The following is a 72,089-nucleotide window of genomic DNA, read 5'->3' as shown; positions in this document are numbered from 1 at the left end:
CGACAGAGCCAGACTCAGTCTCAAAAAAAAAAAAGAAAGAAAGAAAATAGTAGCATGCTTCTCTGTGCATTCACCTTTACTTACTAGTCCAGGAATGGCAACCTTCCTTTGTAAAGGGCCAGATAGCAAATATATTTGGACTTATGATCCATATGGTTTCTGTCATAGCTACTGAACTCTGCTGTTATAGCAGGATAGCAACCACAGACAAAATGTAAGCAAATGATCATAGCTGCGTTTCTTTTTTTTTTTTTTTTTTTTTTTGAGGCGGAGTCTCGCTCTGTCGCCCAGGCTGGAGTGCAGTGGCGCGATCTCGGCTCACTGCAAGCTCCGCCTCCCGGGTTCACGCCATTCTCCTGCCTCAGCCTCCCAAGTAGCTGGGACTACAGGCGCCCGCCACCTCGCCCGGCTAGTTTTTTGTATTTTTAGTAGAGACGGGGTTTCACCATGTTAGCCAGGATGGTCTCGATCTCCTGACCTCGTGATCCGCCCGTCTCGGCCTCCCAAAGTGCTGGGATTACAGGCTTGAGCCACCGCGCCCGGCCCATAGCTGCGTTTCAATAAAGCTTTATTTACAAAGTAGATAGTGGGCTGGTTTGACACATGGGCTGTGGTTTGCAAACACCTGCACTGGCCCCTAGCAACTGCTTTTTGCTTTATCTGAGGAAAAGAGCCCTATCTATTTCAAAAATCAAAATCAGCAGGGCACAGTGGCTCATACCTGTAATCCTGGCACTTTGGGAGGCTGAGGCAGGAGGATCACTTGAGCGCAAGAATTTGAGAACAGCCTGGGCAATATAGTGAGACACTGTCTCAACAAAGAAAAAAAATAGGTGGATGTGGTTGCACATGCCTATAGTCCCAGCTGCTCAGGAGGCTGTGGGAGGATTGCTTGAGCCCAAGACGTCCAGGCTGAAATGAGCTGTGATTGTGCCATTGCACTCCAGCATGAGTGACAGAGCAAGACCTTGTCTCAAAAAAATAAAAAATAAAAAAGCATTAAGTGGGCCCTAATATGTACAAGGCATGGTGCTAGGCCCTCAATCATGAATAACAGACATTTTTGCCTTCCAGAACCTCACACTCTAGTAGATTAAACTTTTTAATGATTTAATGGGTTTTAGTGCATTAAACAGTTAACATTCAGTGGAATAAGTACTATGAGGAAAGTTGGGTTTTTTTGGTTTTAAGTGCTGTGGGAGAAGAAAGAAAAAAGACAAACCACAAATAGAAGACATTTGCAAAGCATACAACTGATAAAGGATAGTATCCAGAATTAAAAAATATGTATCTTTGAAAGCAGTAAGGAAAAAAATAAGCAACCCAGTAGAAAAATGATCAAAAAATAAATAAACAGGTAATTCACCAATGAGGAAATGTAAATGGCCAATAAACATATAAAAAGATGTTTACCCTCACTAGTAAACAGACAAACAAAAAGGAAACCTGCAGAGCAATATCATTTCACATCCATCACATTGGCAAACATTAAGAAGCCTGTAGTCCCACCTACTCAGGAGGCTGAGGCAGGAGAATGGCGTGAACCCAGGAGGCAGAGCTTTCAGTGAGCTGAGATCCGGCCACTGCACTCCAGCCTGGGCAATAGAGCAAGACTCCATCTAAAAAAAAAAAAAAAAAAAAAAAAAAAAGGAAGAAGAAGTCTGATTATCCCAGTGATGACAGAGATAGGAAGTAACTTAGTGCTGCTAATGTAAAATCTGGCAGACTACTTTGGGGACCCCATAATTCTACTCTTTGTTATGTATCTCAAAGAAATTTTACCATGTATGTGCAAAAATAAAAATAAATGTTAACAAATTTTCATAGTGCACAGCATGTTTATAATAGCAAGAAAAAAACAGAAAGATAAAAAGCAACCTAAACATCTTTCAAGAGGAGTATGTGGCATAGCCATGCACTGAAATACCATTCAGAAGTAAAAAATGAGACAGGATGAGTTACACAATTTTTCTACACATAAACAGAAAAATTGGTCACAAATATAATGCTTATGTATTCAAGAAATACTTGAGTTCCTCCTATATGTCAGCCACTTTTCTAGGTTCTCTGCATATAGCAATGAACAAAACAAAGTCCTCACTCTTAACTTGCTCCCATTGAGCAAAAACAGCAAGTTGTAGAATGTATAAAGCAAATCATTCAAAGTTTAAAACACGCAAACAATACTATATATGGGTAGAGTTACTTCACAGAGTCAGTAAAATTCTAAAAAAATTCATGGGAATAATAAATTTATATTTCAGGATACTGGTTACTTGAGAGCAGTGAAGGGGCTTGTAATTGTGGAGGGCTATAGAAAGGGCTTCTGTTGCAATGCTAATATTTTCTTCTTTAAGTTAGGTAATAGCATATAGATGTTTATCATTATTCACAATGTGGTAGTCTTGTATAATTCTGGAATAATTCTGGAATATACCTATCTTAAAACAGAAATGTTTTCAAATCCAATCATTATGTAAAGGTTTTCATTATTAAATGTTTCAATCAATTTTTTTTAAAAAATTCAAAATTAACAGTCCCTTTGACATTCTGAAGATTTACTTCCAGAATAGGAATATTTGACTAGCTAATGCCAGATGAAGTACATAATGGAGTTTTTATTCCATTGAAAACAGTGTTGGTTATTGTGGCTTGGCAGAGTATCAATTGATGTGTAGACTTCACTTCTGTTGTATCTGAATTTCTGGACTGAGACCCCATGTCAGATGTCTATCATTTCTTAGAAATTTCCTTTTAACCAGGAAAAAAAAAGGATGGGGACCTCAGGGAAAATAAAAATGAGGAATAATTTTAGCTAGAAGAGTTAGGGAAAACGTCACAATGGGCAATTAAAGGTCTGAACCTTAATTCCTAACCCTCTTTCACCGCAGCGATGATACCTGCAAAAGAGTTAACTTTCCTCCCAAAAGTGACTGCCGATTACCTATTATGAAGACTTTCAGGCAACACGCCCCCTGGGGTTGATGGAAGCAGGGCTGACTTGGAAGGCCTAGCTTATTCTGCAGTCACTTTTGGGAAGAAAGTTAACTCTTTTGGACGTAGTTTGTACCTGTCAAATCATTGGAACTAGTGTAAAATAGACTGGTCTTGAGTCCTCAAAGAAAAATTGCAATGAACAGACATACATAGTGCAAGGAAGTTGGTGGTAAATCTGAGACTGCTACAATAGAAATGACAGTGAGAAAAGATTCATGTTTGTCTTTCTTACATACGAGTCTGAGCAAAAGAGCTAAATTGGTCTTCCCCAAATTTTCAGATTAAATCTCTAGAATTGCACCTGGCTTGTAGAGTTTAGGATATGGGTCCCTGAATTCTGGAAAAGTGGCTAATAAATATCTGATTTCTTTTATAAAAAGTTGGAAGCAGGTCAGATCCTATTTGCAAGCAAGCAACTCATGATATTGTTCTAATACATGTTCAACTCAATGAGGAAACATTTGATGAAAAAAAATATAGGTCCAGTTTAAAGAGGACTTGAATGCCAACTAAGTAGTTCAGACTTGAACTAATGAGGTCATTGGCAGTCATTTTAGGTTTTTGGGCAAGTGAATCAACTGGTTGCCACTAAGAACCTCTTTGAGCCAAAGTTTCCCATCTGTTTCACAGGAGATAATGAGTGCCTCATCTACTAAGTCGTGCTGTGATCACATTAGGCAAGTATAACATTCCAGTCAAGAAAAAGGTACATTGTAAGAGATGCACTAGTGTATTGAGAAGATATATTCAGCAGTGTGAGTAGACCAGTCAAAGGAATAATTCCCTAATTTTATATTACCTTAAAATATTATCTACATGCTGGTGGTAAGGGTATAGAAGTCCCAGTCTCCAGTACAGTGACTGGGGAGTGTGGTAGCCAACTCTACAAGATGGCTCCCAAAGAGCTCTGCCTCTTGGTATTTACACTTTTATGAAGTTCCCCAAAACATACACATTGTACCATAGTTGGTCTATGTGAAGAGTAGAACATGGCAGAAGTGATGGTATGTCATTCCCAAGATTAGGTTATAAAAGACATTGTGTCTTCCATCTTGGTTGCTCTCTCTCTCTCTCTCTCTCTCCCCTATCTCTTGCTTTGGGGAAAGCCAGTTACCACATCAAATAGCTGTTTGAAGCCTGTATGGTGAGGAACTGAGGCTCCTAATAAGACGCAGCAGGAACTGAGGCCCCTTGCCAAAAGTCATTGGATTGAGCCATCTCGGAAGCAGATCTTCTATCCCTAACCAACACTTCAGATGACTGCAGCCCTGAAGGCCAGATTAACTGCAACCTCATGAAACTACCTAAGCCAGGACCAGCCAGCCAAGCTATTCCTATATTCCTTGACCCTCAGAAATTGTGTGAGATAATAAATTTTTTCTTTTAAGCTACTAAGAGTTGGAGTAATTTGTTACATAGCAATAGATACAGGGATTTTGGCCAAAAGAAAGACTAATAATACCTGGATGAAGAGAGAGTCATTAAGAGTTTACTTTGTCCATGGATAATTCTTGAGAGCAGGAATTCTCTTTTTCACCTTGGCTTTTTCCAACACATTCAGATTGGGCCTGTGTGTAGTGCACTCTTAGTACGTATCTATCTCTTGAGTTATTGAGGGAAGAAGACCAGCCCTAAATACTGTGAAAGAAAAGAAGCCTAACCATGGGTATAAGAGGAGGGTTGAGCCAAATAGAAGCTTCATGTAGAGCACATGTCCAGAGAGATCAACCATCCTCGTTTGCCCTGAATGAGGGTTGCCTTAAATGTGGGTTATTTAGTGCTAAAACTGGGATAGTCCTTAAATGTGGGTTATTTAGTGCTAAAACTGGGATAGTCCTTAAATGTGGGTTATTTAGTGCTAAAACTGGGATAGTCCTTAAATGTGGGTTATTTAGTGCTAAAACTGGGATAGTAAGAGGACAAAAGGAACTCATCTAAGAAAAACAGAGAAAGTTCAAGGGATAAACTAACAAAAGACAGCCTATTATTTCTTTGAATATAGTAGGGTTTCTTCATGCATTTGTTCAGCACATATTATTTTGATTCTATTACATGCTAAGTTCTGTAGGTACAAAATGAATTATAATCTCTGGCTTGAAAGAGCACGGATATAGAGTTGTCCTAATTATATAAGAATACATTTGCCCTCCCTGCTAAAATGCAATTCCTCTCTAAAAACTTTTGAAAAGATAGTTTCTGTAACTCTTTTTTTTTCTACAAATCTAGTTTTAAATGATGGTTGTAAATTTCTCAGTACTTTCTGAGTCCTTTCTCCTTTGACAGGTGATACAACTGCTAGCAACAAATGAACATTAGTATTCTAATGGGTGCCATGTGATTTTTTTCTTCCGGGTAGAGTCTATCTCTTTCAAACAGTAAAAGCTCACATAACACCTGTTGCAGTCATTTTTGTCGCTTTATTTCTTCGGTTTTACTAGCAAAAATGGCCATTTCCAAAGAGTGCCAAGCAGTTTACATTTATTATCTGATTTAGTCCTTACAACAGTCTTGCGAAGTAAAGACTACTAAACTCCTCAATTTGAAAATAAGGAGCCTAAGCCTCAATGCCATTCTGTTTCATGCCCCAGTTTACAAAGCTGGTAAGTTGCAAACATGGAATTCAAATGTTTGCCTCTCAAAAGTCCACATTCTGAACCATTGTACTAAATACCTCCACATAATTGCTAACACATGTAATGTGCTAGACCATGCACTGGGTGCTGTGCCAAGCATTTTACATCTCTCATCACCTCAGTCTTGAAGGGTAGAGAACTTGGTGATGTAAAGGTAGAATCAATGATGAGAAGCAGGAAGGCTATTCAAAGTGTGGCTTGTGGTCCAGCAACCTCAGCGTCTCCTAGGAGATTTTTAGAAATGCAGGATCACAGGCTCCACTCCAACTTACTGAATCAGACTCTTTATTTTAACAGGATTTCCAGGTGACTTGTAAGCACATCAAAGTGTAAGAAGCATTGCTATGGAAGACCTGTGAAGAATCTGACCCCAGTTGTGGTTAGATTTCTCTAATGCAGTGCTTCTCTAAATGTTGATCCCTGAACCAACAGCATCAGTTTTCACCTGGGAACTTGATTGAAATGCAAATTATAGAGTCCCACCCTAGACCTACAGAATCAGAATCTCTGGGGCAATAATCCGTTTTACTCCTCCAGGTGATTCTGATAAATCCTAAGGTTTGAAAATCCTCTTTCTAATGTCCTGCAATCCTTACACCTATGCTCAAACAGGAAAGAGGAGTTAGCAGTGACACCCAGTGGAGCCAAGCGAAATTTGCAACTTTTAAAAATGAGCATACCTGGTTCTTTTTTACCCTGGTAGGATAAAACTGTCATGATCCTTGTTCTTTGCACTAAAAATACAAGGCTGACTTATTTTCCTGAAAACTTCTTGCTTTAGGGTCTCATTCCCATTTTGTATATGCAGATATGTTCTTCAATTCAGCAAATATTTATTCACCACTAACTAGGTATAAAGAATTATGGCAGAAGTAGTGCAGAAGATATAAACCATATCAAATTGGCCCCAGAGCAGTCTAACAGCATCAGCTACCATTTGAGTGTTTGAGGTGTGGCAGGCACTTTGCTAATTGTTTTCCAGAATTCACTCAGTGTTTTCACGCTCGAGATACACATTCGACCATTGAACAACATGGGGTCAAACTTCACAGGACCATCTATATGTGGATCTTTTTCAATAAGTTACTCCTAGATTGCCTGCCTCCCCTTTTACCCCATCCACCTCTTCTGCCTCTGCCTCCTCTGAAACAGCCATACCAACCCCTCATCTTCCTCCTCTTCCTCAGCCTACTCAACATGAAGACGAGGATGAAGACCCTTGTGATGATCCAGTTCCACTTAATAAATAGTAAATGTATTTTCTCTTCCTTATGATTTTTTAACATTTTCAGTTCTCTAGCTTTATTGTTAAGAATACACTATATGATACATATAACATATGGAATATGTGTTACTTGACTGTTTACATTATTGGTAAGTCAACAGTAGGCTTTTAGTAATTTTCGGGGAAGTCAAGAGTTATACGTGAATTTCCACTGTGAGGAGGGTTGCTTCCCCTATCAGTCACATTGTTCAGCACTCAACTGTATTTGTTATTCCTGTATTTGTTATACTACAAGTAGTGTGAGGACTTATTCTAGTTTATGCTGTCACACAGCAGTTCTTAAAATAATCTCCAAGGATTATTGTTATTAGAATCATTTAGTATGTTTGTTTCATATGTAGAACCCCAGAAACCCACCAAATCAAATCTCTCGGGGGTGTGGCATATTTAGCAAGTTTCCCAGGAAAATTTTACACACACTACAGTTTGAGAACTGCCATACCACACTATATGGTCTCCATCAAAACACTGTGCTTTAAAGTATTATGCGTTAGCATCAAAGATTTGTAGAGCAGTGGGGAGAGATGATCATGTTTGTATTTTAGAAAGTTCTATGTCATGGCAGTAAGAATGGATTAGAGGTTGGTGGTGGTAGGAACTTACTTTATAGGATTACCAGAAGAAAAGAATGTTACACTGAGAATCCCAGGTGATATTCTAGTTTCATTTCCTAAGAGACTTGCTTGTTGTATGAAATCTCAAATTCTTGTCTCAGAAAAATTCAATTGTAAGAGTTACATAGAATCTGAACTAGAAATTTTGAACCAATTACTAAGAGGATGATTTAGACAAAAAAAGAAATATACACACACACACACACACACACACACACGTAATCTTTAAAAGATTACATATGTATGTGTATCTTTAAAAGATTATATATATTATATATATATAGCAAGAGAGACAGAGATGGAGTCTCACTCTGTAGCCCAGGCTGGAGTGCAGTGGCATGATCTCAGCTCACTGCAACCTCTGCCTCCCGGGTTCATGTGATTCTCCTCCTCAGCCTCCGGAGTAGCTGGGACTACAGACGCATGCCACCATGCCTAGCTAATTTTTTGTATTTTTAGTAGAGCCGGGGTTTCACCATGTTAGCCAGGATGGTCTCGATCTCCTGACCTCATGATCTACCCGCCTCAGCCTCCCAAAGCGCTGGGATTACAGGCATGAGCCACTGCACCTGGCCAAACTAATTTTTAAAAGATAAAAAACATAAGTTCAGAATTGGAGCCTTGAGATGAGTCAACCTTTTAGCAAAATTTTAAAATAATCTTAGGATATGATTTAGAACCTATTTCAACTTTAAACAGATTATCTCTAAATTCTGAAACTTTTGTTTTTTGCATTGTTACTATAATTTAAAAATTTTCAGCTTTTAAGTTTCAAACCTTAAAATCCACAGCTATTTTAGCATTGGTTATGCAAGTTATGTTATGCCCCCTGGTGGCAATATGGATAGGAAGATGAGAAGCATATTTCAATCAAAGGGAGAGTGCCAACTTAATTCAAATAAGTGGCAGGCCCAGAATTTGAAATGGAATTTCATATAAAACTTTTCTGGTCTTACTAAAAATAGGAAACATCCCGTTAAACTAAAATCAGATGTATTAACTTCAGCCTGCAAGGTGCATATTTCAATTTCCCTTGCTTTGTCATAAAATGGATTAGCTCCTTGAAATATGTCAGTTGAACTTGAAATTAAATATTTGCTCTACATATAGCTAAGTACCTGAACTCATAAATGATAACTAAAGTCTGTGTCTGCACAGTATTTCCTTTAAGATCAGGCTTCACCACATGCCACATACCATGAGACCACTTGCTTCTGCAGAGTATTGATTTTCCCATATTAATATTATGGTCCAAGTAGTCATTTTCAAGAAGGTGCTGGGGAAAATCCTAAATTTACTCAGTTATTCTTTAGTCAAAACAGCCAAATGTGGATTATACTGAAGACCTCTTAAATAAGGCTTTTTATTCTCTTTGGGGGCAAAAATAGAAAGTGAAAATATCAAACTGCTGAAACATATGTTGTTATTCGGCATAAAAAGATGCCTAAAAGATAAAGTTTCTTGCTGGGATAAGATACACCTGGCCTCAAGGTTATATATGCTTTGGTCATAGGAGAGAGATGGCTAGTCCTTAAGTAAACATTTAAGTGACTACCAGATGCTTGGTTGCATGCTGGAGGAGAAATATTAAAACAGATGAGTCACTGACCTTGAAAAACCTGAAGTCCAGCAAGGTGTAACATGTGTAAAAAAAATACAATATAATGATACAAATTACAGTAAAAGTAAAAGGAAAAAGGAAAAGCTGACAGTTAAAAAAAGTATTAGATTTGGCTAGGCACCGGTGGCTCATGCCTGTAATCCCAGCACTTTGGGAGGCCAAGGCAGGCGAATCACTTGAAGTCAGGAGTTCAAGTCCAGCCTGGCCAACATGGCAAAACCCTGTCTCTACGAGAAATACAAAAATAAGCTGGGTGGGATGGCGTGTGCCTGTAGTTCCAGCTACTCGGGAGGCTGAGGCACGAGAATCATTTGAACCTAAGAGGCAAAGGTTGCAGTGAGCCGAGATTGTGCCACTGCACTCCAGCCTGGGCGACAGAACAAGACCCTATGTCTCTCACACACACACACACACACACAAGTCTTAGATTTGAAAAACAAGTATTTTCCAGTTGAACAAAGGAAAGACATTATAAACTATGGCAAAAAAAAAAAAAAAAAAAAAAAAAACACGTGTAAACACATTAAGCGTGAAGTACTGTGAATGCCAAATAGCTCAGTATTGCTTAAGGACAAAGTTCAAGTGAGAAGTGACAAGAGAAAAGGTGAGAAAGCCTAGATTATGAAGGGTTTTCAAATTCCTGTAGGTTTACTTTATCCTATAAGGGAATGCTCCTAAGCAAAATAATTAACGTTCTGTTTATTAAGTAGTTAGGTCCAGAAAACTTAATAAGCATTTATGTCCTAACAATGAATGTTTTAAAATAAAACACAGCCGGGCGTGGTGGCTCAAGCCTGTAATCCGAGCACTTTGGGAGGCCGAGACGGGCGGATCACGAGATCAGGAGATCGAGACCATCCTGGCTAACACGGTGAAACCCCATCTCTACTAAAAATGCAAAAAACTAGCCGGGCGAGGTGGCAGGCGCCTGTAGTCCCAGCTACTCCGGAGGCTGAGGCAGGAGAATGGCGTAAACCCGGGAGACCGAGCTTGCAGTGAACTGAGATCCGGCCACTGCACTCCAGCCCGGGCGACAGAGCAAGACTCCGTCTCAAAAAAAAATAAATAAATAAAATAAAATAAAATAAAATAAAACACAAACTGAAAGAATATTTTTATTATTTTTACTCTTAACCAGTTACTAATTGGGTATCTGTGCCTACTACTCAAACCTTGGAATCAGAGTAAACATTGTTATCTTCATTTCCTATTCTATGATTTTCATGTGATACTTGCTTACCTCCTCAAATTCCAAACCCAGCTCCACAAAGATAATTGTGTCCGGAATTAGTGGGTTCTTGGTCTCACTGACTTCAAGAATGAAGCCATGGACCCTCGAGGTGAGTGTTACAGTTCTTAAAGATGGTGTGTCCGGAGTTTGTTCCTTCAGACGTTCCGACGTGTCTGGAGCTTCTTCCTTCTGGTGGGTTTGTGGTCTCGCTGTCAGGAGTGAAGCTGCAGACCTTCGTGGTGAGTGTTACAGCTGTAAAAAGCAGCGTGTCTGGAGTTGTTCTTTCTGGTGGGTTTCTGGTCTCGCTGGCTTCAACAGTGAAGTTGCAAACCTTCCCGGTGAGTGTTACAGCTCATAAAGGCAGCATGGACCCAGAAAGTGAGCAGCAGCAAGATTTGTTGCAAACAACCAAAGAATAAAACTTCCACACTGTGGAAGTGGACCCCAGCAGGTTGCTGCTGGGTGGTTCCGGCAGCCTGCTTTTATTTCCTTATCTGACTCCACCCACATCCTGCTGATTGGTCTATTTTACAGAGAGCTGATTGGTCCATTTTGACAGAGTGCTGATTGGTGCGTTTACAATCCTTGAGCTAGACACAGAGTGCTAGAGGGAAAAGTTCTCCAAGTCCTCACTAGGTTAGCTAGACACAGAGTTAGCTAGATACAGAGTACCAATTGGTGTATTCACAAACCCTGAGCTAGACACAGAGTGCTGACTGGTGTATTTACAAACCCTGAGCTAGACACAGAGTGCTGATTGGTGCACATACAATCCTCTGGCTAGATATAAAAGTTCTCCAAGTCCCCATCCGCTTCAGGAGCCCAGCTGGCTTCACCCAGTGGATCCTGCGCCAGGGCTGCAGGTGGAGCTTCCTGCCAGTCCGGAGCCGCGCCTGCAATCCTCAGCCCTTGGGCTGTGGATGGGACCAGGCGCCACAGAGCAGGGGGCGGCACCCGTCTCCAGGAGGCTCAGGCCGCGTGGGAGCCCACCGCAGGGGGAGGAGCTCAGACATGGTGGGCTGCAGGTCCCAAGCCCTGCCCCGCCCGGAGGCAGCTAAGGCCCAGCGAGAATTTGAGTAATTTGAGTGCGGCGCCGGCGGGCGGCATTGCTGGGGGACCGGTGCAACCTCCGCAGCTGCTGGCCAGGGTGCAAAGCCCCTCACGGCCAGCAGCGCCAGCCGGCCGCTCAGTGTGCGGGGCCCACCGAGCCAGCGCCGGCACCCGCCGGAACTCGCATTGGCCCCTGAGCGCTGTGCACAGCCGGGGTTCAGACGCAGGCCTCTACCTCCACACCTCCCCACAAGCAGAGGAAGGCAGCTTCGGCCTCAGCCAGCCCAGAGAGGGGCTCCCAGGGTGCCATGGCGGGCTGAAGGGCTCCTCAAGCACCGCCAGAGTGGACGCTGAGGCCGAGGAGGCGCTGAGAGGGCTGCTAGCACATTGTCACCTCTCAATATGATGCCATTGAAAGGAATGTAGCATGCTTTAACATTGTAATTCTGAATGACCTTCAACTAGTAGTTTGTGACGGCGTCCCACAAATATCAAATATGTTGTTTCCTTTGGAAATTTAAAATATTCCATGATTCCCCTGTGAGTTCACTAATATACCCTGGCAAGACAATTTGAAAAGCTAAAAAACTGTACAAATGACAGACACTATCTAATTTGCATGATAGAATACTCGAATGTCTTTATAGAGATGAGTTGGAGACTGGAAGCCTGGTAAGATTATTGCAAGTACAGTAATGATGAGGATGCAACTTGCAACATAAGCAAAGGAGATGTGAAAGGGAAATTTGGGTACATTAATGTGTAGTTCTTGCTAACTAAATGGATATAAGGGAGTGAGGTGTAGTAGCATAAGAAAGTGGATGAGTCCCTTTTCCACCATGGCACAAGTGTAGTTAGTGATACTAGTAACCATAATATGTTTTTAAATATTTGATAATCATATTTGAATCTAATTGGTTTCCCTTTTTATCCTGTATTTTATATCATGTATTAAATCCATTATTCTGAAAGGGTCCATTATTAAGCTTCATCAGAATGCCAATAAGTTAAATACACCTACTGGCCATTGGATGTGCAAGTCTGAAAATCAGGAGATATGACAAAAGAAACATAAATGTAGTTAAGTTTACAGGTGTTTAGCTTGCACTGGAAGCTGTGGGTATAGATAAAAGTTTTCAAGGAGGAATATAGAGGTTACAATAAGGAGAGGCAAGGGTGGAAGCACAGAGAACGGAAACACAAGAGTTGTGAAAACAGAATGAGGCTCTAGGGTGGAAAAATTAACAGGAATTAAGAGAACCAACAGAGAGGTGTTACTGAGACAAAATGAAAAAAGCACTGGATAGGTAGAATTTGAGGAAAGATTAAAAAGTGTGCATGAAATTTTGGTAACTAGGAATTTTTTGGTGACCTTAGAAAGTTAAGAAGATTAGCATGGATAGGCCGGGCGCGGTGGCTCAAGCCTGTAATCCCAGCACCTTGGGAGGCCGAGACGGGCGGATCACGAGGTCAGGAGATCAAGACCATCCTGGCTAACACGGTGAAACCCCGTCTCTACTAAAAAAATACAAAAAATTAGCCGGGCGAGATGGCGGGCGCCTGTAGTCCCAGCTACTCGGGAGGCTGAGGCGAGAGAATGGCGTAAACCCGGGAGGCGGAGCTTGCAGTGAGCTGAGATCCGGCCACTGCACTCCAGCCTGGGCGACAGAGCGAGACTCCGTCTCAAAAAAAAAAGAAGATTAGCATGGATAGAAATAACATTTCCGTGATGAACAAGGAATGAAACTAATTCACAAGTATAGATTAGGTTTTCTAGAAATCTGGTTGTGAAAAAAGGTGCAGTAGTTAAAGGTGGAGATAGGTCCAAGGGGTCAAACTTTTTAAAATATGAGAGATATTTGGTGATGTTTATACCTGTTACCTTGCCTTAGAGGCAGCCCTTTCTCTGAAGGAAAACTCATGAATATTTAAAGAGAAGCTAGGAAGGGAAAAGGCAATAGCTCAATTTTGTATCCCCATCTGTTCTTCCCTGCACACCCAGTTTTTGCTGCTCCTTCCATTCCGGGGCTTTCCCTTTCATTGAAAGCCTGGTCGTTCCCTAAAATAACATTTTATTATCTCTGACAAAGGAAACTACCTGGAGCTTCCATGACCTTAAATACTAATAGATAAGAGCTATCGAGTATTTACCATGTGCCAGGCATTGTTTTAGTCACTTTACACATATTAACTCATTTTTCTTGAAAAAAATGCCAGTCGCATCAATGAAGAAATTGACTACTAAACTCAAACTTTCTCTTTCAGTTAACTACATTGGAAAGTGTGGTACATTGAAACATTCCAGACTTCAATATCATACACAGTAGAGTTCAAATTTTGCTTCAGCTATCTGATCTTTTAGGACCTTTATAATTACTTTATCTATGTAGTAATAAAAATATCTACTGGATATTTTTACTGGAATTGCTTAAGTAAGGATCAAATGAGATCTCAACCACAATGCTGAGGGCACAGTCTGGACTCAATAATGCCACAACTCCCTATGTCGATAAACAAAACAACAGCCATTATAGTAACAGAAAACATATATATATATATATGTATTTCAAAGGTAACTAGTTTTGTTTTACTCAAACTATTTACAACAAAGGGCAGAGTAGAGACATGAATGGCTGCACAAGTTATTTTAATTATAAATTAATAAAAGCCTACATTAAATTCATCTTATTAACTACTTATGAGAGTGTATAAAAACTGATGAAGCCAACATTATTTGGTACTTCTGTTACTTCCATTCGCTTCAACTTAACTATTCTTTCTAAATGGAAAATTAAAAGATGGCAAGCCACGTGTAAAAAGACATGCAATTTTGTTAATCAGGTTGACATTTTGAACATCTTCCTCTTCAGTTCAGCTGTCTTCTCATCTATCTTAGCATAAGAGTCCTCTGCTGCCTTTTCAATACCGTCGTGGTATTTCTCTAAAGCAGTTTTCAAGTTTAGAAATATTTCCTAGGTAGAAAATGAAACAGAATAATAATTATTCCATGCAACAACCTAAACTACAAATGGTTATAAGAATTCCAAGTTTATTCATATTTATTAATATTTTAAAGCCTAAACTCTTATGCACACACATACAAATGTGCATGTCCATGTCTGCTTTTATTAAAAATTCATTCTGTAAGCTGTACAAACACATCAAAAAGTTTGCTACTTAAAGAACAAAGGAGAGACATGAGACAAATGGTTTGGCTTATAATACATTAAGAACAAACATATTTATAATTATCAAGGAAAAATTTACTTTAGAGCTTTCCATGTTAAACATGGAAAATAACTACATTACTATAGATAACTATACTCTCTGCATTTGACCCTGATTATCATTTAAAAGGTATGCAAACAGATTTATTAAGCAATCTATAAGACTGAAAAATATATTAATACCTTTTAGAGTTGTTTGAACAAACTGATCAGATAGTTCAAGCCTATATGGATGTGCTAAGAATTTTAAAAAATAAAAAAACAATTTTTATGGATGAAATAAGAAGCAAATTAGCCTGTACACATTTTCTTCCATTTCATACTTGTCAAATATAACATTGATCCTCCTTTCATTATTTATTTCTCTTAGACAAAACAATTCTCAAACTGTAATATACATAATACCACAAGAAATTGGTATTTTACAAGGTTACAGGATGTGTTTTGCCACTGAAATAAAACAGCCATCTTTTTCCAATGGGGGAAGAAAAGCAGTATATGAATACAATGTTCTCAATTTTAAGTGTCTCTCCCACTAAATTTTTCTTAAGCCTATAATTTTGGCTACTATTTATCTTAGTTTAAATTCTAGCAGAGATACTATCTGAATAAATTATATAGATTATAATTTGATATAGTATAAATTCAGTGTTCTGAAAAAGAACACTATTTCCAGCAACTCTGCCACCTATGCAAGTTTGAGAGCTATTACTACAGATTAAGTGAATGTAAATATATGCTTAAGACTAAACATTCTCCAAAAATCCAAACATAGTTATTAAATCCTAACACAAAAATAGAAGAGTGTGTTTATATTTCTGAGATCTAAGCAGGTATCAAATTACTACAACGATGATAGAATATGAACCAATAGGAAAATAAATCAAAATTTTTGAAGGCTTTATTTCTTAAATCTTGTAGGAAAAATAAGGTGAATTAGTTGCTAGCTTGTGTGAATGTCATTATAAAAAAAAACAGCACATTCAGCAGCTATAAATCAATTTAATTTTCTAGTTCTATATGAGTATATGTTTATTCATTCCAAAAAAGAAAGCTGAATAAATTTGGTAGAAAGATATTACTTATGAGAAACTATCAAAACTAAGTGTGACTAAATTAAGATATACAATCTGTATGTATCTGAACCAACCATTTCAAAATACCCAAAGGAATACTTTCCTTCTGAGAACAAATAACACTCTCAAGGAGGAGCAAAATCCTGCTATTAGAGCCACAAGTGAATGAAACATTAAGGTCCAATTCCAGTGGCACAGGCACAGAGACAAAAACATTTGAAGTTCTAAGCCAACCCTCACAAGATGTTTAATGGTGACAGATCGTATCCCTGACAAATACTATGTATTTTAGCATTTTCAATTAAATTCTATATCCAAGTGGAATTTTATAATATTAATCCACCCTAATTCACATATAATAAGTAAGTCTTACTGTGATGGCCTCATTGAAGCTAAATATTTTTAAACTCAAAGGCTAGTTCTGTGCTGTCGAATATAGCAACCAGTAGACATATGTGGCTACTTAAATTTAATAAAATTTAATTTAATCAAATGAAATTAAAAATTCAGTTCCTCAGTTGCACTAGTCACACGTCAAGGGCTCAACAGCCACATGTGCCTACTGGCTACAGTATTGAGCAATACAGAAGAACATTCTCATTACAGCAGAAAGTTCTGTTGGACAGTGTCAGTCTAGATAACTATCTCACTTTTCAAATCAGAAATATTTAAGACTATACACTATCCATGGAGTCTTATAGCCAGTGTAGCCATTTATCACATACGTATAAATTAATCAACCCAATATATTATTGGGTACTTTGTATAAGTAGCACTGTAAATAGTACAATAGTACAATGCAAGACGCCAGTTATGCTTTCTTTCCTAAATGAACATATAACCAGAACAGACTGGATATTGAGCACCTGAAATATAGCTAGTGCAAATAAAGAACAAAAATTTTTTATTTTATTTCATTGCAATTAATTTAAATGTAAATAGCCACATATTACTAATAGCTGTCCACTGGACAGCACAGATCCAGATTATCTGAAATAGACTGAGAGTGCCATAGTATTTGAGAGAGGAGAGAAAGATACTTCAAAGAAGTAAAAGAAAGTTATGTGGAAGACGTAATTTCTACTCAGCCTTAAATAATGGAAATGATTAGCTTAAATAGAAAATTTTAAAAGTCCTAAGGTGGAAATCATTCCTGCCTTGTTCACAACTTACTCTCTGAATCAGGTGTGAAGCCTAAAACCTAGCAGATACATTGGCCATTTGTTGAAATACTGACTGGGTGAATGAATGAACTGAAAGAAAATGGCCCTGGTTTTGAACAAGAAAGTGTAGTATTGAGAATAATATTTTAGCAGGATAAATGTGGTAGTACTTAGTATTCAAGGCATATTTGATGCAGAAGAATCTAAAATCAAAGAAACTTGGCAAATGTTGCTGTAATCCATGACTACTACAAAATTATGTGATAGATGTATAATAGTAAGAGCGCTGTATGTATGAAGGGCTATGTACATGTATGAAGAGTACCACCATGTAAAAGCAATCATGAAATTAACTTGGTGATTATCTGGATGTCAGGATTATCTAAAGCAAGTCCAAAATTTCAATGTTTTGTGATAGAAAATGATGCCATTGAGAAATACAAAGAAATTTATGAAGAAGTTGAGCAAAAGAGAGAAAAAGAAAAGGGAAAGACAGAAAGTGAAGAAGAGGTCAGATGTGGGAAAATGTTGAATGTAATTTTAAAATATTATTTTTGTTGTGAGTGGCCTGAACAAGAAACATAGATTTTTGAAAGCTATCCAAATGAAGATAATAATTAAAACTAGAAGAGATAAATTATCTATGGGAAAGAATATTTAATGAAAAAAGACTATGATGATCACAAAATGCAACAGAACTGCACAAAGAACAATTTGGCAATCATAATATATCCTTTTTTCTCTTCAAGGATGATTATAAAGTAAGCTAAGGAGAGTTCTTTGACACAAAGTATTTGATTTTACCAAAGTATTTAGAGACCTTCTCATTTGTGTAACAAATAGATATCACAATGTAGCCTGAATCAAGGTAGGTAAGAACAACTTAGCAAGTTGAACAATTGTACCCAAAGTTTTGATCAATAATTCTATGCCTCTAGGATGAAAAAATTGCAATGCAGCAAAGGACCTTGTTCTAGTAAACATTTTTATTTTGAAGAAAAATGTATGCAGATCAAATCTGAGGTGACACTAAGCAATGAGAAATAGTTACGGTGGAAGATAGAATGATAGATTTAAACTAACCTTGACATTTTGAAATCTAGGTTGAAATAAAGACACTAAGCAATGAGAAATAGTTATGGTGGAAGATAGAATGATAGATTTAAACTAACCTTGACATTTTGAAATCTAGGTTGAAATAAATAAAACCTAAAATAGTAAAATTCTGAATTAAAAGTAACAGTTGCACTAAAGTATGGTGAAAAACTCTTAACATGGCAGAACTGTATGTGGAAAAGACAGGAGTCCTTTAGTTGATCACAGGGTCAATATGAGTCAAAGGCGAGATGCTGTTGCTAAAAATCCACCCCAATATTATGCTTTATTAAAAACGTGCTTTGGGTCTTGTTGGTCACATCATTATTTTGGAAGATTGTGTTTAGCAATGAGTTCTAAACCTTAAGCAGAATAATGACAAATAGGAAATAGAGATGACAATAAATAGGACAGTAATAAATCTGAAAATGAAGCTATATAAAGAATGGTGGAAAACTGGGACTAATTATCCTGAATATGAGAAGGCTGAAAGAAACCATGATCATTATCCTCAAATGTCTGAAGGGTTATTAAGCAGAAAAGGATACACATTTGCTCCACAGAGAAGATCTGGGCTGACTACAGAGTATAGAAATAAATATTTTAAACTCAAAATAAGAGACAGAATTTTAACAATTAAAGCTGCCCTAGTAGAACAGCTTGGGTGACCATACCCATTGAAAACTCTATACCACTGAAAACAATTAAGCCAAGCCTATCAGTGGTTCTCAAATGCCACATTAAAAAACACAATTTCATGGGCCCCATTGCTGGAGATGCTAATCAATGTGTTTGGGTGAGGATTTGTTCATTTTAAAATTCCTCACTGAATTCGAATACACAGCTAGTTTTAAGAAACACCATGCTAGATGACCTTTCAATTCTATCAATATTTCTGGAAAGCATACTACACATAAGGCAGCATTCTAGGAATGGTTTGACATGATATGCTAAGGTTAACATTAGACAGTTGCTACCATTAAGAAATGGCAAATGTAACTGGCAACACATACAGGCATAAAACTCAAAGTAATATAAGGTAGGCATGGGTATTTCATAACAGACAAAGATGCCTCGAATTTCAGTTAGTAACCCAGTTACTAATTTGTTAGTAACTGGTTCACTAACTGTTCCTAGACCACGTTATAACATATAAATATTTGTTGATTAGATTTGGTTAAGAAGCAGGATTAAATATCTGCTAAGTCTTTCTAATCGCCATACTAGACAGACTGACTCTTGGTGAATATCAAGTTAAGAGGCAGGAAAAAGAAAAGTAGTTGAGGTATACAAAAAAAAAGGAAAAAAAAAAAAGAACAGAAAAAAGCAGGCCAGTGTATTGGGAAGACCATGGAAGTGAAATCCCAACCATTTTATTTCTTTTACTTCCAGTTTCCCTCTTCCTTTCCTTGCTCCATTCCCTTTTCTTTCCTTCCTTTTAACATTGCCTTAAGATAATGCTCACATGTGCAAGTGCTAACAACACAATTTTTCTGGGGGATAAGGTACTGAGAACAGATAAGGGAATTGTCTATTGTGGCTCTGTTAGTATTAAGAATTTTTACAAATTGGGTGTGGATAGCAGAAAGTAATGGCAGCAGATGTTTAAATATTTATCAGGTATCAGCGGTTTTAGAAATCTGGATGTCAGTTGTCAATGTAGACAAGGTAAAGAATGAAAAAAAAGAGGCTAAGGGATTTTGCATAATAAATAGCAATTTTTTGTGATTTCTGGCAGAGCAGTTTGAATTATTGTTCTGGTAGAACACTCTTAAAGATATAAATCAAACTTCAAAAGATAAGGAGAGAATAAATATATAATAAATATATCAGAAATAGACTACTTGTTAGAGACAGTGGCAGTTGAAAGGATAGAAACAGGTAAACCTTTTATGTTTAGCATTGTACTAGCATTTTTAAAGATAAAAATGTAGGAGACAAGACGCCTGTTCTCATTAAACTTAGGACTGTTTGTGAAGCTTTATGGTAAATATATTCAAAACAAGAATAAAAAGTAATTTTAGGTATCATTAAAAGTCTCATTACACACAGAGACCAAGTAAGCTGTTTTGTTTCAGTTAACAACTCAAATACATATGAGATTATCTGAAATTAACTTCTTATGAACACATATTCACCTGGGACTTCAGTTTCTCCCTTTCAGCAGCATCTTTTAGTTGTTGAATTCCAAGTTTAATTTTTTGGATTTCTTGATTAATTGTGGTTACTCGTTCATAGACAGCACCTCTTTTTTCTTGAACTTTATTGCAATCCCTAAAAGACAATCAAGACAGCTAATATTTAATCTTCTTCAGTAACTAAAAAGGCAAACACGATTCTAGTTTTGATTCCAAAGTGACCATGTGTCAGTATTTGTTTGACAAACCTAAAACTCTTCTCAAGATATAAAAGCAAAGGAACGAAAACCCCAAAGAGTGGTGCTATAATCACATCATAACATAGCATGAACTATTTCTCTCAATATATTAATGAGATTTTTCTTTTTCCTCATTGGTGGGTCAGTGAATGAGTAAATAAATAAATAAACACATTTTTTAAATGAAGATTTTTTAAGTTACATTTCCCCAGTTGTACACACTTAGGTGTGAATCAGTTTAACTTTTCTACAAGGCAGTTTGGCAACAAATATAAAATCCTTAGGTTCTGCCCTTTTTCATCTGCATGAGGCAGTATGAAGGAAATACTCAATGATCTCTAACATACCTTTTAGGAACTGAAGGAATGGCATCATAGACATATCTGGGGCAGGTATTTTACAAACACATTCTTACAACTGGTGGGTACTTTACTAATAAAGGACCCTAACATACTGGCTAAAAACATACTTGCATACTTAGGAAAGTATTACTTCTTACCTGAATATAAGACTTTTTCCTCAAAACACAAATGTTGTAACTCTAAAGACCAGCTGGACTATAAGATAGGCCAGTTAGTTCATTCTGATGCAAGCGAAACCACTATCTCTAAAGTGCACTGAAATAATCAGTAGCATCAGAACCCTTCTGAAGAATGATGCAAAGGAATTGGAACTGTATATCTAGGAAAAGAGTAGCTAAGCCATCTCTATATCTAGACCTAGCAGTATAAGTTTTATAATTAACTCATCTATTTTAGTCAACTAAAAGTGAAATAAAGATAAAACTGTTTAAACTCTTTTTGAAAATAGAGGTTTTGAAATCCTGGGGGAAAAATGTATTTGCTTTTCATAATCGCTTTCTAATACACTAAAATTGAAAACAACTTCATACTCAATTACTGTGCGTTTGTATTGCTTAACGTCTTCATGTTTCTTATTTATTTTGAATTGTGCTGTGGCAAGTTTCTCCTTCTTCACAATCATCAGTCTTTTGAACGAATTTTCTTCAGTCTTCAATTTCTTCAGTTCTGACTCATCACTCTCAATTTGGTCCTCTAAGTTCAGGCTCTGTATTTTATAAGAAGTATTTAAAGTCAACATAACCAATGAGGATTTATAAATAAAATGAAAGAGTATTTTCTAGGATGAACTATAATTAAACACAATTTTTAAAAGAGATAAAACTCTAAAGCCTGAAAGCCTGGCAGAAAAATGCAGACGAACCAGAAGAGACAACAGGGAGGCACCAGAGATACTGAGAAAGGACATGACAAGTAGAGAGGTGTTTTCATCACGTTATTCTATCAGCACAGACTGAAAGGGAGGCATGTTAAGAAGATTAGCTAAGAGACTAGAGTTGAGGGGGTTAGGATCTGAACCGAAGTAGTAAAAATAAAGGGAAAAGGGTAGGTGTTAGAAACAATTCAAAGCAGTAGATACACATCTCTTTTGGGTGACCCGATGGCAGATGAGGGGACTATGTAGTTGGGAAAGAATACCTGGGGCAAATCTCACCTTCTAATCCCTACTTATCTCAAAAAAGAAATTGTTTATCAAATGTAATGTTAGTTATCCTGGAGGTGCAGTCTGGATGAAGATGATCAAGTTAAGAAGTAAAAAAGGATTTTCAAGCTTGTAGCCTGAGAAACTGCCATTAGCTCTCATTTCTTCAGGGCAGAGGACTATGTCATAAACTTTAAATTTCTCCATAGGTCCTAGATACAGTGTTGGGCACTAAGTTGGAACTTTCTTTCTGATGCTAACATCATTTCCAACTGGTAGAACAAATTTAAAATCCCATGACAGTAGTTCGTTCTCCTTATCCATGGCTTCACTTTCCATGGTTACAGTTACCCCTGGTCAACTGTGGTCTAAAAATATTAAATGGAAAGTATTAGAAATAAACAATTCATCAGTATTAAACTGTGTGCTGTTCTGAGTACTGTGATTAAATCTTGCACCATCCTACTCCATCCCACCCTGGATGTCTGTGTGTGTGTGCTTTTGAGATGGGGCTTCACTCTGTCACTCAGACTGGAGTGCGGTGGAACGATCATAGCTCACTGCAGTCTTGACTTCCTGGGCTCAAGTGATCTTCCCACCTCAGACTCCCAAGTGGCTGGGACTACAGACATACACCATCATAGCTGGCTAACTTTTTAAATTTTCTGTAGAGATAGCATCTTGCTATGTTGTTCAAGCTGGTCTCCAACTCTTAGTCTCAATGGTCCTCCCTCCTCAGCCTTCCAAAGCTCTGGGATTACAGGCTTAAGCCACCATGCCCAGCCCTGACCCTGGAAGTGAATCATCCCTTTGCACAGCAGATTCATGCTGTATACACTACTGGCTCTCTAGTCATCAACATCCAACCGTCAACATCATAGTGCCTTGAGGATCTAGGATCACATGAAGCAGATGATCCTTACTCTGATGTATGGTCAGAAGGTTAACAGTAGCCTAGCAATATCTCACTTCAATTATTTATCTAGGCATTTTATCATCTCACATCATCACAAGAAGGGTGAGTTTAGTACAATAAGATATTCTGAAAGAGAGATCACATTCACATAACTTTTATTACAGTATATTGCTATAAATGCTCTTTTATTAGTAATTATTATTAATCTCTTACTGTGCCTAAGTTTTAAATTAAACTTTATCATAGGTATGTACGTATAGGAAAAAACATATATATAGGGTTTGTTACTATCCACAGTTTCAGGCATCCCCTGGGGGTCTTGAAATGAATCCCCTGAGGATAAGGGGGAGCTACTGTACTATTTTCCAACATATACACAGCAATGTGCTGGGTTATTAATTTCATCTGAAGGTTAAAAATTGGGTCTTGCTACTGCTATATCTAAAAAGAAAAGTGTCATTTTCACAGCATACACTGCCACATCTATTATATTGTAGAATGACCCTGCTTTTCTTTAGGAAAACAGTAACAAAAAGTGAAAGCAAAATCCAAGGAACTATATAGTAAACTGTATATAACAAAGACATAAAAATTCCATACAATACAAACCTCCTTTAAGATACTGGCTAATTTTTCCCTATTATCTGAAAGGTCCTGTATTTTCTTTTGATATAACTGCACTTCCAACTGACATGAAGGCAGGCAGTCAACTGAATCTCCATAGACTTCATATTTCTCCACCACTTCTTGCTTTCAAAGACAAAAAACAAAGACCACAGTTTGATATTCTTCTTAATGAAGCTGCAGTAGTATCAATTTGTTTGCTCTTAAATAATTTCTGCATTTAATACTGAAACCTTAAGAGCAGGGAATAATTAAATTTCTAGGTCAGTAATACAGCATTATTACTGACATGTGTTTAAGCACAAATAATTGTTTTTTAATTGCCAAGTATCTTCAAACAAAGGAAAAGTGCCATAATTTTACTAAATTACTCGATGAAATACCTTCCAAAAGTTATTAATGATGATATTAAAATAGTTTATTTTGCTAATATTCAAACTATTTCTGATTACTCCTGGGCTATCCATCATATTACTCATTTATAATCTTCCTATTCATTTGTATAATAACAACTACTACAGTTAATTCTTTTAAAAAGATTAACTCCTCATCTAAAATTACAAAATGAACATATATTTACTTCAACCATGGTAATAATACAAAGACTCCTTCCCTTATTCTCACTAGCCTACCCCTCGATCTACCTAATTTTTTTTTTTCTTACTAATTTGTAATCTTTGCAAATCATGGATATAATTCCTCTACCTGTCATATGCACTGTAATTATGTTCTAATATGTCTACTTTTCTCTCTAGATTTTCTGTTTCCAATCTTAATTTAAAAAATCTATGCCAGTCCAAGATTATATAAATGTTCTCCTAAAATCAGTAAAACTTAAATTTTTTAAGGTAAATTTTTAATATATATAAAATTTATTTTTGTAAAAGAGCAAAGTGTAGGCCCAACACCCTTTTCTTCTAGATGAATAGCTAATTGAGCCAGAACTGTTTCTTAAATAAATCATCCTTTTCTCATTAATACTCAAATCTATTTCTGGGTTCTCATTTCTGTTCTGGTGATCTTTGTCTATTCTTGTGTGATAATCTTAATTTTCAAGAAAGAATTGGATAACAAATTCAAAGACAAACTACATATGTTTTTTAAATGAATAGTTTAAAAACAATGCTTCACAAAAGATGGTAAATTGTCTGCCCACTTCTAAGTTTGTATTGCACCACATCAATCCATCTCCTACATAACCCATAATCTTGAACATACCTTACTCCCTACTACCTCACAGAATTCACATATGCTGTTCCCTCTGCCTTTCATGTTCTTCCATACACAATGAATTGGGCCTTGGTACTGCTATGTTTAAAATGAAAAGTGTCTTTTTTTAATGCTAGCATCTGAAGAATGGTAGCATTCTTCCTTCCCTCTTCCACCTGTACTTCCAGCCCAACACTAAACTGGGCTCTCCTTATTACATTATTTCAAAGCACTCTATACTTCCTTTCCTCTCTTTCTGATACTATTAATAGATTTTAATTTTTCAAGCAGTTAGACAGTCACAGCAAAATTAATCAAAAGGTACAGAGATTTCTCATATACCCCTATCCACACACATGCATACCTTATACTTTGTTATAGTATATATTATAATTTATAATTACAATTGTTTGTAAAATTACTTAATACTTTTCTCCCTTGTAATAAAGTAATTAAATCTCATGACCCAGCATTTCTGTTTTGATCTCCCAGAGCAAAGCCTCGAAAAATTGTTGCATAATTGAACAAATGTCTTGAAATTATATTTATTTTCCCCATATCCACTCTAGAGAAAAGCTACAAAGAAATAAGGTCAAAAAAAGTTTAAGAGGAAGTATAGATAATTCAGAAATCCAAAAAATAACACATAATTAAACAAGAATTTGTTTTTGTTTTTTTTTAAAGATACAAATGCATTAAAATAAAAAGAAAACTCACTCTGGCGTTTTTAAGCTTCTGGACCGTATCTTTCATTTTTTCTTTATAATTCTTTAGCTTCTCTGGAGAATCCACAATTTTTGTTTTTAAACTCTCTTGTATTTCTTTCAAAGAAACCACTGACAATTTTAGTTCATTCTGTTGAGAAAACATTTTTACATATTAGATATAATAAACTTGGTGATTTACCATTCTAGTATAATAGGAAAGAACAAAGAAATTAGGTCCATGTTCTGGGGGTAAAATTAAATTCTGAACACATCACTTACCTACTTAATTGCTCACATTTGTCTGTAGGCCAAAGATCAAGCTCCTCCTTAGCAGGACATTCAAAGCCTTTAATTACATGGCTCTTACTCTCTTCCTGTCTAGTCTCATCTCCCACCAGTTCCCTACTGCACTCTACAATCTGGTAATGCTGACCTTATGTTTAGACAAGTATAAGTGTTCTTTCTTTGACCAGTAGGGTCCTCCTAGAATATCATTATCCCACTCCTGTCTACCTGCTAAATTTGTACTGATCCCTGAAAATCCTGCTCCCATTTTCTCTACATTTCTTCTTTAAATAGTACAATTTTTGTACGTGCAACTCTATAATTTTGTACTTAATATGTGTTTCGTAAGACTGAGCAAATTGGAGTTGTGAAAATGTATCTTGGTTTTCCAAGTACCCAAATAAAGTTACAGCACTGAGAAGGTGCTCACTACATGCTTGCTGAATGAAAACAAATTCCCTTCTCCTGAATTTCAAAAATGAATGTAACTATTCAAAGAATCGAAGTGAAGGGTGGCTGGAAATTGTCTTGAAAGTTTGTTGTTTTAAGTCTGAAATTATGTCAAAAAAATTCCTATAAGTTTTCTTCTCAGATATTTGTTGATAAGTTGTATTTACATTGTCTGGGGACCCTCTATGACTCTATGTACTAACAGGAAAGATTTTCCAGATATATTAAGTGAAAGAACCAATTCACAGATCAACATATAAGACATAAATACATTTCTATAAAAACAGAACAACAAAATAGTGACACATGATTATGTGCCTCTATATGTGTATGCATATGGTGTCGGAAAAAGGAAGGGAATAGTATTACCTCAAGGTAAAATGGGCTGAGAGGAGGCCTTTCACATTTCGTACCCTTCTCTCAATCTCTCTCTCTATATATATATGTATACTCCCCTCTCTCTATATACATATATATACGTGTGTGAGTGTGTGTGTATGTAAAGAGAGAATATTTCGTAACAAGAATGTATTACTGTGTTGTGTAATTTGTCTAAATATTTTTAACTTAAAAGAAAAGATTCTTACTTTTTGATCAGCTAACTCAGAGGCCAAAACTGCATGTTCGATATAATGTATTCCTATAATTTCTGTGTATTTTGTTATTTTATTCTTAGAGTTCTGCAAATTACATTATCTACTCTCTTTTAATGCTCTACAAGATTAGAGGTTATTTTCCTTACAATAGTGTTAACTTTCATCACTTGTCTCCTCTTTATAAAAGGTCTAAACTTGATAAATACAAAGTGTTTGTTTTAACTTGGATTTAAAGGGGACAGAAAGAAGTAAATAATAAAATTGAGCCATAGTAAGTACTACTCAGATGAAAGCATTTCCCAATTTAAAAAATGATAGAAAAATAAGGGAAATATAATACCGCAGTAAGTTTCTCAAGGATCTAAAGTATACATGTTAAAATAATAAGGAAACTATAAAAGTATAATGAGAAAATATAGTATTAAAAAATAATCTGATGAATAGGGCAGTCCTTTCTATGTACACAATTAAAGCCAAAAAACATAAAGGCCTTATCTATAAATTTTATTACATAAAAACATAAACCTTTTAATGTGCAAAAAATATATAAATTTGACAGACAAATAAATGGAGAGCTAAAATCCCTAATTCATGGAGTTTATTGAAAAATAAATAAGTGGTCAGGTGCGGTGGCTCACACCTGTAATCCTAGCACTTTCGGAGGCCGAGGTGGGTGGATCACTTGAGGTCAGGAGTTCAAAACCACTCTGGCCAATATGGTAAAACCCTGTCTCTACTAAAAATACAAAAAAATTAGTCAGGAATGGTGGCAGATGTCTGTAATCCCAGTTACTTGGGAGGCTGAGGCAAGAGAATCCCTTGAACCTGGGAGACAGAGGTTGCAGTGAGCTGAGATCATGCCATCGCACTCCAACCTGGGCAAAACAGTGAGACTCCATCTCAAAAAATAAATAAATAAATAAATAAGGTACACAAACAAGTAATATACAAAATAAGAAATTATAAGAAATCACTAAGCAAGATTGCCAAAATCACTAGAATTAAAGGAATTAAATTAAAATGAGATTTTTTTTGGCCTGGCGTGGTGGCTCTTGCCTGTAATCCCAGCACTTTGCGAGGCCAAGGAGGGTAGATCATGAGGTCAAGAGTTCAAGAGCAGCCTGCATAATATGGTGAAACCCCGCCTACACTAAAAATACAAAAATTAGCTGGGCATGGTGGCACGCGCCTGTAGTCCCAGCTGGTCAGAAGGCTGAGGCAGAATTGCTTGAACTCAGGAAGTGGAGGTTGTGGTGAGTCAATATCGTGCCACTGCACTCCAGCCTGGGTGACAGAGTGAGACTCTGTCTCAAAAAAATAAATAAATAAAATAAATAAAAATAAAATGAGATTTTTTTTTTCAATATAACAGTAACAAAGATTTTAAAAGCCTGAAAACATCCAATTTTGGCAAGGGTGTAGGGAAAGGGACAGTCTCTTGTTCTACTGGTAGTAATATAAATTGGTATCTTTCTAGAAATCAGTTTGGCTGCACTGGTCAATTTTACATGTGTATTTCCTATGACCCAGAAATCCTAAACAAAAAAATTTATTTTAAATAAAAGCAGCGTGTTGCAGAAATGTATGTATGTATCATATGTATGCATATGATACACACATACATATATTTCTGTTTAATAGCAAAAAATTAGAAGCAATGTGAAAGTCTATCAGTAAGGGATTAAAAGGATCTACAAGACAGCATATACATATAATGCACAACTAGATGCAAGCATTAATATAAATGAGGATCTATTTAAAACTCATACCTGTGTTATATTGCTAAATGGGGAAAAAAGAAGGTAAGACGTATTGAGCCTAATATCATTTACGTAAAATTACACACGTATATTTACATATGCATAGCAAATACAATCTTTGACATACATCAGATTGTATAGTGAGCTTTCAAGTGATTTTTACTTTCTTCATACATTTCTGTGTTTTGGTATTTTTTAAAACAATAGTCATCTATTATATTTAAGTTGAAAAAGATTGCTTCATTTTGAGGGGAAAAAGGGAGAAATATTTGACAATAATAACACACACAGCTAAAATACTCCTCCACACAATATATTCAAACTTTAAATGCTAGTGAAAAGAAAAGATGTTTACCAAACGCTTGGTTTTCTCTGAAATATTTGACTTCTTTTGGGAATTTCCCTCTTGCAGCACTATCTAAGGGAAAAAGCAAACACATGTTTTATAATGATTCAAAACGTTCAGATTTAGCCACTCACTGCTGTCTCATAAAATTAAGGTAAGAAAGGAGTTAAATGTGTTAGATCAGATACTCTTTTAAACTTTCTCTGTTCATGATGCTCCTAAGCCAAAAGAAATATCTAAGAGCTCCTTTACTAAGTAGTTAAGTCCAAATAACGGCCTAAATATTTATGTCCTAACATTGTAGCCCTTTGAAAAATAATACATATAAGTTGAAAGAAAAATTTTTTATTTTGTTTTTAAATAACCTTGAGTACTTCCTAGTTAGATGTATGTACCTACTGGGCACTGCATACATTCATGTACCTTGGAGCGTGTATTTCAGACTGGATATAGAATTCTCATTTCCTGTGTCACAGTGATTTTTACATTGTACTTGCTTTTACCACAGCAAATGCCAAAACCCTAGCTTCACAAGGATATGAAAGGAATGTGACCAAAAATGGAAACTGTGAACTTCCTTGAATTCAAGGATATGACAGATGCTGAGTACTACAGTGGTTCCCTTGAAAATTCAAGACATTTTGATGCATTCTTGAGAGTTTACTGCAGTATCCAGGGTGCCACAGTGCATGGTTTGGAAGCAGCAAAACCAGACCTAGGAAAACCCTAAAAAATTCTATTCAATAAGACAACAAAAAACTTTGCCAACAAAACCCATCATGGTTCTAGATGGTTGAGAGAAGCATGTATCCATTATAAGGGGCACAAATAGGCACAGAAATATATTCTATTTCTTTGATAATAGAGAAAGAAATGTGCTGTTACCTCCACTATATGTCCCACCACATCTACAAACAAATTTTATTTTTTAAAGTTTAAGGTGCCTCACAACAGATACCGTTTTCTGATGAAAATCCTGATTTAGTGATTGTTGTAGCTCCTGAATACCATCTGAAAGTTGCTTGAACTCTTCTTGCTCTTCAACTGGAACAGAACTTAACACAGCAAAATAGATTAAAATACTGCTCTTCACTTTTGAAAGGCTAAAATGAAATACCTGTCCTCAAATAACTTAGATAAAGAAATCGTCTACTTTTATATTTCTGAATTACACCCTTTCATGTGGCAACCATTTAAAATGAATGATCTGGCCTCTACTACAGGCAGAAAATAAAAATCAAATGAGCTCCTTCAGTTTTCTACTATCAAATCTATGGATCCATCCACATACATACCTATCCTTTCTAACTTCAGTCCTAATAAAATGAATATTGTATTCCTTCTGGTAATGCTGATTTCTCTACCTCTGTACTGGCTATCATCGCCTCACATTTCTTACTCCCGTATCATCCATTCTTCCACTACTAGTCCTTCCTTACAATACTTACATGTGTTCAAGTCTCTTCTATATGAATATTTTGAATGTTATGAATGTTTTCAAATTTAGTTTTTGCCTATCTGATATATTAGCTGTTTTTATATATTTTAAGCCTTTGTCTATTTTTTTTTAAGTTATACTTTTTCCTATCAGTTTATAGGGCTGCTTTGTAGTTTTGTACATTATATTTGTATATTAGGAATATTACATGGGTTTTGTTATTAGAGTTGTAAGTCTTTGTGGCATGTGCTGCAAATTTTCTCTCCACTTTGTCATTCTTCTTTTGATTTAGTTTGTGGTATCTTTTACCCTGTTACAGTCTAATGTCTGCCTGTCCCCAGTCTTTTCAGCTTACTGCTGCCTGTAAAGGCAATTTTAACCAGGGGCAGGTTAGAAAATCTCTCACCTAAAACAGATAACCTCAAAGACATCTCTATAAATTAGAAGAGATTTCAAAAATCCTGCTCAAAATCAATATATATATGAGGAAGGCCAAGAAATCACAACTGTTGAGTGATTCTTTTCCCTACATTACCTTTGAGTCAAAAATAAAACAAATAGACAAAAAACTCTGTTGTAAGAGTAAACATTTGATGGAATCAACTGATCTCAAGGAACATAGTCCAGGCAGTTACTGCTCACTTACATAAGACGATATTCCAGACACAAATTAGAAGAGTAAGCTAAAGGCTTTAAACAAATCAGGCTAACACATCAACAACAGAAAAAGCCAAAGGATGTATTACATAATTAAGAGTTAGAAGAAAAACTAGTTTTTCTTTCTTCTTTTTTTTTAGAAAAGGCAAACTCAAATACCCTGCTATTTATTAAGAGAGATAAAAGAGATTTAAGGTGGACTACAGGGTTGTAAAATACTACTTACAATTCATTTTGCATTTTGAAATTGCATTTATTTTACTTGTAAATCTCCCACTTACTCAAGTCTCTCCAGTTTCATTAATGCCTCCTGGTGTGCAGCATTTAACTGTTGCATTTTGTCCGCAGAGGATTTCTATTAAAGCAATTTTAATCATCTCATATTAGTGCATTTCAACATAATCAGAGTGTCCAAAATGCTTACTCATACTATAGTTTGAACCATCAGAAATAAGAAATTTAAGATAGAGTTAGGCCTTCATGACAAATGAATTAGAAATTTATTTACTCAACACAAATGTTGGGCTCTCATCATAGGCACTGAGCTCAGTACTGAGAATTCTCAAGAAGACTAACTTATAGGTCTTGAACTTAAGTAGCTAAGTCTCCTTGAGGAGCCAGATACAAGAATAAAAACCCACAAAATAGCTTGTTGTTTTTAATATAATGGGAACCAACAAGAGTGACATCTAACCCAACTTGGGAAATGGCTCGGAAGAAGGGTGACAGGACATCGTAGAGGTGATAGATGTCTGAGGTGTGTCTTAAAGATAGTGGATACTGCCGGGCGCGGTGGCTCAAGCCTGTAATCCCAGCACTTTGGGAGGCCAAGACGGGCGGATCACGAGGTCAGGAGATCGAGACCATCCTGGCTAACACGGTGAAACCCCGTCTCTACTAAAAAAAAATACAAAAAACTAGCCGGGCGAGGTGGCGGGCGCCTGTAGTCCCAGCTACTTGGGAGGCTGAGGCAGGAGAATGGCGTAAACCCGGGAGGCGGAGCTTGCAGTGAGCTGAGATCCGGCCACTGCACTCCAGCCCGGGCGACAGAGCGAGACTCCGTCTCAAAAAAAACAAAAACAAACAAACAAACAAAAAAAAGATAGTGGATACTTAACCAAGCAAAATTATGTTATGAGAGTGTGTGTATGTTGGCACATGAATGTGGTAAGCTTTGAAGATTATATGATGTTTAGGAGGTATAAGCTTAGCATGATTTGTGCAAAGAAGTATGGATCTATATAGCTCAGTGAAGCTGGAGCCTAGGGTCTAAGTGTTTGGAGTTACTCTGGTGCTTTTCTAAGAGTATGGTACCCCATTACTGAAGACAAATGGGAAAAATCACACAGATGACTCATAATCTTGCCAAATTCTCTAAATTGTTGATGAAAGGAAAATGAGTTTCTGTCTGTTAAAGAGATTGCCTTGGACTGAATCTGAGCAACCATGATAAACACCACCACAAACAGTCCAATTATGCCATTATTTAAAAGGCAATATAAACCTCAAATATGTCCATTATTTAATAAAAGCTACATTATGCAAACTTCAAAGAAAAAAATGTAAACATATCAATATTCCCTAACATTTCCTAATAAAGGAAAACAAGCCTCAGCTACAAGATTTTAAAACAAGCAGAACTCAGCCTCTCCATAATGTTACCAAATTTCAAAGAAAATCCGATTCTGAGATATGCTTTCCAGTAACTAAAATCTGCAAGTTTACATAAATATAAAAATAAATTCAATTCTAAAGGCAATACAGCAATTTGCTATCTATGGCAATGATTTCAAAACAGATTATAATGTTCATAAATAATGTTACTGATCTGGCATGTAACCCCAAAACATATTTAAATCTTACATATTGCCAAAGAAATTCCATATACGTCTCACGGCATGCTTCTCTGAAGTGAATAAAGTTGATAATGCCACTTAAAAACCGACTTGTCCGTTTTGCTTCTAAAATAGAAAGCAACACTCTTTAAATAAACCTTTGAACTAACATAATATGAAAATGAAAATTCATCCTCTTCCACTATATATTCTGCTCATAATATATAAAATAAAATTGTATAGGTTAAAATAAAGTGTAGAAAATCTGCTCAAACTTAAAGGTAAGAATTATCTTTGTATTAATAACTTAAAAAAAAAAGGCAAACCACTTTTGGTCATGAAGGAATAACAGAAACCAGAATTACCCTCCCATATTAAAAAACTAGAAAAACAAATAAAAATACATGAAGCAACAAATTTTAGATGCTGGACAACAGGCAATACAGTATAGCAATCTCCAAGAGAAACAAATGAGGTGAACTCTATTACTGCATCAGCCTATGACTGAAGAGTTTTCAGGCTGTACTCCAGAGAAAGAGAACACAAATAAAACTTGTGAATCTTGCTGGATCAAGAAGACAGAGTTTAGAGTTTGTAGAAGCCAAAGCAACTAGGATTTATGGAACTGAGTATTGAGATGAGGAAGCTGTAAATAGAAAGAGTTCTGGAAATCTGTAGAGGAATCCCCTCAAGTTCTCAGTTAAGTACTAATTAGTTCATGAATAGGAAGAAACTACTAAGGCCAGGAAAACAATCAAAAATATTTAAAGGAATAAAAAAAATCCAGCAACCAACAATGTAATTTGAAGGAATAAAAAAAATCCAGCAACTAACAATGTAAAATTCACAATGTCTGGCATGGGCTAAAAATAACCAGACATGCCAAGAAAAAGGACAACATGATCCATAAGAAAATATAATCAATCAACAGAAACATATTAAAAAATAACACAAATAAATAGACGATAGATTTAGTAGATAAGAATGTGAAAACAGTCTTTATAAATAAATAAAGGGGGCAGAGAAAATAATCAGCCATGTGAAGAAATAAAAGGAAAGATTTTTTTTAAAAGATCTGAATTAAGAGTTGAAAAATACCTGAAATAAAAATTACATTGATGGGAATAACAGTAGATTAGACCTAAAATAAAAGGCTTCACGAAATTGAAGACATAATAGAAGTCATCTAAAATAAAGGCCAGAGAGAAAAAAAATGAATACAATATCTGAGCTGAGAGACAGTATCAAGCAGCATAACTAATGTGTAATTGGAATCCTACAAAAAGAAGGGACAAAAAAACTTTTACAGAATAGTTGAATGTTTTCCAAATTGTATAAAAACAATAACCATATCCAAGGAAGTGAACAAACCTAAATGGGGGGCAGGGGTGGAGGGGGAGGGAAGAAAGAACAGAAAAACAAACAAACAAACAAAAAACACCCAAAAGTCACATTACATTCAAACTGCTAATAACTAGCTTAGAAGGCAAAAAAAAAAAAAATCTTAGCAGCAGCCAGAGGAAAACAAAACCCATTATAGAGAGAGAAACAAAGATAAGAAAAGCAATAGACTTATCAGAAACAATGCAAGTCAGAAGACAATGGAGCAATATATTTAAAGCACTGAAAAAACTGTCAACTAAGAATTCTATATTGTAGTCCCTCAGTATCTGCTGGATATTGGTTCCAGGATGCCTAGAGAACCCAAGTCTGTGAATGCACCAGTCCCTTACACCAGGCACAGTGGCCGGGTGTGGTGGCTCACACCTGTAATCCTAGTACTTTGGGAGGCTGAGGCCGGCAGATCACGAGGTCAAGAGATCGAGACCATCCTGGCCAACATGATGAAACCTCTTCTCTACTAAAACTACAAAAATTAGCTGGGTGTGGTTATGTGCACCGGTAGTCCCAGCTACTCGAGAGGCTGAGGCAGAAGGATCACTTGAACCCAGGAGGTGGAGGTTGCAGTGAGCCGAGACTGTGCCACTGCACACCAGTCTGGTGACAGAGTGAGACTCCGTCTCAAAAACAAAAACAAAAAACCCGAAAAAACAAACAAAACAAACACACAAAAAATGGCATAGTACAGTCAGTCCTCCATATCTGTGCATTGTGCATCTGCAGATAAAACCAACTATGGATTAAAAACTTGACTTTTCATATCCACTGAGTGCTTAAGAAAAATACCTTTTATTTATCCATTTTTCTTTCCTTCCTTCTCAAAAAGAAGCAGGTCTCACTCTATTGCTCAGGCTGGGATGCAGTGGCATGATCATAGCTCCCTGCAGTCTCAAATTCCTGGACTCAAGTGATTCTCCCATCTAAGCTGCTGGAATAGCTAGGATTACAGGTATCCATCACCATACCTGGCTCATTTTTAAAGTTTGTTTTGTAGAAAAAGGATTTTGCTATATTGCCCAAGCTGGTCTCAAACTCCTGGACTCAAGCAATTCTCCCACCTTGGCCTCTCAAAATGATAAGATTACAGGTGAGAGTCACTGCACCTGGCCTCAAGAAAAATACCTTTCAAAAATTAAAGTGAAATAAAGGCTTTTTAACAGCACTACAAGAAATGTTAAATAAAATGCTTCATGTGTAAGAAAAATCATACCAGATGGAAATTTGGTGTACTTAAAAGAATGTGAGTTGACATAAAAGACATTTTTCCTCATACAAAAAAACTCGTTAAGAAAGAAATCACATCAAAAAGATGAATGCACTTGTATGTTTATTGTAGCACTATTCACAATAGCAAACATATAAAATGAACCTGTGTCAATCATTGGAGGATTAGATATTTAAAATGTGATGTGCATATACCACAGAACACTACTCAACCACTAAAGAAATAATGTCTTTTGCAGCAATATGGTTGGAACTTGAGGCTATCCTAAGTGAAATAACTCAGAAACAGAAAGTCAAATACTGCACATTGTCACTTATAAGTGGGAACTAAACAATGGGTACACATGGACATACAAAGTAGAACAGACATTGGAGACTCCAAAATGTGGGAGGATAGGAGAGGGATGAAGGTTGGAAAATTACTAATTTGGTACAATGTTCACTACTTGAGCGATGGGTGCACTAAAAGCTGAGATTTCATCACTACACAATATATGTATGCAAGAAATCTGCACTTGTACCCTCTACGTGTATTTTTTAAATGTCAAAATAGAAAATCCTTTAAAAGATAACTGTTTCACACAAATCTAATATCGATTAAGGGGTTTATGATATCTTTAAAAGTAAAATTTATGACACAATAGCACAAAGAGCAGTAGTGGAGAAAATAAAAGTATATTATTGTAAGGTATACTATATTTGAAGATAGATAATGGTATGTTAAAGATATATACATATATACTAAAACTTGGAGCAAATACCATTTGAAAAAGACATATAGCTGATAAACCAATAACAGACAAGGTAGAATATCTTTTTCGTATATAGTATTATATAAAATAAAATTTATTTTAATAAACCAAAATAAAGCAGGAAATGGAGAAAACAGGACTAAAGAACAGGACAAAGAAAAAACAAATAGTATAAAGGTGGATTTAAGCCCAATCATATCAATAATAACATTAAATGTAAATGGTCTAAGACTGATTAAAAGACAGCGATAGTGATGTTGAATTTAAAAAGCAAGACCCAACCATATGCTGTCTACAAGAAACCCGTTTCAAATATAAAGACATAAGTTACAAGGATGATATGACATGGTAACACTAATGAAAAGAAAACCTGAAGTAGCTATGGTAATATCAAATCAAGTATATTTCAGAGCAAAGACTATGTCATCAAGAGGATATAGCAATTCTAAATGTGTATGCTTCTAAAACTAGAGCTTCAAGGTACATAAAACAAAAATTTAAAGAATAGACAAAACAGAAAAGCTCACAATCATAGCTGAAGATTTTAACATCTATCAACAGTTCAATAGAACAACCAGCAAAAAAAAGTCTGTAAGGACCCAGTAGGCTTGAACAACGCTATTAACCAACTGGATCCAATAATAAATGTATGTTTAAAACACTCCACTCATCAACAACAGTGCTCATGGAACTTTTACAAGGGTAGACCATGTGGTGGGCTGAATAATAGCAACCAAAGATGTTCAGGTCCTACTCCTTGAAATTTGTACATGTTATCTTATTTGCAAAGTGGCTTTATAAGTATAATTAAAGATCTTGAAATGAGAAAATTATTCTAGAATAACTAGGTGGGCCCTAAATCCAATCACAGTGTCCTTATAAGAGGAAAGTAGAGAAAGATTGTACTATACACAGAAAGTAGAAAGCAATGTGATCATGAAAGTAGGAAGAGATTTAAATATGCTATACTGCTGGCTTCAATGACAGAAAGAAGTCATGAGCTGAGAAGTGCAACCCTAGAAGTTAGAAAAGGCAAAGAAACTGACTCTCTCCTAGAGTCATCTGAAGGCGTGCAACCTTAGTAACACCTTGGTTTTGGCCCAGTGAAACCAATTTTGAACTTCTGACCACTAGAACTATAGGAGAATAAATGTATGTTATCTTAAGTCACCAAGTTTGTGGTAATTTATTACAGCCACTATAGTGAACAAATACAGACCATATTCTGGGTCATAAAATAAGTCTGAATACATCTAAATGGATTCAAACGATACAAAGTATATTCTCTGATCACAAAAGAAATAACCTACAAATCAGTAACAGAAAAAATTGTGGGAAAATCCCCAAAGTAGGCAACACACTTATAAATAACCCATACATGAAAAAAGAAATCAAAAGGGAAATCAGAAAATATCTTGAACCTAATAAAAATGAAAATACAACATATCAAAGTTTGGGGGATTCAGCCAAAGCAGTGCTAGAGGGAAATTTACAGCAATAAATACTTATATTAGGAAAGAAGAAAGGTATCTAATTAATGGACTCAGCTTACTACCTAAAAAAAAAAAAAAAAAAACTAGAAAAAAAGAGTAAATGAAACCCAAAATAACCGTGAAGAAAGAATAACAATAAGCTCAAAATTCAATAAGAATAAAAAAAGAAGTATAATATAGAAAAGTCAATTAAGTCAAAAGGTGGTTCTTTGAAAAGTGATAAGCTGATAACCAGACTGGCTAGGAAAAAAAAAAAGAATAAAGAAACAAATTATTAATGACAGAAATGAGAGGGAAGATGTTATTACCTACCACAATGACATTAAAATAATATGGGAATATAATGAACAATTTTATGTTAACAAATTTGCCAAGCTAAAAATTCCTTTAAAAACATAAATCACCAAAGCTAACTCAGGAGTTTTGACAATAAACAACCAGAATAGCCCTTAACCTATTAAAGAAATTGAATTCTTAATTTATCCCAGAGAGAAAACCCCAATCCAAGATGGATCCACAAGTAAATTCTGCCAAATATTCAAAAAAGAAATAAATAATACAAATTTTACCAAACAATTCCCAAAAATGGAAGAGAGAATCTTTCCAAATGTATTGTATGAGACTGGTATATCTTGATACTCAGATCAGTCACTGCAGTGACATTGCAAGAAAACTACAGAACAATATACATCATTAACACAGACAAAAACACTTAATAAAATATTAGCAAATCAAATCTAGCAATATATTAAAAATACATCATAACCAATCAGGGCATATCCTGAATGCAAGGTTGACTTGATATTCAAAAACCAAATAATGTAATTTGGTAGATTAAAAAAGAGAAAACCCAAGATTATCTCACTAGAGGCCACAAAGGCATTTAATACCCTTCATGATAAAAAACTCTCAGTGAAATAAAGTAAAAGTTGTACATTCTGATAAAAAAAAATCTAAGAAAAATCCTACAACTAATACTTAATAATGAAAGACTAAATGGTTTCCCCCTACGATCAGGAACAAGGTAATGATGACTGCTCTCATCATTTCAATTCAACATTATACTAAAAGTCCAAGCCAGTAAAAAAACAAAAAATAAAAAAATAAAAGGCATCTTGATCAGAAAAAAGCTTTGTTCTCAAACAAAGATTAAGAATTATCAATAAGGAAAATCCTAAGGAATCTACAAAAAAAAAATCTACTCAAATAATAAGTGATTTTAGCAAAGTCAATATATAAAAATCAATTGTATTTGTCTACACTAACAATAACTAATCAGAAAATTTTAATTAAATTTACAGAACCACTAAAAATTTGACTTAGGCATAAATTTAACAAAATTTATTATACAAGGCCTGCACTCTTAAATTTATAGAACATCATTATGAGAAATTTAACAGCCTTAATAAATGCAGAGATATAGCATGCATATGGATCAGAGGACCCAATATTATTAAATTGTCAAATATCCCCCAAATGAACAATACATTCAAAGTAATCTCAGTCAAAATGGCTTTTTCAGGGGGAAGAAGAGTAGAAAGTGACAAGCTGAAAATACTAAAATACATACAGAGATGCAAAGGACCAGAATAGCCAAAATAATCTTGAAAAAGATGAAGAAAGAGAAATAACACTGATTTCAAGACTTACTATAAAGTGAAAGTAATCAAAGTACTGCTTGACATAACGATAGACATACAGATCAATGGAGTAGAAGAGCGAGCTCAAAAATAGACACATATAAATATAGAGTCAATTAATTTTTAATAGACTTCCTTTTTAAAAGGAGTTTTAAGTTCAAAGTAAATCTGAACAGGAAGTAGATAGTTCCCGTAAACCTTGGGTCCCTACACATGTACAAACTCCTCTCCACCAACTTCCTTTACCTGAGTGGTATATTTGTTACAACTGATGAACTTGCACTGACACATCATTATCACCCCAAATCCACAGTTTACATTAGAATTCACTCCTGGTACTGTACATTCTGAGTTTTGACACATGCATAATGACATATATCTACCATTAGAGTAGCATACAGAGTATTGTTACTGCCCTAAAAATCCTTAGTGTTAAAGGGGTCCTATTTATCCCTCCCTCACCCCTAACCGCTGGAAACCACTGATCTTTTTACTGTCTCCACAATATTACCCTTTCCAGAATGATGTATAGCTGTGTAGGCTTTGCAGACTGGATTCTTTCACTTAATAATATGCATTTAATGTTCCTCTATGTCTTCTCATAGCTTGCTAGCTAATTTCCTTGTAGTGTTGAATAATTTCTATTCTCTAGATGTACTACAGTTTATTCATTCACCTAGGCTACTTTCAAGTTCTGGTAATTATGAATAAAGTTGCTCTGAACATCTATGTGTAAGTTTTTGTGTGAATATAAGCTTTCGATTCATTTGGGTAAATACCAAGGAGCATGATTGCTGGATTGTAAAGTAAGAGTATGATTGATGCTGTCTTCTCTATAGTGAGTGAGTTCTCACAAGATCTGGTCACTTAAAAGTATGTGGCACCTTCCCCCTTGTGTTTTTGCTCCACTCTGGCTATGTGACATGTCTGCTCGCCCTTTGCCTTCTGCCATGACTAAGCTTCCAGAGCCTCCCCAGAAGCAAGCAGATGTCAGCATCATGCTTCCTGTACAGCCTGCACAACTGTGAGCCAATCAAATCCCTTTTCTTTATAAATTACCCAGTCTCAGGTATTTCTTTATAGCAACGCAAGAATAGCCTAATACACACACCAAATCTCTTAACTTACAATAACTTGATGGATAAATATCAAAGTCGAATTAAGGGACAATTAAAGCTAGAATTTTACATTCTGATATAACATGACTATTCTTTTAATGATAAGAGATAATTTCTTTATGGTAAATAGTAATTGTTACATTTCATAAAATTGGTATGATGAACCCACTATGCAACATCATACTTACATATTGTTTGTACTCATATTCCCAAATTTATAGAACACTTTTTAAACGGAAAGAGTTTCTAAAAAATAAGAAAAACAGCTTTTCTATGGCTCTTAAAAGGAAAAAAAAATCCAACATGATATTAAAAATTCACACTTAAAAATGGGATATACTTTTTAAAGCCAATTTCCTTGAAGTTGTTTTTCTTTTTTTTTTTTTTTTTTTTTTTACATTTACTGATGGAAAGGTGAAGGTGAAATGGTAGATTGAAGCCAGACATTAAAATTGTTTTGAATTCTCACTTACTTGGACATAGAATATCAGCAGTCTCAAAGTCATTCACCCGACAGATGGGCAAAAATGAGTCCCTTGAAGATGAAGTACAAAAAGTCTATTGAAAAGTATTTTGCACATTAAATACTAAGCCATAGGATATAAACATCTTATTTTCAAAAAGAGATTTCTGGATATACTTCTTAAGGTCAGGGGATGAAGCCAGAAGTCTACTATAATGTATAACCCTACAGCACTGAAATCTATTTTTTCTGTATATTAATCACGTAGTCATGCAATACTAAAGTATAGTTATAGATCCTAATAAACAGTACATAAACTTGGTGACACTAAGACTCTTTTAAGAACTCAAACCTCTTCACAAAGATGGTAAACAATTTTAGACGTACAGTATCTTACAAGTTCAACTGAAAATATGCTGAGAAAGTGACACAGTTGGAGGCAGTTCTGTTTGGTGGCAGTCTACAATTTTGAAATTTTGAATGTATATGGGATGAAATGAAGAGGAACATAGTAGCTATTCCTTCCCAAAGAAAATTATGTCTTTAAGAAAACTTAATGCAATATAAATATGAATGTAGACTAAGAAAATAAAATCACTCTTTACTCACAGATGAGTAACTAAATTGCTGAATGGTAAGAAGCCTTCCATTAAATGTGGATACATGACTTCAGAGTTCACTGGCATCTAAATGCAATAAACCACAAAATCAACCGTACACATTGATTAGACAAAATGAGAAAAATCTTCAGCTAAGATCAAAATATATTAACTTATTATCATTAAAGACCTTAATACATATTCTAGTATAAATACAGAGTTTTCATTATTATTAATGCTAGGTTCATAGTAGGTGCTTAATAAAGATTTTTAAATGAATTTTTAAAATGGAATAAGGTTAGCATTTACTAAATATCAGGTACTATGCAAATACTTAATTTGCTAAAAGCTAAGTTGCCTCATTTTAATTGTTTCAATCTTACTGCATATCTTCTACTCTAATTTGGGAGTTCTTCCTGAGAAGAGAACAATACGAAGACTTAGCTATTGTTTATTATAGTCTCTGAAGACAAATCTACAAATTTGTAACAACTGCACAGCATCAATAATCTGTGTCATTTAAGTCTTTTACTATGGTTTTCATCTTACTAAAGCTATGGATATAAACCATTATTATGCATAAGATCCCAATGTAACTGACATTAATTTTTTATGTCTTTTAATTTGTTAAAAATAAAGTCCATAACTTCCCATTATAAAAGCCAGTATGCATTGTAAGCAGAACTGCAGCAAAACAAAAAAACAACAAAAAAAAAAACCATAATTTTGCCTCATCTTAAACTCACCATGTAAAAATGCTCCAGTCGAATTCCATATACTATCTGTAAGGCTCTCATGTAGATCATGTGCAAGACTTCAGGCTACAGCAAAAACAACTTTGAATATTCTGATGCATAACTCTAAAGGTATGTCACTATCATCATTACCATACAATATTATAGTCAATGAAAGCAAAGAAGAAAAAGGTAACAAAATTACTCCATTTCCCTTGAAATACTCCTTAATTTTTCCAAATTTTAAAACACATTATGATGCTTAGTTTGCTCAAACATAAGTGGTCAAGGGATCAGCTGTTTAAGAATGAGAGAGCAAGTATATCCAAATCCAATCCAAGCAACCCAATCCACCTTAGGAAATGGAAGAAGAAGAGTTAGTCTTTCAGAACAGGCTGTCAGGCATGTGGCAGAAATAATGGCACATTGAAAATGTGTGTGTGTGTGTGTGTGTGTGTGTGTGTTTTAAAGAACACAGGAAACCTTGTTTGCTGCCCAGATATTAAGATTTCCTTAGATGTGAAGTTTAAGAGAACACTTGATCAGGAGGTATAAATGTAATAGGGTTATATACGATTTTAAAAATTGGATCTTCTAAAACAGCAGTTCCTAAATGCCGGCGTGTGAATCTGTTCTGATCCATATAGTAATACAACTTTATTGGGTGAGCAGAAAGATGAGAAATATAGGGAAAACGTGGTAATCTTTTAAGAAAGCTGAAATTTACTCAGTTTGAAGACAGCAGTTATTCTAAAAGTATTTCTTCCATTTTCAAGAATCAAAGGGGGTGGCGAGATCAGAAAGTTTGAGTTCTACATCATTAAACCAGGTTTTACTATGTTATCACTTCAAGTCCAACACAAGAAACTGGAAGGAGACTTTGGGATTTTCCGTGACACATAAATAGTTCATTTTGTATTTAATAACTAAAGATAGAAAAAACAGTACCTGTCAAAACAAGTCAATTCCCCCTGGGGCATAATGCATGAAAATTAATCTGTAAGCTTCGAAAGAGGATTATTTCTAAGCATTTTTTTTGTGGTTGAAAACCACTTGGAATAAGTTCCTTCAACCCCTACCAATAAATGATACTCTCAGACCACCATTCCAATAATAATAAAAAATTTAATACACTTTAACACGTTGTAGAAGCTGTTTTTTTTTTTTTTTAGAAAACGATTATATTAAAGAGTTGAATCCTAATGGGAATGTAGAAGTCACCACACATATAAACTTGGTGTTATTTTTAAATTACGCTAGGTGAGAGATTTTCTCTCGATGAAAATGGTCTCCATCAAGGAAGGCATATCCCTTTCTTGCCACACTATAGACCTAGTAGCTTACTTTTTTCTTAAATACCATTATCCACAGGCAAACATAACCACCTTTTACCTTTGGATTTGGATAAAGATCATTCTTGGTGAGGTTTTTACCATCAGCTCCTGTTAAGATCTTATTGCGAATATGAATCACAATCTCAGCTACATTGTATCTGGGGAAAGACAAAGTCTCCATCTTGGAAGTTTCCTGTTAATCTGAAGGAAGAAAAAAATATTAGAAATATCACATAATCAGTAGCTCTCATTATCTGGAAACTAATAAATATAAGGACAAAATGAACGAGTGAAAGTTGAACTATTCATAGTTGCGTTAACTATCATCAAATATCTTAGTAAAATAAAGACAAGTATTTATATATGTATCCTAAAATTACTTTTATTCTAAGGTGACACAGTTATTTTCTGCTAATTTTCCTAGTGTTGTTCTCTTTTGTAGGAAGAGAAAAACACATTTGGGAAGGAGGACTTTGGTTGAATACATAGATGAGAAACCATGTGCTTTTCTTTTATACGTGAGGGCCAAGGAGCTTAACGAGACCAATCCTAATAATTAATTCTCAAAGCAAGGCATATAGGTAACATCATCAGCAGAAGCTATATATAAACAACAGTAATACAGGGCATAAAAAATTGTATTCAGTTTTGACATCCTATTCAATACATATATAGTGAGACGGCTAATCAGGTTGTAGATGCAAACAGAAGAGAGAAAAACAAGTGAGTAAGAATAGACAGTATAATTGGTAGGAATTCCCGTCACCAGAGTGAGAACTTTAACGAAAAACCATTTCTCCTAATGTCTTCACGTAGTGAGTTACTCCTACCTGTGTCCCCCTAGAGTAGTAGTTCTCTAACTTTATCCTCAAGGGCACATCTGGCAATGGCTGCAGACATTTTTGGTTGTCAGCACAGGAGTGTGGGTGCAACTAGAATCTAGTGGGTAAAGACCAAGGATGCTGCCAAACATCCTGTGATGTATAGGGTGGCACCCCATAGCAAAGAATTGTCCAGTTGAAAAGGTCAATAAATGCTGATGTTAAAAAACCTTGTACCTGGAATCTCAGCACTTTGAGGGGGACCAAAGCAGGTGGATCGCTTGAGCCCAGGAGTTTAAGACCAGCCTGGGCAACATGATGAAACTCTATCTCTACAAAAAACATAAAAATTAGCTAGGCATGGTGGCCTATGCCTATAGTCCCAGCTACTGAGGGAGGCTGAGGTGGGAGGATCACTTGACACTGGGAAGCAGAGGTTGCAGTGAGCAGAGATTGCACCACTGCACTCCAGCCCGGGTGACAGAGACCCTGTGTCAAAAAAGGAAAGGAAAGGAAAGGGGAGGGGAGGGGAGGGGAGGGGAGGGGAGGGGAGGGAAACCTTGTCCTAGAGCCTTGCATTTAACCCTGTTATGATACTAGTTGCAATGTACCAAAATGATGTTTAAAGAACTCTGACACTACATTGTGAGATTCCAGTAAGTCAGGATCTTTTCATTTTCTTTGTATCTCTCCCTGTAACCACAAAAATAGCAGTAGTAACAGCAAGAGGGAAATGAGCAGCAATAGCAGCCACTGCTATTGCTCTCAGCCACTCTCTTAAATACTTGTTGTGTTACCTTCAGATCCCCTACTCTCCAGTGAAACAAAATGATCTTAGAGACCCAATGTGAATATATTCAGTTTTGCAAACACATTGAAATGGCCCACAATTCTGAGAATCTATTTCTTTAGGCTCCTAATGTTTTTCAGAATTTTAGGGTTAAAAAGGGAGCTTTGGCAACTTGCCTAACCTCTAATAAATGGAAGCCATTCTAAGCAATGATTAACAAATAACTTCCCAATTCAGCTTGAACATGTGACAGCATCACAGAATTCATTCTCAATGCAACTTTTTCCCACTTTATTATGGTTTCAAATTAAATAACTCTTCCTTATAGTGTGTGGAAATATGTTTTGTTGTAATTTTACCTCCCGGTCCTATGTATAGTCACTGCAACTAAATAGAATATATTAATCTCTGTTTACATGACACCATTTTCAAAAATGTGAAGAAAGCTATTACACCTCTGCTAAGCCCTCCCTTCTTAAAAGTAAGTATAATTTCTTTATGTATGGCTATATATAACTTTAAAATACTCCTTATAACGACATTGTTTTAGAAACTACCATCTTATTCATCTTCCTCTAACACACACTATTTTGTAAATGTCTTCTTAAAATGTAGTGCCCAAACTGAACATGACATGGTCTGTCTAGGGCACAGTATTAATGGCCTCCACTGTAGCACTTATTGATCAACTGAAACTCCAAGAACTTCACCATGACTGTCTTGTATCAAGACGGCTTCTCCTTGTTCTTTTTTTCCCCCCTTTTCCTCTTTTTTGGTCACATCTGCTGGGTCACTTGTGTTCTTGTTGTATAAATTGATTATTTGAACCTTAAGCAAGAATTTGTACTTTCTACCATTAAATTTCATGATTGCAAGCTTTCCTCTTAGAGCTAGGACCTTTTGTCTAATTTTTTTTTTCTTTGAGGCAGGGTCTCAGTTTGTCACCCAAGCTGGAGTGCAGTGTAGCACAATGACAGCTCACTGCAGCCTCGACCTCCCAGGTTCAAGCTATCCTCCTGCCTCAGCCTCCCAAGTAGCCAGGACTACAGCAGGCACACACCACCATGCCCTGTTAATTTGCGTGTGTGTGGAGATGGGGTCTATGTTGCCCAGTCTAGTCTTGAACTCCTGGGCTCAAGTGATCCTCCCACCTCAACCTCCCAAAGTGCTGGGATACAAGCATGAGCTACCTTGCCAGGCCATAGAGCTGGGATCTTTTGGAATCCAGATTCTGATGCATCACATATTAGATGCCCCCTTCGGCACAAATATGCATTCTACATTTTCATGTAAGTCATAGACTTAAAAGCTGTTCATAAAAGGACTGGACCAAAGAAAGACTTCAGAAAAAGTCACTTTTCCAAAAAACCTGCATCTGAATTACAGAATATTGCAATAGAAAGCGTAGGTGTAAAGTATCTTCAAAATTATTATCACTCTTTCCTCTCTTCTCTAATATTTGGCACTCTACTATCAGATTAATCCTTATAAAAACACTTAATGCATCATATAATATTTGTACGAAAATACTTTAATTACCTTACCCACATCAAATTCAAATTTTTCTGCTAGGCTTCTAAAACCTTTAATAATTGAATGAAATTTGTGCTCCAAGTTAGTCTCCTAACTTTCCCAAACTTCCAGTATTTCCTTTTGGAACCTCCTCCAATATCCAAATTCTGTCATTCTTTCGGAGTACCATTTCAGTTACAATTTATTCATTAACGAGAGATGAAGAAAGATACTTTCCAACTACACAGTTTGAGCTCCTGGGTGGGATAAAGTATACAAATGACTTAATATATACGCAGTAATACTCTGTCTAACGAGTAGCAGAGATTAACTGCTAATTATTCCTCTGGTTTCTCATTTATTTGCAGCACCACGATGCTGAGCAGAGTAGGTACTAAAAGTATTATCTGTTAAATTTTACACACTTTGTTTTGTTAAAATAAACTATTTGTGGACATCACAGTTCCAGGAGGCAGAGATTAAACAAAAATAAACAGAAATGACTCCCAACTTCAATGAATTAAGTAAAACGTTCCTTGAACTTTTAAAGGGAAAAATGATCGCGTTACGCATGCGTAGTGCTATATACGCTGCTCTCTTCCTTTGACTTTTGAAAGTTGCATTGAGAATGATATTTTTGTCTTTTCATTCATGGTTTTGGATTTGGTTAAGAAACGTTTGGCAACGGAGATGTGTAAAAAGCTGACAAGCATCTGCAGCCAAATAAGCTACATCACCACCACCTTTCCAAAAATCACACATAAATGTATGCCTAAGTTGAACAATTTCAGCTCAAGCTCGTCTTCTTCGGTCTATGCTGCACCAGAAAACACCCATTAGTTTCGTAGGAACTGAACTCCGGTTGTTTCTGGGACTAAAATCAAATAAAGAGTAACGATGGGCCCGCCCCTCACCTCCCAGGAGCTGGTTTCTTCCGCCTCCTCCCACCGCTGAGCACAACGAAAACACCGCCAGGCCCTGCGTCCCGACACCTGCCCGCGCCTTGGGATGGCGAAGGTGTCCGCAGGCTTCCTTCCTCCGTCCTCTCGCGCTCACCTACAGTGCCGGCCGCCGACAGGAAGGCAGCGAGTTCGAGGAGCAGCTACAAGCAAAGTAAAAAATCAGCAAACGTCGACCGTTGTCACTTTTCAAACTTGCCGCCTCCTACTGGAAGTCCCGCCCCGTTCCGGCAAGCCCACGTTCAACCGCGACGGATGCCGGTTGGGCTCAAGAGACGCCAGGCAGGTGGGGCTGGAGTTGTCATGGAAGGGGCAGGGCGCAGGGCGGAACCATTGCTCGCGGAGCTGGCGCCGAGTCGGAACCTCGGACTGCGGGAAGTGGGAGCGCCGCGGTTTCGGGGAAGAGACCGGGGTTGAGCATATAGCCCATCTCAGCGTGACTTCCGCCGGCGTTGAGAGCGTTTTCGGAGTCCGAGTTGAAGAGCAAAACCAAGTGGAGGAAACTTCACTAAGTTCAGGGTGACAAGGGAGGAAGTGCAGAGGTAATTTATAGAATTCCAGAGTAATAATAATTTGTTGAACATTGATTATGTGCCGGGTTCTGTTAGATGTTTATAAGCATCATCTCATTTAGATTTCATTAAAGGGAAGAAAAGGGAGAGTGGAGAGATACTATCATCTCCTCAGGTGAGGGCTCTGAATCAGAGAATGCAGTTATCTGCGCACAAGTAGCATAGCTTGGATATGAACACACATCCTCTGACTCTGTGCTCATAAGCACGACTTCAGGAGGTGGAAGAAACGTAACAGTTCATCGGGTCAAATCCTCTCGCTTTTACAGACAAGAAAACTGGACTCAGAAGTGATTTGTTAGAAGTTATACAGTAGGTGGTACTGTCTAAAGTAGAAACCAGGTCTCCTGATTTTAGCTTCTCCCTCTTCCATCAGCCCTCAGGAGGAGCCAGGAACATCAGGTGCTTTCCACCGCTGAACTGTTCCCCAAACTTGCACATTCCTGAGTGAGTTTCATTCTTCAGATAAGGGGCCCTGAAATCTGTATTTTTTTACATGGTATTTTGTTTGTTTTGGCAAGCGTGGAAACACTGCACTTAATACAAGTTAGGAAACCACGGCAGGCCTAGTTGTCAGGGGAGAAAGCCATTAAGTTTTATTGAGGTTTGGGACACGAGAGGTAGAACTTATATCTGGTCACAGGGTAGAGCATCATCTGGTGACAGTCGTGTGTTGGATGGGGAACCTGAACTGAATTATGTGAAAAAAGTGCTAGAAAGGTTGTGTTGAATGTAGACACAAATACCGGTGCTTTGTCCGGTGGGTTGAAGGACTAAACCTACTGATGGTGAAGTCTATACCAATTTTAAATAAAAATACATTTCATATTCATTAGTTCAGGGCTTTTGTCTTTCCTTTCAATGTCTATTTACTGATGTAAGTCTCAAAGTCGGAATCTGGTAAGACTTAAAAGAAGGTTAAGAAAATAGATTTTTAAAAAATATTAGAGTCAGTGAGGAAAGCAGAAAAAAGAGACACATTGTCTCTTCCCTGTCTCATTGACACTTGCCAAATCAAACTGATTACTTATACATGCATAACCTCCACCAAATCATATGTCCTTAGAGGCAGGGAAGGGAGCCATAGCATAGTGACTGAGAGCACATCTCTACGGTCAGAGGGAGTTGATTGAAATCCCTGGTTACACCATTTACTACCTAGGTGGACTTAGGCGAGCTATTTAACCTAACTGAGCTGGTTTCTGCATCTTTAAAATAGGGATAACAGTTCTACTTTATAGGGTATCATGAAGATTAAGTGAATTAGTTCCCGTAGAGTGCTTAATTAAGTACTTGATAAATATTAGCTGTTATTTTGACTGTTATTATTTATACATGGTCCCTAATAAAATATCTTGCAAGTGGCAAGTGCTTAACAAATGTCTAAGTTGTTGTTGAGAATCGAGATAAAAGAAAACAAGCGATTTATGTGAAAGCCAAGATTAGAATGGAACTTGGAGAAAGAGAAAAATGAGACAAAGGAAGAAAAGAGCAAGATGACCATTTTGTTGTATCGACAATAAATATTGTTTATTTGGGGGTTAATATTACTATTGATGTGATAAATAGTTATATTAGAAGTACATTATTTGTTTAAAAAATGAGTGTTTATTCAAATTAATTTAATTAGAAGGTTAAATCTGACTTTTAAAAACTTTTAGTTGCCTGGTACTGGTCAGTGTAAGGTAGAAGGTGGAACATCAGAATTCTCACCCTAGACATTAGTCTAAGAGTTTTGTTATCACCCATAAAAACACTGACAATTGCAGAAAACTTCAGTGTTCTTTCTGATTGTAGCATCATAATTTTATACCCTCACATGTGCTACATTTGCCCTTCTATTTCATTTTCCCTGTCAGCCCTCCTGCTAATACCTCCCTTCACAGCCTAGACTGCATGGTTTATCAGCATCCACATTTCCTGTGTCTGATGCCTCTGACCCAGGTGCCTGTCAAAATCTTGTCCCCGAATCTTGTCTATAAATCCTTAACTGGAAACACTGGAGAAAATGACACAAAGTGACATATGACAGATTGTCAGTCTCTATCTTCAGCTCTTTCCCTGATTCCTGACAAGTCTTTCATTTATCATCAGTAATTTCCCTGTCCTGTAACTTTCAGCGATTTCTCGCAAACTTTACCCTTTCCTCATTCCTCTTCCCAGCCTAAATTCCTCTTTTAATAGAAAGTGACCAAAGTAGTCTTAAAGATATGTTTCAAGCACATAATACATTCGTATGCATCTGCAATTTGTTGTGTCTATTGCCTTTCTAATTTTAATTTCATGTTCCTTTTCTAGACAGCACTTTACATTCTGGATGACAGACCTATCAGGACTGAGTGGACCTTTGAGTGACAAGATGGGGGGTGTTCCAAAGAGACCATGGCAGCCTGCAGCTAGGACTTTATCTTTAATGCAAGTGGTGATGCTGTGATATCTAGTGCTTTAAACAAATCTCTTTTTTTAAGTGACAGGGTTTCCAAATTGTTATATCTACTTTGTTTAACAGATCAATAGGGACAAAAAGTTGATTCACTTGGTCTAATGTGGTAGGAATAGGTGAAATACTAAGATTGGGTCCTACACTCTACTTGCCATCAGGCACCCATTCTTATGAATAGAGATTCCATAGGGGCCACAGACAATCCCAGTACTTTTTTCCCAGTTAATTGAGAAAATTAAAGCCATCATACAATATATAACTTCCTCCCTCTCCACTTCTGTCAATGCCACATATATCCACCTGTCTTATTTGTCTGTCTCAGAAAATGTAACATACTTTCTCCACCAATGTATGACTACTGTTTCTTGTTCTAGACCTCTTTTCTGCATTTGGTGTCATTGATCAAACCCTCCTTGAAACTCCTTTTGCATTTCTCCCATCTTTTTCTACCTGTCTCATGCTTCTTGGGGTTTTGTTTTTTCTCTGCGTACCCATTAAATAGTATTTCCCAAAGTTCCAACCTTGAGTTGTTTTCTGTCTGTGTCTTCCCTGTGAGGACTATCCACTCATTGTTTTAACCTATTTGCTCATGGATTCTAAAACTACTGCTATTCCTAACCTCTTCCTTGAAGTTCAGACATTTGGGAGGCTCACGAGCCCTTCAAACTCTAATTTGTTCTTTGCTTTCATTTGTACTCCCAATTCTATCTCATCTCACTGCCTCCAGCTGTAACTACTACTATCCCCACCTACACCACCAAATCCATCTTGTAAGTAGCAGCCAGAATGACCAGTCTCAAATGTAAATCTATTTCACTTGCCTCCTTAAATTTCTGATCTCCCTCCACAGTCACGTTCAAGATAGTCCGCCTCCATGGCCTGGTGTGCTAGAGTCTTCATCATCTTGCCACTCTTTTCCTTCCCAGTCTTGTTTCCCTTTCCAGTACCATCTCCCATCCTACCCACTTCACATTGATGAGGCTGCTTTACACCTGAGACCTTTCACATTCTGGTTGACTTTGTCTGGACTGTCTTTATTTTCTTTGGCTGACTCTTCCGTATCCTTACGAATTTTTTAGGGTTCTTCCAAGAGGCCGTTCCTTATTCCATAGTCTGAGTTAGTTGACTTTTCTCTGCTTTCTTGACATTCATGGATTCATTCAGAAAATATTCACTGAACCCTTATTTTATGCTAGATACTAAGCTAGATACTGGAAATATAATAATGAAAAAGCAAATATGGCAATAACCGATCTAATAATTTCCTGACAGAGTTTACATTCTCATCGGGAAAAAAAGAAAAAAAAAAAAAAAGTCAGTTCAGTCTTACTGGCTCCATGCTTGAGAATAGCTAGGAATTGAAAGGGTAAAAGACAAGTGTTCTACATAGAGGCTAACAATGTTTATGAAGAAGAACACAGTCTAGGAACTGAGAGATTCTAGACAGGGGTGGAGAAGTAAATAGGGACCAGATCATGAAGAGCATTAGTGATGATGTAACAAACTTTGGACTCCTTCTTAAGGCTAATAGTAGCTTTGAATGGTTTCAACATGATTAGGTTAGTATTTAAATGATGAATCGCTACTCTGAGAAAAAGAACTCAAAGGGTGGCAATACCAGCAAGAAGGAAACCAATTAGGAGATAATTGTAGTAAACCAGGGAAAGAAAGATGGCAGTTTATACTGGGGCATTGCCAGTGTGGGTAGAAATAGATCTCAGAAGAATTTTAGGAAGTAGAAATGGCAAAACTTGGTGACTGACTGAGGGCAGAAATGGAATAAATCAAGGACAGAGTTTATCTTAAACAAGCTTTAGTGAAGACAGAGACTACCCCATTTGCTGTCATGTATTCACAGCTTAGCACAAATCTTTATACGCTGGAGATGCTTGATAAGTACGAGTGAAATTTTCTGGCTTGAGTACCCAGATAAATGGGATGCCAGTCTCTGATTTAGGTAACATAGAGGCAGACTCACTTGGGAGATAACTGGTGATTCAGTTTTGAACATGTCTAGCTTAACATGCCTGTGAAACATACTATGTCCGGATACACGGCAATTGGATGAATGATTCTGAAACTCAAGAAGAGAGGTCTGAGATGGATTCTTTGTATACTTAAAAAAATAAAAGTTTATGTTATATTGAAATGATCTGTTTTGTGCCTGTCTCCACTATCACACAGGTCTGGTTCTTAATGACCTTTGATGTTCCTGTGCCTAACACCATGCCTGGTACAAACTGCACACCCAATCAGTGTTTGTTGTTGAACTGAACTCCTTTTGAGACATGATGCATCTAACAAATAGTAGTAGCCTCTGAGGAGGGAAATTAGCAGGTCAGAGTGAAAAAGAAATTTTCATTTTGTTGAATATATTTTAGTTCCTTTTGCCTTTTCCTCCAATGTATTTCTATTTCATGAGAAATAAAAAGATGACATAAAAAGTGTTCTAGTAGATTTATATGGACTTAATACCAAAAGTAATACTCCAACTATGTTCTGGTCACTATAGAGTAGAATATTAAAATGCTATCTGATAGGATATCATATTAGTTTTTTTTTTTTTGAGACAGGGTCTCAGTCTGTTGCCCAGGCTGGTGTCATCATAGCTTACTACAGCCTCAAACTCCTGTGCTGAAGTACCACATTACATTATTGATTGGTTTATAAATTCTGTGGTTGTATTATTGATGCCATCATTCAATTCACTTATATGAATTAGGAATAGTAATAGCAAGATGAAGTGAAATTATGAACACACATTTTATAGTAAGGGCATGAGACAGAAAATCTTTGAAACTATGTACTGTATTATGAGATATATACAAAATCTACAAAAGCAAACAAATGCCATTGTTTTATACCTGCCTAACATTTCATACAAGAGGAAATAATGATACGTCTCTCCTATCGGCCAACATTTCTAGCTTGCTGACATAGGTAGCATTTAATATGCAAAACCCTTTAATCACAAGTATCAGAAAGCACATCTTAACTGTAGTTATAAATGGAAAAGTAAAAATGCATAGTGCTTTTATATATTTTTGAGTTAGTATTGTACTGTATAATTTTATATAAATGGTTGAGGCCATAGATATTTTGAAAGTACATGTTAATATTTAAAGAAAACAGTAAATTCTAGTAACACTTTTGAATATACAGCATATTCACTGGGTGGCGCTGTTGCATTAATGTTAACCTTACATATTTTGAAAGTTTTATTTCATTTTCTTTTATAAAAGTAAATTAGAGTGATAAACATTGAACACAATGTTCTGGATAAAAAAAATAGATTCTAAATTTATTGGCATTAGAATATATGTTTAGAGCCCAGGCTTAAGAAGAAAAATAGCATTGAATGCAAAATAGCTATCTGCTTTTTATTACCCTTTAATCATTACAAGCCTGTTAATCCACTTGACTTCTCAGCTGTGTTCATCTTTTTTAGTGGATTTGAGAACTGAGCTGTACATTTGTAATACAGTATCTTTGTTAAAGACTCACAGGGAATTCTTAGTTTGGAACTATAAAGTACCTATTCTTTGCTAATTTGTGATGAGCTCTAAATGAGATCTGAGAAGGCAAAAAGTTGCTATATTATACTCTAACCTCTCTAGTATCATTTTTCCCAACTATCCCAGCAAGTTCTATTATTTTAATATAGTTAGTATAGAGAATCTTATGAATTATCAGCTGAAACAAATTAAATATTCTTCAAAATTTTTGTTCAATGTGACTTTTTAAAATTCAATTTTCTTTTGCAGAGATGGGGTCTCACTGTGTTGGCCAGGCTGATCTCGAACTCCTGGTCTCAGGCAGTCCTCCTGTCTTGGCCTCCCAAAGTGCTGGAATTACAGGAATGAGCCAACTTACCGAACCTAAACTCAATTTTTATATTCTGGATATTTTCAATATCTGTATTACAATATCCAGTGCTATTTTTCAGTTATTTCAAAGGAGTTAATGAGATTCTCAGGAAAAATACTGATATTAATGTATTCTAATTTTTTTATTTGAATAAATTTTTTTTATTTAATTTTTTATTCGAATTTTTTATTTGAACTACCTGTACTCCAAATAGTTTTCGGAGTACAGGTAGTTTTTGGTTACATGATTGAGTACTTTGAATAGTTTTTGGAGTACAGGTAGTTTTTGGTTACATGATTGAGTACTTTATTAGTGATTTCTGAGATTTTATTGCACCTGTCACCCGAGCAGTGATTATACTCTAATTTTTAAATTAGTCAGTTATAACACATTTTAGAAGGGTGTCTTAGTTCATTCAGGCTGCTTTAACAAGCTACCACAAACTGGGTACCTTATAAGCAACAGAAATGTATTTTTCACAGTTCTGGAGGCTACAAAGATCAAGGCTCTGGCAGATTTGATATCTGGTGAGGGCTTGCTTTCTGGTTCATACATGACATCTTCTAGCTGTGCCCTCGCATAATGGAAGGCATGAATGAGCTTTGTTGGACCTCTTTTTTAAGGGCACTAGTCCCATTCATGAAGGCTACCATCATGAATTAATCATTTATCAGATGTCCCACCTCCTAATACCACCTTGGGAGTTGGAATTTCAAAATACAAATTTTGGGGAGACACAAACATTCATGCCATAGCAGAAGGGGAATTTTTAAAAAATGAAACCCGTAATAACTCACAAATCAGAAAAGTTTGGGGATAAGTAGGTTTCTTTGTTGTTGTTGTTTTGTTTTGTTTTGTTGGTGTTTTGTCACAGTTCTGGTGCCATGTTATCATTCTCATGAATTCTTTATGATAGTGATTTATATTGTCTAGAGTAAATTTTCTAATATGGACCCTTAGGAGAAAATTGCTTCTAAGTTCTCTACATCTTTTTCTAATCCTGTTTTCTCAAAAAGGGGTCTGAGTCTGTGCATTTCTATATAAGTACCAAGTAATATTATCTCATTTCATCTTTAGTCTTTGGAAAAATCACCTGCCAGTTTTTCTTTACTCTTTATTAAGCAAATTCAACCTGGCAAACATAGGTTGACCATATATATTCAAAATTAATACCTGAATATTGTTCCTAGGACAATCTGTTAAGATAATTTACATTTATTCACCTTTTATACAATGTTTTATAATAATGATAGTGCATATTTACAGAAGATGTACAAGGTACCAGGTCTTCTCCATGTATTACCTCATTTAATTATCACAACAACTGCATGAAGTAGTTTCTCTTCCCATTCCATTTATAAACACACACACACACACATATATCTCATATTTACTTTAAGAAGACTGGAACAACTAGCTCAAGGTCATATATCTAGGAAACCAGGAAGACAAAAGTTGAACCCAAGTAATTAATGTTAGAAGCTCTGTGCCTAGCTCCTGCACTGTGCTTCCTAATCTCAAACCCTTACACTGGAGGAGGCAGTGTTAATTTTTGTAATCTGTGCAGCAGACCCTTTTTATGTTCTACAGATTTTATCCCTGAATCCTTCTAGAAAGGATTGTATGCCTGGATACCTACTATTCTACCATTTCCCTACAGTGCAACACAAAATACATAGACCTGTGAAGGGTTCCTCAGTTCCGTGGGGAAGGATTTAGTTGATTGGATACTTTGAATTTCTTTGCTATGCTTTGTTGTTCAAGGGATTATATGTCTCTCTCCCTCGATAAGCCTTTGGGTGGGTTGGCAGTCTCACACAGACCTTCTAGGCCTTCAGAGATGTCCTACACATGTATTTTCTCATTCCTGACTCTTTTTCATTCTTCTGGCAGCCTCTAGGGTCTCTCCCATCCCTTTCCTAGAACCTGTCACTCCAAAGAGAGAATAAAGTTCTCAGTTTTCTTCCTTTGTCTTAAACGTTTGACCGCTTAGTGATTTGTTGATTGCTAGTTGCCTCTTGTTCCATTCATTGACTAGGTCTCTTCTGAAGATTTTCTCCTAGAGTTAATATTAACTAAAACAAAACACATTTAACCAATTATTCTACCCTGATGATTAATTTTTTAAAGAAAATAACTATTTTTCTACATAAGGAATTTATAATAACATAATTGTGACATTATTTCTTGAGAATAAACCAGACTATATTGTGTTAAGAGACATTTCTACCCTGATTGATATTGAACTATTTATCTGAAGTCATTGTTGATCCCCTTACCACAGCCCAGGTGTAACGGTGTATGGGGAATTAGTACATTTTATTTCACCCTGTTATATTTTTATTTTAGGTTGAAAGACAGAAAGCAGAATGATAACCATGCAGGTGGTTAGCTAAGTAGAAAGTAGAAATTTAAACTAAGATTCTAATCTCAAGATAAATCAGACTCAGCAGGTATTGCAGAGATTTTGTATGGATTACAAATACAGTAGCCATCATGCCATCAACCAGACTTCATTGAATACTTGCACTTGTCAGACCCTGTGGTTTCACAACCAAAAGTTAAGACACATTACTTGCCAGTACAAAATAATGTTTTCACTTTGGATTCTTCCCTGTGTAAGAAACTATAATGCTTTTATATCTGCTTGAGTCCAGATTCCTGTCTAGTAATCCATTTTTCACATCATCACAATCTACCTTTTTTATCTGATATAATCATCCAGTACTGTTTAAAATGTATTCTCTGCTTTAATCAGGCTAGCTTCCTTACACAATCCTGGTTCATATCACTGTCGTTTTTAGTAGCTTACTTCTACTCTGTGCGCCTTGCTCCTTTTCCATTTAGGATTCCCTTTGCCCTCTTTTCAACCTAGCCAAATTTAGTTCGGCTACCACTTCTTTCACCATTCCTTTAGTTTCCACTTCACTTCATACAGATCTTTCTTTTACTTAGTCTCCCATTATATATAACTACTATCTGTTCCACATAATTATTGTATTAGCCGTTCTAACACTGCTATAAAGAACTGCCCAGGACTGAATAATTTATAAAGAAAAGCGGTTTAGTTGACTCACAGTTCTGCATGGCTGGGGAAGCCTCTGAAAACTTACAGTCATGGTGGAAGAGGAAGCAGGCATGTCTTACATGGCAGCGGGTGAGAGAGCAAGTGAAGGAAGCCAAGGGGGAAGAGCCCCTTATAAAACCATCAGATCTCATGAGAACTCACTCACTATCATGAGAACAGCATGGGGGAAACCACCCCCATGACCCAGTCACCTCCCACCAATCCCCTCCCTCAACACCTGGGGATTGCAATTCAAGATGAGATTCGGGTGAGGACACAAAGCCAAACCATATCAATTATATATAAGCAAGTCTTGTTTTATTGCACGTCACTTTATTATGCTTTGCAGGTACTGTGTTTTTGACGAATTAAAAGTTTGTGGCAACCCCGCATTGAACAAGCCTGTTAGTGCCATTGTTAATAGTGGCATGTGCTCAATTTGTGTCTTTGTCATGTTTTGGTAATTCTCTCAATATTTTAGACTTTTTAATTATGTATCTATTATGGTGATCTGCAATCAGTAATCTTTGATGTTACTATTGTAATTGTTTTGGGGCACCAAGAACCACACCCATATAAGAGAACAAACTTAATAAGTAAATGTTGAGTGTGTTCTAACTGCTTTATTGACCAGCCATTTTCCCATCTCTCTCTCTCTCCTTGGGCCTGCCTATTTCTTGAGACACAACAATATTTGAATTAGGCCAATTAATAACCATATAATGTCCTCCAAGCCTTCAAGTGAAAGAGTCAAATGTCTCACTTAAAATAAAAACCAGAAATGATTAAGCTTAGTGAGGAAAGCATATCAAAAGCTAAGATAGGCCAAAAGCTAGGCCTCTTGTGCCAAACAGCCAATTTGTGAATGCAAAGGAGAAGTTCTTGAAGGAAGTTAAAAGTTCTTGTCCAGTGAACGCACAAATGATAAGAAAGCAGAACAGTCATATTGCTGATATGGAGAAAGTTTGAGTGGTCTGGATAGATCAAATCAGCCACAACATTTTCTTAAACCAAAGCCTAATAGAGAGCAAGGCACTAGCTCTCTTTAATTATATGAAGACTGAGAGACAGGAGGAAGAAGAAAAGTTTGAAGCTATCAGAGGTTGGTTTATGAGACTTAAGGAAAGAAGCCATCTATCATAAAAGTGTGATATGGTTAGGCTTTGTGTCTCCACCCAAATCTCATCTTGAATTATAATCCCTCTAATCCCTTCATACTGCTATAAAGAACTGCCTGAGACTGGGTAATTTATAAAGGAAAGAGGTTTAACTGACTTATAGTTCAGCTTGGCTGAGGAGGCCTCAGGAAACTTACAATCATGGCAGAAGGCAAAGGGGAAGCAAGGCACGTGTCAGGGGAGAGACCAGTGGAGGTAATTGGACTATGGGAGTGATTTCCCCCATTCTGTTCTTCTGATAGTGAGTTCACATGAGTTCTGATGGTTTTATAAGGGGCTCTTCCCCCTTTGCTCGGCATTTCTCTTTCCTGCTGCCTTGTGAAGAAGGTGCCTTGCTTCCCCTTTGCCTTCTGCCATGATTGTAAGTTTCCTGAGGCCTCCTCAGCCAAGCTGAACTGTAAGTCAATTAAACCTCTTTCCTTTATAAATTACCCAGTCTCAGGCAGTTCTTTATAGCAGTATGAAAATCGACTAATACAAAATACAAAGTGAAGCAGCAAGTACTAAGGTAGAAGCTACAACAGATTATGCAGAAACTCTAGCTAAGATGATGAAAGTGACTACACTAAACAACAGATTTTCAATGTAGGCAAAACACCTTCTTTTGAAAGAATATGTCATCTAGGACTTTCATAGCTAGAGAAGAGAAGTCAGTGCCTGGCTGCAAAGCTTCAAAGGACAGAATGACTCTTGTTAGGGAAAATGCAACTGATGACTTTAAGTTGAGGCCAGTGCTCACTGAAGATTCTGAACATTCTACAGCCCTTAAGAATTATGCTGAATCTACTCTGCCTCTACTCTGTCAGTGGAACAACAAATCCTGGATGACAGCACATCTATTTAAAGCATGGTTTCTTGAATATTTTAAGCTCCCTATCAAGACTCTGTTGAGAGCGGAAAAAAAAAGATTTATTTCATATTATTGCTTGTTAATAATGTACCTAGTCACCCAAGAGTCCTGATTGAGATTTACAAGGAAATTAATATTGCTTCCTGCCTGCTAATACAACATCTATTCTGCAGCCCATGGATCAAGGAATAATTTCAAACTTCAAATGTTATTGAGAAATATATTTCATAAGGCTAGACCTGCTTCGGTGGTTCCTGTTATAGATATGGCAAAGTAAACGGAAAACCTTCTGGAAAGGATTCACCATTCTAGATGCCATTAAGATCATTTGTGATTCGTGAGAGGAGGTCAAAGTGTCAATTTATCATAATAGAAATTTAGAAGAAGTTAATTCCAAGCCTTATGAATGACTTTAAGACTTTAGTAGAGGAAGTACCTGAAGATGTGATGGAAATAGCATCTGAATTAGAAGTGGCACCTGAATATGTGACTAAATTGCTGCAATATTAGAATAAAACTTGAGTGGATGAGGAGTTGCTTCTTGTGGATAAGCAAAAAAAAAAAAAAAAAAAAAAAGGGTTTCCTTAGATGGAATGTATTGCTGGTAAAGATTCTCTGAACATTGTTACATTGTTGAAATGACAGCAAAGGATTTAGAATATCGCAAAACTTTATTGATAAAGCAGTGGCAGGGTTTGAAAGTACTGACTCCAATTTTGTAAGATGTTCTATAGGTACAATGCTATCAAATACCATCACATTCTACAGAGAAATCTTTCATGAAAGGAAAAGTCAATTGATGTGGCCAACTTCATTTGTTGTCTTATTTTAAGAAATTGCTGCAGCCACCTAAACCTTCAGCAACCACCAGCCCCCGCTTTTTTTTTTATCACCCAAGTGGGAGTGCAGGGGCACCACCATAGCTCACTATGACCGCTATCTGCCCAGCTCAAGTGATCCTCCTGCCTCAGCCTCCCAAAGTGCTGGGATTACAGGCATGAGCCACTGCACCTGGCCTGTCAGCCACCACCCTGATCAGTCAGTAGTCATCAATACCAAGGCAAGACCCTCTATAAGCAAAAGATTATGACTCACTAAAGACTCATGAGCATTAGCATTTTTTAGCAATAAAGTATTTTTAAATTAGGATTTGTATATTTTTAGACATAATATTATTGCACATTTAACAGACTATAGTGTAGACATAACTCTTTATGTGCACTAAGAAACCAAAAAGTTTGTGTCATTCCCTTTATTGTGATACTCACTTTATTGCAATGGTGTGGAACTGAACCTGCAATATCTCTGAGATATGCCTATACATAATTATATACTATTTTATATTGGTTTTGAGTCATTTCATGCATGTAAATTTGAGTATCTTAATTAAATTGCAATACCTTTAAAGTCAAAGACTGAGTCTTCTTTGGACTGTGTATTCTCATGACGGTGAACTATTGACATGGCTCAGGATGTTGACCCGTTTTGGTTCCCGATGAAGTTTTGTTAATTTAAATGAGAAAAATAAGGACAGTGAAGTAAGTTTTTTTATAAAACTAAATGTATTTGGTTTATAAAACAGTTTACTATTATGCCCTTCCTATATTTTTTGTGTCAAGTTATCTCTTTTTCTAGATGATTATAATAGATGATAATTTTTAAATGTTTCTATTTGTCAAAGTACAACATTGTAAATCCTGTGTCAATGTCTAACTTTTCCTTGTACTCATTCAAATAATCTCATAGTCAGAGCTTATTAAATACTTATTGTGTCACACAATATGCTGGTAAACATTGAAATGGGGACGGGTTACTTTCATTCTATTTTAGAGTGGCACAGTTTCTATGGTATAGTGACTAATCTGAACTAATATGTAAAAGATTAAGAATCACTTGAGAATCATTTTCAAAGAATAACTTTTTTAAATGTAGCACACTGCTGACTTGTGTAAAAATTAAGTGTGATGCTGAACTTGTTTGAAACTCAAATTTTTGGACCCCACCCACAGACCAACTGAATCAGGATCTCTGGGTTTAGGAACTTTAAACCCACACTTTAAAGTAGTTCTGCAAGTGATTAGGATGCAGATGCTTCACAGAGTTAAGAACAACTGCTATCCTAGAAGGCTGATACAGATGTAAGTTTCTGTCTCATTTCTGCCAGTTATTGGTCATTGTTTTCTGGATAAGGTTTCTAAACATCTTTAAGTCTCAGTTTATTCTTCTATAAAATATGGTTACTAATAAGGCTGCTGTGGTGAAGGTTAAATGAGGTAATGGACATAAAGTAGTGTTACAGTGAAGGTGGTCAATAAATATTAATTTACTTATTTTCCTTACTTTGAAATTCCGTTGTACTTCAGTGATGAGTAGTATAAAGAGTTTCTGATTCATGTACTAGACATTGCTTTTGGCCGCAGATCTCATCACTGAACCAATCATGTGTTACTAAAGCTCCTTTTCCTTTTTTCTTTTCTTTCTTTTCTTTTTTTTTTTTTTTTATTACTCTTGAAGCCAAAGTTATCTCACTTGCTATTAAGTTGCAGAAGTACAGTACTTTCCTAATCCCCAGGCTTCTGCTTCTCCCATCCTTAACCGGCATGGGACCCAGTGGAAAGATTAATGGACTAGAAATCGTTTGGGTATTGATTTCCTACTTAGTAAAATGAGGGACTTTTTCACATGATTTGATATATCCTTTCTGTTAAAAAAAGAAAAAAAAGTTCTCACTTTCATGTCACGCATAAAATTGAGAAGACATTATTAAGTTTTCCCACTATTTACCACTTGCCAATGTAGACTCCTAGATTTACGTGGAAGAAAATTGTTTCATTTCAGAGAAGAAAATTAGCAGAGAATCTACTAGAATCAGTTTTTACTTGATATTGTCATCTCTTTGACTTAGAAAAGGGATGTGGTAGAGAGAGATAGCAGCTAGAGATCTAAGGGCAGGGAAACCATGCTTTGAGGAACCTTATCCCATATCAGAATCTCAGTAGCTCTTCCCTCTGTTTCAGCCTCACCTCTTCTAGGAGTTGTTCCCAAGTGGGAGGTGAGCTCTTTTTATATATTCAGAATATATATAATTCAGAAATTGGGAGATTAGAAGTAAGGTATAATGCATCGGTTTTCTAGGGCTGCCATAACAAAGGATATTGGAGTGGTGCATCTACAAGCCAAGGAATGCGAAAGATTGCCAGCAAACCACCAGAAGCCAGGGAGAGGCATGGAACAGATTCATTCTCACAGCCCTCAGAAGGCATCAACCTTGCTGATATCTTGATCTAGTACTTCTAGGCTCCAGGACTGTGAGACAATGAATTTCTGTTGTTTAAGCTACCTAGTTTGTGGTACTTATCTTCACATGGCATTCTTGTGTGTATTTGTATGTCCAAATTTCCTTTTTTCAATAAGGACATTGATCATATTTTATTAGGGTAAGACCCACCCTAGTGACCTCAGTTTAACTTGATTTCCTCTACAAAGACCCTATTTACAAATAAGATCACATTCTGAAGTGTTGGGGATTAGGATTTCAACATATCTCTTTTGGAGGACACAATTCAACCTATAAAACATGGTTCACAGCATCATGAGCCAGAGGCCTTCCTGGGCAGGATCTATATAAATAGCCTGAGGGCTCAAACCAGGACAGATATACCAGCTTGCCTCAGAACAAAATGCAATTCCTGGACTTTTACCTCCTTTGAAAACTGAGTACTAATTACTTATTTTTATATTACCAATGCTCTTTAAGTGCAACATACTGAGTACATGTGATTCATTTTATTTTTCTTAGAAACAGAGCTCTTAAAAAGCACTGTCTGGATATCTTCAGAGGGAAAAAGGAGAAAGTAAATTGAATCGGTGACACTTCAGGTCTCTCACAGAGGAAGGTAAGGTTTCAGTCAACAGCACATAGAGGATTATCCTCATTTACCCAGGACTGACAGTGTCTGTGAATTCTGAAGCTGTGCATGTAGTGAATATACAAGATAAAATTGAAATAAGAATAATGGAATAGCAGTTTAGAAATGATTAAAATGTGCCCAAGCCCTGAGTTTTCAGATAACTTGATAGTTTTCTAATAGTGAAAATGTTTAAGATGTATAGCCATAAAAAAGATTTAAAAAAGAAATAAACAGATGTATAGCCAACTTTTAATAATCTGTGCTATACACTCCATAGCAGGTCTGAAGGTAGCTGTATACCAGCAGCAGAAGGTGTACCGTGGAGCACAGTTTTGTGGCAGTACTCCCAGCTGACCAGCTGAGGATTAGTGACCCTACTTAAGAACAGTTGGCTAAGAGAATAGTCAAGTGAGGGGAATGTGCTACAAGAGAATCATGGTAGATAGAGATGCCTACAAAAGGGAGTGTCTGTCTTCTTGTTCCTTTCTGATCTGTAGAACCTGCAGGTTCACTGTAGAGCTCCCATTGGAGCACAGTGGAGCATGAAGAGAGAATCCTTAGGAGAGCTTACCAAGGAATTTGGGGGAAGAGTGTGTTTACAAACATGGGGGAAAATACTTACTTCTCATTTAGATGTTCTGCAGGCAGAAAGCTTACTAGTGTAGCCTGTATTTGTAGGGCTGCAAGCCACCAAAGGCTACTTGGAAGAGAACCAATCTTTTCTGAAGCTCTGTGTGAAAAGATACAGTGGTCGGGGTGGGGTGCAGAATCTCTAGAGCAGCTCATACAGCCACAGGGCAAAGAGAGGGAACCTCTACACAGAAAAAAAGATTGCAGCAGGGACGCAGGGCTAGTAGTTTTAGGACAACTAGACACTTCTGTAAGTACTCTGTCCTTACAGAGACCACCAAACCAACAGAAGCCACCAGGACAGCACACAGCCATTCCAAAGTTCCAAACCAGGATCATTCCAGAAAAGCCTTACATCTCAGTCTAGTATATGGATGGTTTTGTAAGATGACCTATGATTTTTCTGTTCCTCCTTCCTGCCCCTAACTTCAGAGAAACAGACTTGGAAAGAGGGAAGGGAGGAGTGAAAGAGCGTGCCATACTTTACCTTCTCCCCTTCTATTTTAAACCGGACAAATCTGTATTTTAATTATTAAAAGTAACCAGGAAGTTATATGATCTGTCCAGGATGGCATTAAAGAAAATGAAAGAGAAAAGTTTAAGATTGCATGGTTGGAGACAATAATTGTAAGAAACCAAGTAGTTCAAGTTTTCTAACGCCCTGTCTTATAAACACTCTTGAACCAATAATAATCCTATTACTGGAAGACATCTTCAGGGTTGAAATGCTACACATAATTGAAGACTACTGGTTAGACCAAGACCTTAAGAACTTCTTTACTGACTATTCCCAACATGTGGCGCTGGTTATCATTAAAGAATCATTGTATTGGCTGTTAAATATCTCGGGATCCCCTGTTTAAATCAAACTAGCAAAACACATTTAACAAATATATATTGATTGCCAATTATGAAGTAGATGCTATGGTAGGTGTTGGCAGTATAAATATGAAGAAGACATTGTGTGTGCATATTAATATACAGCGAATTAAACTTCAGCCAGAGAAGTACTATACTAGAAGGTTGATAGAAGTGTGGTGGTAGCTCCCAGGAGGAAGCAGTTGGCCTCCTTGGAAATGAGTAGTCTTCACAGAAAGTATGACATTTGACCTGCTTCTTAGAGGAGATGCATATTAAACCTATTAAATCCATATCAGCCTTTAACACCTTTGCTCAGATTAGTTTCTTGAGCTGTTTTTCCGCCTGGTGAGCAGATAAGAGCAGGACAGGAAAGTTCTGATGAAAGGAAGAAGTGCCAAAGAGAGAATGCCTTGCAAGGAAAGAAGCCTGGCAGGCAGGACCCCCTGAGTATCCTAAGGAGAAGTACCAGCAATTTAGGGAACAAAATTGCTGCCAGAAGGGCAGGAAATAAAAATTATGACCTAGATCTTTTTACTTACGTCTTCTCTGGTTCTATGAATATATCTCAGGTGTCCTTTTATAATCACATTTCATTAACCAGGCAAGATTAATCAGTGACCAGATAGGACAGTCACTGACTCTTAAGACTTTACGCTTTGAAACAATGTGTACAAATGTATAGAGAGACATGTAGACCAGCGGTCTCCAACCTTTTTGGCACCGGGGACTCATTTTGGGAAGACAGTTTTTCCACGGGATGGGATGGCAGAGCAGGAATTTGTTAGAGGCGTTGGATGTTGGGGGGAGGGGGTTGGTTTCAGGATGAAACTGTTCCACCTCAGATCATCAGGCATTAATTAGATTCTCATTAGTAGTGTGCAATCTAGATCCCTCACATGAGCAGTTCACAATAGGGTTCACACTCCTATGAGAATCAAATGTGCAGCTGATCTGATGGGAGGCAGAGCTCAGGCAAGTGGTAATGCTCACTGACCACCACTCACTTCCTGCTGTGTGGCCTGGTTCCTAACAGGCCACAGACCAGTACCTGTCTGCAGCTAGGGGGTTGGGAACCCCTGATTGTGTACCAGTAAAACAAGGGCTGATAGAGCTGCTAATGCCAACCTCAAATGAGTGAATGAGCAAATACAGAAGTACAGTTCAAGTATACAGAAGTTCTCTTCATCCTTGTAGCTCTCTGAAGTTTTGATGATTCTACTTTGTATTTTTAAGTTCCAATTTTAATGCAAGGTGTGTGATTGAGTGCTAGTTGTGTGATTTGGAGCAAGTCTCTGAGAGATCTCTTTTTAAAAAAATAATCCAAAAACTAGAAGATTTGGACTAAATTACCACTATGATTCTTTTCAAAGCTATCTTAATTTACGACTATTTCAAGTTACTTCAGTCAGTGCTAATGATACTGTAGTCGCAGATTTGAACCTCTGAGATGCAATTCACTTATTTAAAAACTACTTGATAAAGGTTTGTTGGGAGGATTGCTAGATAAATATGGTACACTAGTTAAATTTGAATTTCACATAAATTTGAATGTTCACATAAAGAATGAAGATTTTTAATGTATGTTTCATATAATATTTGAATATGTAAAAATATCCAAATATACTTAAAATTTATTTGTTCTCCATTTGAAATTAAAATTTAACTATGTGTTCTTTCAAAATCTAGCATTCTTACATCTATGTTAGCTTCAATATGGAAGCTATGCTCTGTGGAAGACAAAATGGTGTATCAGTCATAGATCCTTCACTCAGTCTAGAGGGGCAAATGAGAGTCAAATATTAATAATGATATTACAAAATGAGTTCATGAGAAATATACTTAGAGAGTGCTATAAAGGTTTTGCAGGAGGGACAAATTACTTCCAGCCACAAAAGAGAAGAACTGGAGCTGGGCTGAGAAAGATGGCAGGATCAAGGCTTCTGAATGTGGTGTGAGGAAGGGGTAAGGTCATTTCCAGTAGAGTGAATGGCTTGAGTAAAAGCGTGGAGATGGGAAAGCACAGAGGAAGAGAGGAGAGCTAGTCATTTGGTTTGACTGTGGCTTGATTGGGTAAAGGGAAATTAAAACAGAAAATATTAGAAAGGGAAGGCAGGGCCATACCAAGGGAGCCAGAGGTAGGAGGGATGAAGGCTAGAAATCTGAATAAGCAAAGGCATTTGATTTGATGCTTGAAGGTTTTTGATCCAGGGTGACACTGCATGCCAATAGCGACAAGGGAGGGTGTAAAGAATCATCCCAAATGAATCACTTCCAATAAAAACTTGGGCTATTAGTGTAGTTTTTAACACACAGCTTAAGAAACATATTAGGTGAAAAGGAAATATAAGTAAGTGGAAAAATCACAAGCTTAGGTATGAAAAGATTCTGGGTTCAAATCCACATTCTCCTTCTGTATGATTGTAAGTTATTTCCTATCTGAAACTCAGTTCCTTGCATATACAAAAGACTACAAATGCTCTCATTATGCTTGGAAGTTATAAGTACCACTGTATACCTGGCATATATTAGGAGCTCACTAAATACTAATTGCCACATGAGTTATTATTTACTTATTACTTATTCTCCTCTAGTCTTCAGAGTATCTTATTTTATTGTAGCAGGTGAAGATGCTCCCAAGAGATTAAAAAAATTTTTTTCAAAATATTTTTATTTTTGTGAAAAAAATAGTTTTCTTAAAATAAAAAACAACATATCTATCTGAACTAAAAAAAAAAAAAAAAAAGGAAAAATTAAGAAGCCAATATTTGGAAAATTTGGTCCAAATACTTACTTTAAATTGATTCATTCAGTACTAGAGAAAGCAAAATTTTCTTCCTAATTGAAATACCACATGGTTAAACCAGGAACCCTGGGAAAAGCTGGGGTATCTTTCGATAATTAGGAAGTGAAAGCAAGAATTTCTATTTAATTATTTACAGCCTGACCAAATAGTATAGAATTTAAGTCAGCAGGTGAACCAGGGAGTCTCACGGATCCCATGTACTTAAAGGAATAACAAAGCAGGGGACTCGTGGCCCGTGAAATCCGGAGTGAAGGGGAGAATTGAGCAGTAATAGGCTCATTTTTTTTTTTCTTCGTAAAGACTCATTCTGGGCCTGGCGTGGTGTCTCACGCCTTTAATGCCAGCACTTTGGGAGGCCAAGGTGGGAGGATCAGTTGAGCTCAGGAGTTTGAGACCAGCCTGGACAACATGGTGAAACCCTATCACTACAAAAAGTACAAAACTTAACTGGGTGTGGTGGCATGCACCTGTAGTTCCAGCTACTCAGGAAGCTGAAGTGGCACGACCACTTGAACCAGAGAGGCCTGGGCTGCAGTGAGCTAAGATGGTGCCACTGTACTCCAGCCTCAGTGACTGAGCAAGACCCTGTCTCCAAAAAAAAAAAAAAAAAAAAAAAAAAAGACTCATTCTGAATAATTGCCCTTGTTTCTGATTTTTTTCCTCTAGAATTCTGATTTTTTCCTCCATCTCAGTTGTGTCTTTGTCCATTAAAATAGGCCACAATCATTGATGATACATTTGTTATCTGAGATAGCACCTAAAGGAACAGTCACCATAGTGTCCTGTGCCCTGTCAAAGGCTGAAATAACCACCATTGCTGAAATTATGTGTTTATAGATAACACCTCCCTATTTTGGCATTTTTCTTTCAAAAATGAATTATCACCAATACCTGCCTTTATTCATACATTTTCTCCTCAACCTCGTTGCTGAGTATCTAAAATAGATTTGCAGCTGAAGAACTACTCATTCCCTTGTCTTCCCATACCAGGCCTATAGCCTGCTTTCAAACTTATTCCTATGCACAGCACAACGTGAGCTGCATCTTAGGTTTATTCTCATACTTTGTATTTGGAGTCAATAAACTTGGTAAGTGCACAGCTGTGACACAGTAGGATTCCTACAGGCTTTAAGCAAATGTACGTGACTTTATCAGTCCCAGAAGACTAGCCCTTGAGTGATTTGCTTGGGTAACATTTTTGGCAGTGCTTCTTTCTTTGTTTTTGTTAATATTCTGGATTCATGTTTGTGAGACTCTCAAATTTGTTTCAGATTAGATGAAGGTGACCTTCCCCTTCGCCAAGCAGAATCTCCCATGAGACTCATGAATCCTCTTTAGGCCAATTACAGCTATCACTTGTTAACTATTGGAGTACCTTCAGTCTTAAAAGAGCTGCTAGAAAATTAAGACTGCAACATGAAAGAAGAACAAATGGTCAGGCATATCACACGTTTTTATCAAGTGATTTGGTTTAGGACTTGATAACCTGGTTAGTGCTTGAGCACTGAGAGACATTTTGAATTTAAAGTAAGATGGAGAAAGTAAAGGAAGCTAAATTACAGAGGATAGAAACACAATCAATCATATTCAGAACAGAAACATCTTGGGCTTGATGTCTGGGAACAATGAGAAGATTAGGCTGCTTTAGAACTTAGCTCTCATTTGTTGTGGTGACCTCCACCTGCAAGAGGACACTCTCCCATCCCAGTGAGACTGAGGTGAGAATCACAAGACCACTGCCTTAGGCCATCATGGGATTCACTAACATCATTCACACGTCAGGAATGATATATCAGAGTGATCCCCTCTTTCCTGCTCATCTTTCTGCCTCTAGAAAAGACAGAATTTCACTGTTTACCTCGGGAAACATGAAAGTTAATGATAAACATAAATGATAGATGAAGCAAACATTGAAAGCTATAAAGCTGAAAGTAGGACCTAATACCCTGTGGTAATGTGTGCTCCTTTTTAAAAGAAAACACACATGAGTCATTTTAGAAGGTTAATTTGTGCTACCTCTCCAAAATATTCTCAGAATAATTGCAGAGAAAAATTGTGACAAAACACTGGAGGCACCATTGGTGAAAGAAAACTGTATATTCTTGTCTTTCAATCAGGAAAGAATAATATTTACTTGATCGAAATGATTTTTTTCCTCAGAAACTGTAGTACTGGCTATTAGAAAACAGATAATTTAAACTGTCATTTCTCAGAATGTTTTATCTCCATGACTCAAAGATAGTTTCCCTCCATGAGGAAATACCCAGTGTTTGTTTTTGAGTTGTTATCAATACAAAGCAGCAGTACCTTCACATATACTGTGTTTCCAGCTTTTCAAAGCATTTTCACTTGTTTCTCAATTGTTTATTACAATAATAACCCTGTGTTGACATTATTATCTTCATTTTACAAGTGAGGCAGCTCAGATTGAGACATTAAGGGAACTTCACAATATATTTAGCTTATGGTGGCAGAACCAAGGCAAAACCCAAAGTCCTTGCCAAAGACCACCTCCATTTGTCTTCAGTGGACTCCCTGAGTTTTTCATTGTTCTTCTGTGGTATGGCTGAGGCCCTCCAAATTTGGAAAAGACAAGCAAGTACAAGATAGGCACTTAGATTATCATTCCTCAACTGACTTCTCCACAGGCTTTTCCTCCTAATATATAAAAAACAGCAATAAAGGACAGAATAACATTTTAAACACTGAACTGTTGCTCAAATTTACTCCTCCTATATAATATAATTTGTTCTTATAAGGTTGTAAAACTGCACTGCCTACTTAAATTGCATGTTTCACATGTATATACTATTCAGCTCCTTTTCTCATCTCTGCAGTGCCTACCCCCAACATACTACTGGCTTAACAATTCCCATGAAACAGTGTTTGAATTTAAGAGGCAGGGTTGCGAGAAACACAAATGGCCATCCTCTCATATATGTGCTTCTATCACAGAAATTTGATTGTTCTCTAAAGGCAAGGATGGATTTTTTTTTTCTTCCAGCAGCTTCAAGGTAATTATCTACTTAACCTGCATAGTAGCAGTTGTTGGGGCTCAGAAAACCTGAAAATGTACCGTTTTGATATGCTAATTATTTAAACTGAGGGCACTTGGGAAACAGCAAATACAGGAAAGGGCTCTCTCTGAACTCCCTTAAGTGCCTGAAGATAGAGCCTCCAAAAAGTAACACATTTGTCATAGGTATCCTCCCTGGGAGTCTCATCAGTGAAGGAAGATTAAGTCACAGGAGATATCACCCTCCAGAAAGACTTTGTCACAAACTATCCATCACCTCTTCTTCCGATGAGATCCTTGGAGACAATGTTTATTACCTGAGAGATGTTATCTGTATAACAAGACTTTGTTCTCCATACATTCCCTCCTCTTACTCCCCTGCAACTTGTAGAGACACCACCCCCCATAAACCACCAACCGCTACTTCTTTCTTTAGCTCAGGATTCTATAAAAACTTCTATCATCTGGCCCCTCTTCAAGTCCTCTACTTTTTGGGACTCCTATGTGTAATTCAAATAGCTTTTCTCCTACTAAACTGTCTGTCAGTTTATTTCATAGATTCAATTATTGAACCTTGAGGATAGAAAATTTCCTCTCCCCTACACAATTATAAGAGTAATTTGGAATTTTACTTGTTGTTTTATATCATTAGTTATCTTTATTTATATACACGCATATGTCCTCTCACTCTATCACTCCAAATGAAGTGATATGCACATATATATATATAATACATATTTCATATTTCTATGTCCTGTTTTCCCTCCATCCCTTGCATTTTGCCTTGTGTATTGTTAGTGTTCAAATAAATATTTGTTAAACAAAAAGGAAAGAATGAAAAGTCCTACAAACCTATCAATAGTAAACAATAGTGGCTGTACATTTCTTTCAGAGAAACAAGTCAACAGTTTTCAAACAAAATCAGTCTTGGAGATATTTCCTAATGACTTAGCAGTCAACAATTCCCAGCTCAAAAAATTAAAAAAGATAAAACAATACATTACCTTTATCATTACGAATGTCTTCAAAAATAATTTGTTCATTATAAATTTAGTTATGATTTAATTGTTTTGTGAAACCACTGGGAATATATTTCATTTTGTTTCTTGTTCTTGTAGGGAAGAAAAACTAATTTTCTCTGTACTCTGTAGTTCTTAACTGAAATTCCTGGTAACAAAAGACAAATTAAGCAGAAGTTTATTAAAATGTATACTTAATGTTACATTGTAATGCCCAGACCCTCGATGACCCAAAAGCAACCACCAGAGTCCAGAGACAAAGCCAAGCGGCAGGGATCGCTTTATTTCGAGTTCGAACTCGGTTCCCTCCAGCTAGGTATCAGATCCTAGGGAGAGA

General features: G+C 36.6%; 1 protein-coding gene and 1 long non-coding RNA gene across 3 annotated transcripts; one reads left to right on the top strand and one right to left on the bottom strand.

Moving 5' to 3' along the window:
* Positions 1 to 13,961: 13,961 nt before the first annotated feature.
* On the bottom strand, positions 13,962 to 47,794 carry NUF2 (NUF2 component of NDC80 kinetochore complex). Of its 2 annotated transcripts, none has more exons than XM_033200697.1 (14): positions 47,491 to 47,794; positions 43,512 to 43,654; positions 42,132 to 42,206; positions 41,396 to 41,472; positions 40,797 to 40,858; positions 32,724 to 32,821; positions 31,142 to 31,215; positions 29,724 to 29,820; positions 28,775 to 28,837; positions 25,339 to 25,476; positions 23,398 to 23,538; positions 21,262 to 21,437; positions 20,131 to 20,266; positions 13,962 to 14,403 (listed from the first exon to the last, which is right to left on the bottom strand). In XM_033200697.1, exons 2-14 carry the CDS (start codon positions 43,632 to 43,634, stop codon positions 14,269 to 14,271), a joined length of 1,395 nt encoding a protein of 464 aa, XP_033056588.1. In that variant the 5' UTR covers positions 43,635 to 43,654; positions 47,491 to 47,794; the 3' UTR covers positions 13,962 to 14,268. The 2 variants fall into 2 exon arrangements, with proteins under 2 accessions (XP_033056588.1, XP_033056589.1); XM_033200698.1 differs by having other exon boundaries at positions 13,963 to 14,403; positions 47,633 to 47,787.
* A 45-nt stretch (positions 47,795 to 47,839) lies between these two features.
* On the top strand, positions 47,840 to 51,898 carry LOC117076810. Its single transcript, XR_004434479.1, has 3 exons — positions 47,840 to 48,077; positions 48,484 to 48,554; positions 50,406 to 51,898. It is a non-coding gene; the product is annotated as an uncharacterized LOC117076810 (long non-coding RNA).
* The last annotated feature ends 20,191 nt before the right edge of the window (positions 51,899 to 72,089 follow it).

This window comes from Trachypithecus francoisi, unplaced genomic scaffold, assembly GCF_009764315.1.
Source record: "Trachypithecus francoisi isolate TF-2019V2 unplaced genomic scaffold, Tfra_2.0 Lachesis_group5, whole genome shotgun sequence".
Taxonomy (NCBI): Eukaryota; Metazoa; Chordata; class Mammalia; order Primates; family Cercopithecidae; genus Trachypithecus; species Trachypithecus francoisi.
The sequence above is the reverse complement of the archived record's forward strand: the minus strand, read 5'-3'. Positions and strand labels throughout refer to the sequence as shown.

Coding starts and splice junctions, on each gene's coding strand:
- NUF2 (XM_033200697.1), bottom strand. CDS start 43,634: ATGGAGACTTTGTCTTTCCCCAGATACAATGTAGCTGAGATTGTGATT. Junction 32,822..40,796: donor TGCTGATATTCTATGTCCAA/GTAAGTGAGAAT, acceptor TTTCTATTTTAG/AAGCAAAACGGACAAGTCGG. Junction 25,477..28,774: donor CAGAGAAAACCAAGCGTTTG/GTAAACATCTTT, acceptor TTTTCTCAACAG/AATGAACTAAAATTGTCAGT.